Genomic DNA, 72,089 nt, shown 5'->3' on the forward strand with positions numbered 1-72,089 from the left:
TAGCAAAAAATATCCCTTTCAAGTATCTGGGGATTATAGGACATTAGGAGATCATGTGGAACACCATAGACATTGGATTTGTAGAATTAATGGATTGTGTAGTGATTGATGGAAGTTAATGGGCTGTTAGAGTTGATTCATAGGAAGGAAACAAGATCTTGGAGTGGCATACAACGTGTTTCCTTAGGATAGAGATGCACTATCTTGGACCTTGGAAGAATGGGCTGAGCACTTGGATTGTGATGTTTAATTCAAGCTTAGCAGCTTGTATATTCTGCCCATGGAGTTTTTCATAGATATGAGTTTGGGGATGGTTGACATGTATGATTCTGTTAGACCTCCTCGCGGAAGCCATGAGGATATAGGTCAATTGGCATCTCAGAAACTGTGCTCAAGGATGGGATGATAAACATTCACTCGCACACTAGAATCCTTGAAACCCTTACGCCCTACCAAGCCACAACATGGTCGGATCCTGGCCTTGGGCTTTGGCTCTAGATCGATAAGACCTTGGCCAATACTCAACCGTGACCATGACCAATGCCTCAGCCCACTTTACGTACCCCATAGACTTCATGGAGTGCTTGGACAAGTTAGTTGTCATCTTTCTTTGATGACATACTTATCTACACGAAGACGGAAGAAGAATCGTTGAGCTGGTCAAGGAACATCTGAAGATCGTCATCTCTAGGAGGAAGAACTACACCAACCACCATATTCAAGAAGTATACTTCCGCGTCAAAGACCATGTGTATCTGCAAGCCACTCCTCTCTAAGGAACCAAGCATTTCCATGACAAGGAGACCCACACCAAGATTCATCGGCCCCCTTCGAGATCACTCCAAGATTTAACAACCCCCTCTGAGATCACTACGAGACGAAGAGAAGACAATTACCAGCTGGAGTTGCCACCTGAGTTACCTGATGTGCACAACGCTTTCCATGCATCACAACCCCGGAAGTGTTTCCAACTTCCTAACTTGCCCGATCTCTACGAGGGCATTGACCACCGATCCATCGACCCCTAGCCCAATCTAACCTGCCGCGAGCTACCCATTAGCAACCTGGATCAAGAAGAGCGCCATACACGAAGCCACACCATCAAGTACTTCAAGCTCAATGGAGCACTACACGGAAGCAGAAGCAACATGAGGACTTGAAGACTACCCCAGATCCAAGTTTTTGTATCCCTTTTCGCGCCTAGTTTGGGAATCTCGGCGACAAGATTCTTGTAAGGGGGGTAGGTCTGTCACACCCTGATTTTCATGCCACTACACTTAAGCTAACAATCATAATAAAATGTGGTTTGATAAAAACGTTTGAGTGTTTTGGACCTTGCCTTGATTGGTTTTTGTCTGTTGTTTGCAAGTGCTCTAAAAATAAAATAAATCCTCCAACTCTTATACTCCTTCTCCTTGATCCAAAAACCTTTCCCAATGATCATGCCATGTGTATAGGACATAAAAATAATTTCTTGCGAAAATAATTTGGCCAAATAGTATTTTCAAAATTTAGTTTTTCAAAAACCCCTAAATTGAGGTTTGCACTGCAAGTACTTAATTAAGGGCAGTAAAAATCTTTCCAAAAATATATTTGACTCCTATTAGATATAGGATACCTAGAAACCACAAAAATATAATTTTAAAAGTTATTTTCCTATTTTATTTAAAAGCTTTTTCTTAAGGCCAGAAATGGTCTTTAATAGGGAAAAATTATTTTATTGTTTCAAAAATATTTGGAAAAATTCTTGGAAGCTCATTGGACATATATTGTCCATATATGTGAGTTTCAACACATGGTCATGATCAAAATATTGGACAAAAGCCTCCAAACCCATTTATGCCCATTTCAAGAATTTGAAATATTTCTACAAGAAATATTTTCAAATAAATCCAAGAAACTTCTAGCAAGTCACATATGAATAATGTGATGATCTTGCAAAGTCTCATCTCAATCAGAATAGTTTTGGTTCACTAAAGTGCCCAAAACCCTCTCTGTCCAGATCCAAGTTTGAACAACTTTACATTGCTAAGTGTCTCCTTTTGATCTAAATTTTTGTGGGCATGTTCAAATCCTCAAAGTATGACACTACACCAAGTGGTTCATCAAGGGGAAGTGATTTGCTCAACTAGATCTACACAAGTTCATTTCTGCTAATTTCTAGGGTTTACAAAATTTGCATTGGCAACTTTGCCCAAATAAGCTCCAAATTGGTGGAAGGCCTAATTATATGTGTCGTATCACCCTGTGGAGTCTCATGGCAAATGGAGATCATCTACTTGCCCAAACCATTATCAAACACCTTCTGACACTTTACCAAAATGCCATTTTTGACCTCTTTCACTAATCTCCATGGGCTCAACTTTGTACCACAGCTGCTCCTAACCCTCTCCTACCTCTAGTAACTCTCCCCTGGCCATTGCTCAATGATGAAGGCGTGAAACACCCCCATTTACCTCCCTGGACAGCAACTTCTGTCTCTCCCTCAACTTCCCTCCTCACTCCAGTGGCTCCCCAGGGCATCCAAGGCCATATCCCACTTCTTTACTTCCCCCTAGAGCTACCAGACACCTTTGGCCATGACCACATTGCATAGAAAATGGCCATGCCAGACACTTGGGCGCTCTGGAGCACGCTATAGTGTGCTCCCGCACTGTAGCCGCCCCCTTCCAATCACCTCCGGCCACCTCGGGCCTCCCCAGCACGCCCGATGATGCGCCTCGATGTCTGCAACATGCCACGCCTCTGTCCCCCTCCTGCTTCCCCCTCCTCTCGCCCCATATCGCACGCGCGCCGGCCGCCCAAGAGCTCCAATGAGAAAACTCACACGCGCGGTGCCCCTGGCCCCCCTGCTCTCTCTCTTCTCTCTCCTAGGTCTGGACCGAATCCAGGAACGCCCCAGACACACCACGACGAGCTCCCGTGACCCGTGGCGACGGCAACAAGCTCGCCGGCGCACAAGTCCTCGGTGGACCGTCGCCCGCCTATTTAAAGGCCACCCCCGAGCCCTATCTCGTCTCCAACTGCCCTCTCTCCCTCCCCTGGACCCCCCAGACCGCGCCATTCTTCCTCCCGTGCCCCACAGTAACTGTTAGATTTTGTGTGGAGGCTATATATACCCCTCCACCCACTCTTCATTCGTGGAGAGAGCCATCAGAACGTGCCTACACTTCCAGCATTCATTTTCTGAGAGAGAACCACCTACTCATGTGTTGAGACCAAGATATTTCATTCCTACCATATGAATCTTGATCTCTAGCCTTCCCCAAGTTGCTTTCCACTCAAATCTTCTTGCCACCAAATCCAAATCCTGTGAGAGAGAGTTGAGTGTTGGGGAGACTATCATTTGAATCACAAGAGCAAGGAGTTCATCATCAACACACCATTTGTTACTTCTTGGACAGTGGTGTCTCCTAGATTGGCTAGGTGTTACTTGGGAGCCTCCAACAAGATTGTGGAGTTGAACCAAGGAGTTTGTAAGGGCAAGGAGATCGCCTACTTCGTGAAGATCTACCCTAGTCAGGCAAGTCCTTCATGGGCGACGGCCATGGTGGGATAGACAAGGTTGCTTCTTCGTTGACCCTTCGTGGGTGGAGCCCTCTGTGGACTCGCGCAGCCATTACCCTTCGTGGGTTGAAGTCTCCATCAACGTGGATGTACGATAGCACCACCTATCGGAACCACGTCTCAAAAATCTCTGTGTCTCCAAATTGCGTTTGCACACTCCGATCCCATCCCTTTACATTCTTGCAAGTTGCATGCTTTACTTTCCGCTGCTCATATACTCTTCGCATGCTTGCTTGATATGTATTGTGATTGTTAAACTTGTGCCAAAACTCCACTTCAACTTAAAGAAATTAAAAACTGCACCTTTTCCCACCTAGTGTCTAATCACCCCCCCCCCTCTAGACACCTCTTCTCGATCCTTTCAAAAACACAGAAAGAACACTCACTCAGAGGCAACAGGAACATCCATCTTAATACTGGGCAAAGTCTTCTGAGCTTTTGAGGGGACGACCTTGGGCTGCTTGGCGACTTTCTCCGTTGGCTCCGGAGTCAAAGTCCGAGTACGCTTCTGAGTTTGGGTGCTCGGGGCCATGGTCTTGCCGCGCCCGCCCGCTGGATCATGTAGTAGTTTGGATCGATGTTCCGAACGAGGTGGTGAGTCGACCATCTCTTCGTCGTCCGACTCATCGCTCTCCTCTTCGTCCTCGTCGTTTGGAGATTGCCAATCGCCGCTCTCCTTCGCGCTATCCTCTCCCTCCCAGTCTTGCTCCAGAGCTTGTTCGCCATTGGGCATCGATTACATCTCGATATAAACCTACAAGACAAGAAGTCGAGTGAAATTCAGTCGGATTCAAAGACAGTCAGAAGATGTACCCAAATACAGTCAGTGGCAGAGACCAAACCTTGTCTGGTTGGTTGCTGTCGCTGAAGGGGTCGACTCTCCTGGCACCTCTGGGGTTGTCCTTGTTTGCTGTGATACTCCTCAACCACTGGGCCACTGTCTTGGCTGCTACTTCCTCTGGATGAACCCGAGCGGTGTTGTTGGCTCCAGTACATCCACATAGAGTGGTCATGAGCCTGGAGCGGCTGGATGCGTCGACTGAGAAATACCTCCAGCAAATCCATGCCAGTGACGCCTTGGTTGATCAACTGGACCACCCACTCAACCAACATGTTTGTTTCCACCCTCTCCGCAGTGGTCACTTTCAGCGAGGAAGGGGTCTGAACACGATCGAAGGTAAAAGGGGGAAGTCTAGTCGACTAGCCTAGAGTTGCAATGTCCTGGCAGTAGAACCATGTCGACTGCCAGCCCCTGACCGACTCAGGAAGGGTCATGGAAGGGAAAGAGCTCCTCTTCCTCTTCTGGATACCCAAACCCCCACACATCTGGATAACGTGTATTTTCTCATCACTCGTGTTTGCTTTCTTCACCGACTAAGAGCGGATAGTGAAAATGTGTTTGAAAAGACCCCAGTGCGGTCGATAACCCAGAAAATTCTCGCCCATGGACACGAACGCAACAAGGTATGTGATGGTCTTGGGAGAAAAGTGATGGAATTGGGCTTCGAAGAAGTTCAAGAAACCCCGGAAAAGACGGTGCGGAGGAAGCGAGAAACCACGGTCGACATGGGTGGCGAGCAGAACACAGTCACCTGGTCGCGGCTGCGGCTCTGTCTCCCCCTCCGGCAACCACGCATCACCATTGGCGATCAGTCCGGACTCAGCCAGCTCGTCCAAATCTTCCTGCCAGAGCGAGGATCGGATCCAATCGCCCTGGATCCAACTCAGCGGCAACGCCGACCGCGATGACGACCCCCGATTTGTCTTCTTGCCTTTCGCCGTCCCGTCGCCTTCTTCGCGCGTTCCAGCGCTGTCGTCTTGTCCTTTACCATGGTGGCGGAGCGGCGGCGTCTAGAGCGGAGGAGCCGGATGCGATGGAGAAGCAGATGAGAAGGAGGGAGAATGGACGCACACAGTGTAGGCGCCTCGGCCCCGTCACCTTTTAAGGACCCACTTCCGAGTGGCTGACGCGTGCGCCCAGGCGATCCTGTAAAATCCCGCAACAGTCACGCGCTGGGTACATGACGAAAAAGTTGGCGCGGGGATCGAGGCTCTCCTGTCTATCACGCTCCACCACGCGTGGTTCCCCGAAATTTTGAATCTCGTGAAATCCGGGATACGCCATAACCAATCGCGCCAAAGATTCCGTGTCAAAAAAACACTTGACGGATGATGTTATAAATTCACTCGGCAACTTCTGAATCGATCAAGGCGACTGAAATGAAGCCGACGTTCCAACATGAGCCTCCCGTTCAACGTAAGTACTTGTGAAGCACAAGAGTCGAAGCAAGATCAACTTCAACCTTCTTTCCACTCGGACCTCAATCCATTCGGGGGCTAATGATGATGATATAGACCTGAGGTAGGGTCATAGGCCTGACCTATACGCCCTACCCAAGGTCACTACCCTAGAAGCAAAGAAGCTCAACAGACAACAGGGAGTGCCCAATAAAGGCATCGAGTGCAATCCACTCGACCAATCAACCACTCGGGTACCCCTCCTTCCCGAAGTCACACGACCAATCAATCACTCGACCATACAAGAAACCACTCGACCTACTGAAGACCAAGAGTCACTCAGAACAGCAATGGGCAAGCATTCACTTTGTAGTCTTTAAGGTCATTTAAGGCACTTAAGGCTGGCGTTATCAGTAACTTCCCATCTTTATGTACATTGAACTCTTTGTAACGGGGGATGGCGGGAGTCCTGGCACACTCTATATAAGCCACCCCCCTCCTATGGCACAAGGGTTCGCATCCCCTGTACACACACTCATACAATCCAGTCAACTGCCTCCGAGCACAGAGACGTAGGGCTTTTACCTCCTCCGAGAGGGGCCTGAACTCGTAAACACCTGCGTACAATCTTGCCGTAGCTAGGACCTTGCCTCCTCATTCGTACCCCCTATACTATTGTCAGACTTAGTACCACGACACCGCCCTCATCTCATCTTTTTGAGCAGGAAACAAACCCTAACAGAACTCAAAGAAACATCTAAAAATGGGGCCCTCCTGCCGGTAAGGGCCATGATCCACCACGTCCCCATGGCCCTAAGGCCACTGGAGACGAGTCACACTGGCACCGAGGGAAGCCAGAGGAATGCTAAGATTTTTAGGGAGAGAAGGCGATGGCTCCATGTCACACAGAGAGTTTATTTCTATGAAACTTAAGCGTGAACAAAATAGGGCAGCAGACCGCTTGACATCATATAGTCGAACTGAGCATACAACCACAGTATGGCTGCAAGTAGGTTCACCATGTATTGAGAAACTACTGTATCTTCATTGTAACCCTATTACCGTGGAAAACAAATCACCCGACAAAGACAAATAGGACAGGCCACTACCAACCCCATGTAGGTGAGCCGAGCTATTGTCTCGCATAAACCTAGACATAGGCTTGCTCACCCTTATCTAACACTCTCTATGTCGGGAAATGCACATTGTGCTCATCATGGGCCGGCCCAGTCAAGTGCTCCTGTTGAACGCTTGGTTCTCTGTATTGGCAGTGGTGAATCCTACGAACGACTGTCCACCAAACAGGGGCCTCCTACGTGACGCTCTGTGCGTCAAAAGATCCCTAGACGCACAGATCATCGCTACCTAGGCTAGCCCAACTAGAACACAAATCTGGTTTTGGGAAAGTTCCTAACTCAGTTTTATTTCTTCCCTGGTTTTTCTGCTCTGTTTGTGCACTTTTCTCATAATTTTTTATTTTTCTTTTTCTTCTCCTTTTTTTCCGTAATTCACATTTAAACAAACACAATTTCAAAAAGTAATCATAATTTAAAAAAAGTTCTAAAAAAAGGATCCCAAATATATTCAAGTATATCTTTTTTTTGCATTTCTTAAATTCAGAATTTAAAAGTTGGTTCAAGGTTTAATAAATATTCAGAATTTCACAATTCTTTGTGTTTTAAAAATATGTATTTTAAAAATGTTCACAAATTTCAACAATTGTTTGGAATTACATGTTCGAAATTTACAAAAATATTCCCATTTTTCAAGCATGATTCAAAATTCAAAAAATCACATTTTTAAAATATGTTCGAAAAATATTAAAATAATGTTCACATTTTACAAAACAATGTTCAAAAGTCTAAGATGATGTTTTCTTTTAAAAAATCAGAATTTCATAGATGTTATGTAGCGTTTTAGAAAAATGGTTATTTTTTCAAAAAAATTGTTATACGGTGAACCAGACGCTACAATACCGCTTAGAGTCAATCGTACACATGGATGAGAGCGTTATGAAATTTTTGTTAGAGAAGGATTGATGATGACGATGACATCAAATCCCCTCTCTGAAGCCCAAAACAAACTCCACATTGGATCTTCGGATAAAGAATAGGAGGTGGTGATGACTCCGTATCGTAAAACACGTCGTGGATTTTCTATGATTTATTCTGGAATATACGAGATTTATAGGTGAAGGAATCATCAAAAAGTCGTTGCCGAGGGCCCCCACACGGCCACCTGGCGCGACCAAGGGAGCCCGCGCCAGCAGGCCACATGGCGTCCTGCTGCCCCCCACCCCCTGTTGCAACTTAGTCCACCGATCATCTTATTTTCCATAAAAAAATCATCAAAATTCTTGTCTTAATATGGAGCACTTCTATTCCTGCACGAAAATAACACCATCATTGGTACAGTGACGTTCTATACAAACGGTTTTTAACCCCTTTCCGCGACGGAGTTTTAAACCATCGCCTTGCCCGTGTGTGTGATAGCGGGCTTCTTCCCGCACGACCCAGAAACCGTTGGCGATAGGCAGCGATGATGCAGACGCGTTGTCGGATGTAATTGTATGAGTTGCATGAACATATCGCACGCACTACATTCTGGCACATGTGTGGGATTGGTGATCAAACGTTTCTAATTACGCAGTGAAACCAAACGGTGTTTCATATTGAATCGTTTGCGAAATCATACCCAAGGCACATGGGTCATCATAGAAATTGTGTGCGATATGTGCCCCATCGCACACGAGTATTCTATGGCAATCGTCTACCATACATGAAACCACCAGACACGTTTCTTGAATAATTTACGAGTGGGATTGCAGTTTGCATTGGGCACGGTTGCTTCTAAGCTCTCATGTGCGATAACGTGCTATCATAAACGGTTCAGGAGCCCCTACGCACACGTAGAAGTGCTGCAAATAATCTGCAATTTGTTGTGTATCGCTGACGGTTGCGGTATAAGTAACGTGTGCTTTCCGTTCGGGGTTGCACACATTTCCTGAACAATTTACGTGTGGATTGCATTTGCGTTGGCCACGGTTTCCTATAAGCTTTCGCGTGCGATAATGTGCAATCACAAACGATAACGTCCGAGGCCTCATCTGCCCATGACCACGAGCCGAAGCTCATGCCTTGCTTCACTGCCCGGTTACTGTTGCACTTGTTGCACACCCATACTCGCTCACACCATAACGCATGCACGCAGTGCACCTCCCGCAACTCGTGCGCATGCACAGGGCCTCGCCCAGCTCCAACCGCCCGCCTCACTGTGCTCCACTGCCATGTCCGCAAGGCTCCATCAGCTCCTGCCCCACGCACATCCTCGAACCCCGCATGTTCGCGCGCTTTGCCATGAGAACCCTCACCAGTTCCTGCACGCCCGCCACTATTCTATAGCCGCAACTCGCATATTGGGTGTTACACTAGTTGAGGGTAAAGAGGCAAAAAAACAACATCTGCATGTTGTTCGGTAGCCTACATAGCCTACGTGGGGCGAAACGAAAGGTGGGCTGTTTGGTTGCCTGCTTGTTTAGGCGAAAACACAAGCCATGGTGTTTGGTTACATGCGACACATGTTGTCTGGTAACCTCTTCGTCGAGGTGGTGTGGTTATCAGCACACAAAGAGTGTGTAGAATAAACCGAAGACACACAAATATATAGCATATAAACATAGTTTTAAACAAAAGCAAGCAGTTTTATACATAGCAACGCACTTAAACCAAGCAGTTTTCAAGCAAAGCAGCACGACATAGTCGATACCAAACTAGCAAGCGCAACAGAGAGTTGTCCTAGACGTTCACGCTGAGCGTCGTCGTGCCTCTCGCACTTGGTCACCACTTCAATGCTGTCATCGTTGAAGACGATCACCTTGAGCATGTCGAGAGTCAGCAACTTGAAGGTCATCATGTACCCGATCTTGATCTGGTGGACGGTGGCGAAGGGTACCCAACCCTGATCGAGGGTGACCCTGTCATTCATCCACCCGAATAGTGACCCTCCATTCGCAGCCGGTGGGTCTTCAGCTTGAACTCCGTCGGCACGACCGGGAAATGTTTTGTGAAGTCCAGGGGCATTGGTAGGCACTCCAACTTTGGGGCAAGGAAGACCTTGCAGAAGCGAGTTGACCCACCCTCCTCATGATAGTGCCCGTAGTTCCGGCGCTAGCCGCTCCGGGGCTCCTCCAGCACCACGTCGTCATCCGTGGGCGGCACCACCTCCTTGCCCTTCTCCATTGCTGGCACCACCTCCTTGCCCTTGTTCTCCATCTCGACCTGCATTATGAAGAGCACAAAGTTCAAAGGTTGATCGGCATTAAATCCTATCGCCCAACACCCTATATCTACCCACCCAAACGCTCGCACTGAATTAACCCTCTCTGACTCTCATTCCTCTTCTACCTCTCCATTGCCCTGAACTCCAAGCCCAACCCCTTCCCCGGGGGCATAGTATGGAGGGCATTCTTCCTCGGGTGCTCGCACCAAATTCGGGAACACCATGGAAGAGTGTTGTTCTCCGATCATCGACATCAGCAAGATCACCTGCAGCACTTCAGCAACATCATCCGCTGATCGCCGCCGCCGGTGTGAGAGCGGGAGAATGGAGAGAGCGGTGAGGGAAGGTGAGAATTATTGCCGGCGCTTGAGGAAACAACACAACTTTGGCTGTGGAAAAACTGCCGTTTCATCCTCGCAATCTTCTAAGACAAAGTAATTCGGGGCGAATGTAGTACTAGGCAAATGTTTCCTGCGTCATGATTGATTTAATTGGTGCACGTCGTCTCTCATGGAGTACACCCCGGCATGCAATGTCTTGAAGACCCGGAAGCCCACGGCTCCTCTGATCAAGTTTTTGTCCAAAAAGACCATCTGCTCAATGGAATTGACAAAAAACCACCTTTAAATGAAATTGACAGAAGAGACCACTTCAACCGTGGCGGCAGGCGCGCCAGCCAACGCATGGCACCTGCCGCCACGCCGGTGCTGCCGCCACATGCCCAGGCGGCGGCAAGCGCATAACAACCAACTACTGTCCAAGATGGAACGGGGGATTGCATGTGGCCCCTGCCGCCTAGCGGCGTGGCGGCAGTACTGTTTTGCATGCAATGTGTTTGCATGTTACTACGTTTTGTTTCGTCTGTGTTTTGTTTCATCTGTATTTCGTTTCGTCTGCGTTTCGTTTCATCAGACGAATAATGTCACAGATTCGTATACCTATGATGTTGACTCTTACACATGCAATACAATGTTTTTGCAAATAATAATCCTTTATTTACAAATAATAATACTAGCCTCCATCACGGCCTCATGGTCGGCCTTCTCGCGCCGGGCGATTCACCTAGCGGACCTTCACCGCCGCAGGCCTCATCTACGGCCTCCTCGCGCCGGGCGAGTCACCCATCCTTCACCGCCGCTGGTCTCATCGTCGGCCTCTTCGCGTCGTCCTCATCGCCTGGCGGACCTTCGCCGCTGCAGGCGGCCTCTTCGCGTCGGCCTCATCGTCCGGCATACCTTCGCCGCCACATGCCTCATCGTCGGCCTCCTCGCGCCGACATCATTGCCCGGTGGACCTGCTCTGTCGCGGGCCTCATGGTCGGCCTCAACGTCCGTCTGCCTCCTCGCGTACCTTCGCCGCCGCATGCCTCATTGTCGACGTCGACGCGAGGAGGCCGACGACGAGGCCTGCGGCGGCGAAGGTCCGTCGGGCGATGAGGCCGACATGAAGAGGCCGACAATGAGTCCTGCAGCGATGAAGGTACGCCAAGCGATGAGGCCGACGCGAAGAGGCCGAAGATGAGACCCGCGGCGGTGAAGGTCCGCTGGGTGACTCGCCCGGCGCGAGGAGGCTGACGATGAGGCCTGCGGCGGTGAAGGTCTGCCGGGTGAATCGCCCGACGCGAGGAGGCCGACCATGAGGACCGTGACGGAGGCTCGTATTATTATTTGTAAATAAACGATTATTATTTGTAAAAAACATTATACTACATGCGTAGGAATCAACATAATAGGTATACGAATCTGTGGCATTATTTGTCAGACGAAACGAAACGCTGACGAAACAAAACACAGACGAAACGAATGCAAACACATGCAAAACAGTATTGCCGTCACGCCGCTGGGCGGCACGGGCCACATGCAATCCCCCGTTCCGTCTTGGGCAGTGGCTGGCTGTTATGCGCTTTTTGCTGCCTGGGCATGTGGCGGCAGGTGCCACGCGTCGACTGGCGCGCCTGCCACCATGACTGGAATGGTCTTTTCTGTCAATTTCACTCGAAGGTGATTTTTTGTGCCAATTTTGTTGAGCAGATGGTCTTTTGAGAAAAAAAATCCCTCTGATCTGCTGACCATCGCCATTTCCCGGTGCCGACGATCGAGCAGCCGCTACTGTCTCACAGGAAGATTGGCATAAAAAAGTTCAAAAGGGCATTTGCCACACGCGACAAGATGGGACTGAAAGAGCTCGAGGTGTGCAGTGCAGTGCAGGAAATGGGCGAAAGAAAAAAGGCGTCGGTGGAGGGGCATGCAATGCGGCAGGGCCCCCACCCATCGGCGCGGTGGTGCAGAAGATATGGGAGGGAGGAGGCACCGCGAACGGAGGACACGGGACTCTTCTCCTCCACATGGGGGCGTACAGTAGAGGTCTAGAAGAGGAAGGGGCGGGGCCATTGATGTGCTGTGCGGGCAGAAGCGGTGCGGTCCCTCCGGTCCGGCGTAACCACCTCCTTCTTGATTCCAACCCACGCAACGCAACATTACCAAAATCTCTCGTCTCCTCTATCGCATGTGCAAGTGCAACAGTCTCTCCTACCCCGTGCCAAGTTACGCGCCGAAACAGAAGCGGAGGCGATGGATTTGCTCGCGGCTACGGAGTGGGGTGCCTGTGTTTTATCACTGTGGAAGTTTGGAGTAAGACACCTGGCGCGCAACCAAGAGCAGCATGTCGGTTGCATTGATGGGCACGGGCTAGTACTACTAGTGCTAAGCTAGCGTGCACTGCGAGGTCGGCACGTCGTTCCACCGGACCGGCCATCTCTTTCCTCCGGCCTCCCATGTCCATGTGCCTCCACATGCGCGGAAATGTATGTATACGGAATTCAGAATAGGACGTCTGTACTCTGTACCACGGTGTCGATATTTACAGCAGCTTGCTACGTACAGTAAGCCGGAATCAGCGTTTGCAGAGACGAGGCAAATAAAGTGAGATGAGCGAGTCGATGAACAACTTACTGTACGACATCCAAAGGCATCGTCACCTAGCCAATGAACAAACTAACTTTGAGGAAGGCACTCGTGATTGCTCCTCAGATGGCGTTGCAGGATAGGGTGCCTGTCTTTTAGTCTTTATCAGAATCGCACCTTCTTTATTGCCGCTCTGCGGCTCTTCTCTAAACCTTCTCCTTAATTAATGAAAGTGGCAAGTCTTTTGTCTTGTTTAAAAAAAAATGGAGCGATATGTAGTTATGCACATACAGGGTAGCAGGAGTCGATCAGGGCCACACCTATTAGAAGAGATTACACGCTAGTCGCCAGAGACCAATTGCAGCTATTCCTTTTCTTTTTCTATCTTCACGCAGCGAGCGAGCGACGCGCGCGTTACCAGAAGAGTTGACGACCGGTTATCAACAGCCTAAACAAGCCGGGGCAGTTCATCGTCATGGCGACCAACCGTAGTCGGCTAGCGCAAGGACAAGAGTGAAGCGCAGTTAAATCATTACTTCCTCTATTTCATAATGTAGTGAGCCCACGTTTTTTCGAGATTCAACTTTGATCATAAATTATAATACATTTTTTTTGAAACAAGGCAAAATATTTGCCATTTTCATTAATTAAGAAGAGGGTTTTGATACACACACGCCGCCAAGCGGCAAACACTAGACGTATTACTCTCGCGGCATTACATTACTCAAGTGCTTGGCACCCGCAATGGCCCAAAGCGACATTTCTTCTTTGAAGTTTCGCAAGACGACCTCCACCGGTGTCGCCTTGTTTATGAAAACGCGCGCATTTCTTTCCTTCCAGATTTCCCATCCCACAAGAAGTAATGCTGAAGACAACGCTTTAACTGGATGAGCATTGGAAGTGAGGAGCTCATCCCACCAAGCTTTCACTGTGCCAAACCGGTGCCAGAGAGCCGTGGGGATATGCATACCGAGCCAGGCGAACACCTCATTCCAAATACGGATAGAGAACCTGCATTGAAAAAGGAGGTGAGCCGCCGATTCTTGTACTTGCTTGCACAAAGGGCAACGGTCGCAGTTTGGCCATCCTCTGCGTTGAAGCCTGTCCGCGGTCCAAATCATGTTTTGATTGACAAGCCATGCAAAGAATTTACATTTGGGAGGGGACCAAGCCTTCCAAACCGAAACCTGCAAGCTTGAGCTAGATAGCCCAGAGAACTGCGCCATATAAGCGGTCTTAGTAGAGTATATTCCATCGTTGGCAAGCTTCCACATAATGGTATCCTTGACGCCCGGCTGGATGACAACACTTGCAAGCTTCTCCCATAGGGCCGAGAATTGCTGGAGGTGCACAAGCATGAGGCCGCTTTGGGTGTCAACTTGAGTTATCCAGCTCCCATCCCTTAAGGCCGTAGCAACAGTGCAACCTTTTTTTGCATGATATCTCAAAAATCTTTGGGGCGATATCTTTTGGTCCGAGCCCCTCCAGCCAAGAAGAGGCCCAAAATTTTGCTTTATTTCCATCACCAACCGTCACCTTGGTCACAGCCGCGAAGATATCATGATCTTGTTTTCATGCAAGGCGTGCCCAGCGCGCACCACGCCCTTGGCGGGTCGTCCCAGTCTAGCCACAACCACCTCAGCCGGAGAGCAGTTGCGTATTTTCCAAGGTGCAAAATGCCAAGACCTCCATACTCTTTCGGTTTGCACACCAACTCTCAGTTGACTTTGCATTTTCCACCTGTCACTTTGTCCGTTCCAGCCCAAAGATAGGCCCGCCTTAGTTTATCAATTGTCTTGAGAACCTCCACCGGAAGGTCCAGTGGTGTGATATCATAAATGGCCACTGCAGTAAGGACCGCCTTGACCAAGGTCATGCGACCCGAGATAGCCACATGCTTGCCTTTCCAAGGCACCAATTTGTCGGCTGCCTTGTCTTCCAAAAGTTGGAGATGAATCCTCTTTAGCCTTTTGATTGCGAGAGGAAGACCAAGGTAACGAATAGGGAAGTTGGAGCGACCTGCCGGGAAGGAATGAAGAATATCATCGAGGTCCACACTACCGCATCTGATGGGGTTATAACATTTTCATTGTACCAGAAAACTATACCTTTGAAAACTTCTTTCGAGTACGAATTCAAATGTATCTATCGTGCTCCGCCGCAGTTGCTCATGTTGTTAAATTTATGGCTAAAATTAAATCTCAAAAAGTGTAGACGCACTACATTATGGAATGGAGAAAGTACTAGCCAACTTTGCAGCCGACAAAATTTGTCTTAATGGAGCTTAACACGTGGGATTAGTTTAATGGTGGACTTTATAATGTTGATGGAAGACGTATTTTCTTCTTTTTGCAAGAGTTTCTCAAGAACATTCTCGTTGAAATGCTCACATTATGGGGCTCGAGATAGATTTGGTAAACCCTACCGATGCGATGCAAAACCGTACCATCATGTCCTTCCCCACCCATGTGAGGTGCAATAAATTACTCCAGTACTACTTCCATGCACCGGTACTGACAAAGTTAATGTCCCTCTCGCCATCCCCACCCGCGTAACGAACCCAAACTGTAGCTCAAAAAACTAAAAGTATCTCTAACAGCCGCGCTAAGCGCCGCGTGCAAAAAATTTGTTTGCCGCGCGCGCTTCGGCATGTTTAGTGCGGCCGCCAGCGCTGGTTCCAGCAGCCGCGCTATAATGCAGCGCGCGCGTGTCGCTCCGGCAACTCGCAAAAAATAGAGCGCGCACGACTCGCCGGGCATATAAAATATATGATATTTTGGACACGAAATGAGTTTGAAACATTCATCAAAATGCAATGAACACGTAAAATTTGACACAAACAAGTTGATGAATAAAAGTTCATGCTCACAAGTTCAAAATCATGCCCACAAGTTCATCCAACCAAGTTCAAATGCAAACTTAAGTTCAAGACATATGAAAGACACATCAATCATCTTCCTCGTCTTCGTCCTCATCTTCCGAACACAATTCTTCTGCCTCCGAAGATGAATCTTTCTCCCTCTCCTCATCACGCACCGCATCACGTGAAGCTCCGACGGTGTTGGCAAGATCTTCAACGACATTTTCATGGGAATGTGTGTGAGAAGGCACATCGAAAGACATTCCACCCATGGCGGCCGGTGGTGCACCCATGCCTTCCATAAGAGAAGCAAAACTCATCCCTCCCATGGCGGCCATAGCGTCGGAGGGTGCTCCAAAGCCACCCATGCCTCCCATGGCGGCCGGAGGTGCACCCATGCCTCCCATGGGGGCCGCAGGTGCACCCATGCCTCCCATGGCTCCGAAGCCACCCATGCCTCCCATGCCGCCGAAGGCACCGCCACCCATGCCGCCGAAGCCACCGCCACCCATGCCACCGAGGCCACCGCCACTCATGCGGATCATGGCTCTTTTTTGGATCAACACTTCTTCACGGGCAAGATTGACATATTCCATTTGCGCTTCATTGAGGTTGGATGTGTTCAAGAAGAACAAGTGCTTCTCCCATTCCAACAATCTAGTTCGCTCCTCATTGATCACCTTCCTCTCCTCCAAAGCCACCTTCCTCTCCTCGGTCGCCACCTTTCTCTCCTCGGCCGCCAACCTCCTCTCCTCGGCCACAGCATCTTGGTTCCTTGCCATTTTCCTCACCTCGTTGGCTTCTCTTCTTGCGTTGACAATTGCTTCCATAGCATTTTTGAGCTCATCATCTCCTTTCCTCTTCTTCTTTTCGATTTTGTCTTTCTTGCACCCATCCGGTCGTTTTGGCTTCGAGTATGAAATCGAGTTGGTGTGGGGCTTCTCTTGCCGTCATCACTTGATGCATCATCCTCCTCCTCATCATCATTCATCTCAATTGCTCGCTTCCGTTTGTTGCTCAAATGCAAATCCTTCAAACCATCACGCTTCTTCCATTTCTCATCATCCTTTAACACTTCATAGCAATGAGGCAAGGTAAAGACCCTGCCTTTCTTGATCTTCTCCTTATTGGTTGTCCTTGTCTCTTCTTTGAACAAGTTTTGTGCAATGTTATACTACAAGAAAACAAAACAAGTTAGCACTTCGGTCACCAAAAACAAGTATGATGAACATATATGAGATGCCACTTACTCGATCATCCTCATTTGTGCCACTTGGGTTAATCTTGTCCACTGACTTTTGTGCGGCCGCCCACTTTTGACAATCCGAGTTGATTGTCGACCATCGGGACCGAAGTGATCTCTCGGAGCGGTCAATTCCACTAACGTTGTGAGCATCAAAGTGTTCTTTCATTCGCCCCCAATACGCGTCTCTACTTTGATCACCTCCAATGGATGGATCCCTCGACACTTGCAAATAAGTATAGCATAGTAACTTGTCATCGTTGGTGGAGTAATTGCCCGCTCTTCCTTTCGGCGCCTCGACAATTCCCTCACCCTTCTCGTCCACCTCAAACTCATGGTCTTCGAAATGGATGTCATTGTTTGAGACCAATGCGAATTGTTGGACCCAACACCCATAGTGGACATGTATGCATCATCGTTGAGACTACAAAGTTTTTTGAACAATGCAAATAAGCTATCTATATGTGATGATGCATTGAAAAAATAAGAAGAAAAGAAAAGTTGGAATTTTTTTCACCTTGGGGGCATTTCGTCGAACACGTGGTGCGCGTCGGCGGCCGGCTCAACGAGTGAGCTCGCCGTTGCTTCGGTAGCCGCCGCGGCCGCCGAACGCCCTGCAAGCTTCTTTCCCCTCGCCTTCGTGCTGCCGGAGCCGTCCGTCGCCTTGTTTTTCTTCGCGGATGTTTTGCCCTTCTTCGGCCGCGCCGCATTGGGGACCTTCGACGGTGCGGCGGCGGCAAGAAGAGGTTGCGCGCGAGGCCGACGCTCGGCGGAGCTCCGGCGGTGGCGACGCCAACGCTTCCCGCGCTAGGGTTTCCGGCGGCGGCGGCGGCTGCGGCGGGGGGGGGGGGGGGTCGCGGCTGTACAACGTGGTGAGCGGGGTGTCGGTGTGCGCGTCCATGGGTGGGTGGCAGGGCGCCGGCGCCGGCGCGCGCGAGGCGTAGGAGGAGGAGAGGAGAGAGTGCGGCGCGAGCGCTCGAGTGTGCCGCGCGCTGTAGCGGGCGCCCGAAATACACCGCGCGGGACAATGTTTTCGACCGCGCGCCCAACTCGTTATAGAGCGCGCGCCATTTTTACGCACCCGCTGGAGCGACCCGCCGCGTTGCGCGCACGTTAAAACAGACTAATTTGCGGCGCGGCGTTAGTTTAGCGCGGCTGTTGGAGATGCTCTAAACCCAACAATCCATCCCGTGCATCTATGTGCACAACAAAATGGAAAACCAAAGCCCCCCTGACAAGTGGGTCTGCGTCTACAGTCTGAGTTTTACTCAATGGCGCGACAATGAAAGCTTTTGGTCTAGTTAAGCACCCACTGAGCTTCAGCTCGCCGCCATAGCCAACCAGTTTCAGAGAGCGCAACCTCCTAGCAGACTCCCAGAAGAAATGGGGCTTCATCATGGAGCACCAGTTGCTCTGTCCCTGCTCGTGCTCCTGTGCGTCCATGGAGGCCGAGAAGCGGAGGCGGCGGGCGGCGGGTTCGTGAGGGCGCAGGGCACCCGCTTCGTCATCAACGGCAGCCCCTACTACGCCAACGGATTCAACGCCTACTGGCTCATGACCATGGCCGCCGACCCCGCGCAGAGGGGCAAGGTCACCTCCGCGCTCAGCCAGGCCGCCGCCCGCGGCCTCTCCGTCGCCAGAACCTGGGCCTTCAGCGACGGCGGCAGCAATGCGCTGCAGTACGCCCCCGGCAGCTACAACGAGAACACCTTCAAGGTCCTTACCCACATTTTGCTCAACTTTTCTCTTTGTACAGTTTTTATTTTTTGCGCTAACTTTTCTCTTAGTAGTTTTTTCTGAACATCCGGTTTCTTGGATCATTTGGTTCTTCAGCCACCATATAATTTGACCATGGTTCTGTTTCCCTGAGAGTAATTTTGTTGTGGTTGTTGTTGTTTGTGCGTGCAGGGGTTGGATTTTGTGATGTCTGAGGCTAGGAAGAATGGGATTAAGGTGATACTGAGCCTTGTGAACAACTATGACACTTTTGGAGGGAAGAAGCAGTACGTAGAGTGGGCAAGAGGGCGGGGGCAGGCCATCGGATCTGAAGATGGCTTCTTCACCAACTCCGTCGTCAAGGGCTTCTACAAGAACCATGTCAAGGTATGAATAACAAATCTTGAGTAACTTGCAACGTTTTCTTGCAAGCCTTTACCATCTTTAGTATAGTTATTATAGGACCATTATTTGGTCTGTAATCTCCGCTCCCTACCTCGTTGAAGCAAAGATGCTTAGTTTTCTTCTTGTTATTACGTGGGAGAAATTATAAGATTTTGTGAAGTCTTATTATTGTTACGTGGGAGAAACTACAAGATTTTGTGGAGTATAGTTGGCAATCCTTGTTCTTGCTTTTGCTTTTGCTTTGTGGTATAGTATTACTTTTTAGAAAACATAACGGTGAAACCCTTCCGGGGATAAATATTCACTAAAGTATAGCAAGGTGGCATGCTCGAGGTCACAATAACGGAACTACAGTACGTAGTAACATTTTTGCTCTGCTTACTTAGTACTATGTCTCCACCGAGGCACCGACAGTGTCTCAGTATTCAGAAGTGGCATTGGAGTGTGCATAAGAAGCACTTTTTTTTTGTAATTTTAATTCGTGGGAATACTGTTGGATGGGTGCTTCTGGACACCAGACGACTAGTCCAACATCACTCGGTTGGGTCGTGCTCCTACTGTAACTCATTGCGACATGATGATAGCTCTCTGAATCCCTTTATTGACACTCCCGGCACGCTCGTGACAACTTTGCCTCACTTTGCATCATGGAAGACCGTGCTGACGAGGGTGAACACCGTGACCGGGGTGGCGTACAAGAACGACCCGACGATCCTGGCGTGGGAGCTGATGAACGAGCCCCGGTGCCAGTCCGACCTCTCCGGGCGGACCATCCAGTCGTGGATCACGGAGATGGCGGCGCACGTCAAGTCCATCGACGGCAACCACATGCTGGAGGCCGGCCTGGAGGGCTTCTACGGCCCATCCTCGTCCCGGGCCGCCTCCGTGAACCCGGCCGGCCACCAGGTGGGCACCGACTTCATCGCCAACAACCAGGTCCCCGGCATCGACTTCGCCACCGTGCACTCGTACCCGGACCAGTGGCTGTCCAGCTCCGACGACCAGGCGCAGCGGAGCTTCCTGGGCAGGTGGCTGGACGCGCACATCGCGGACGCGCAGGGGACGCTGCGCAAGCCGCTGCTGATCGCCGAGTTCGGCAAGTCGCAGAGGGACCCCGGGTTCAGCAGCGCCCAGCGGGACGCGCAGTTCGGCATGGTCTACGCCAAGATTTACGACTCGGCGCGGAGGGGCGGCCCCACGGTGGGCGGGCTCTTCTGGCAGCTCATGGCCGACGGCATGGACTCCTACGGGGACGGCTACCAGGTCATCTTCGCGGAGGCGCCGGCGTCCACCACCGGCGTCATCACGTCCGAGAGCCGCAAGCTCAAGATGCTCGGCAAGGCGTTCGCGCGGGCCGAGCGCGCCAAGCGGGACGGGAGCGGGAAGATCGCCGGTGGCAATTAGAGAAGACCACAGACCACGACAACAACAGATGATCTCTACTTTATATAATGCGTGCTTTCTTTGAGTGTGTGAGTGAGTCAAGTTCTCCTCGAGATGATTCAAGATTATTATTCATCCGGGAGAGAAGGAGTAATATTTGTCATCCTTCTTGCTACCTTCCTTGGGAAGAGGACATGTTTTCTTCAGTGTTCTTGTGGATTACGAGATAGCCAAATGTGGTGGACTGATCATGGTGTAAGGCTGGCAAACAGCCGGTGATTAGAACCTTGGTCATACTGGCTTTTACAGATTTTTTGTCGAAAGAGACCCTCTGTCCACTGGAATTGACAAAAGAGACCCCTTGCGGACGAAATTGACAAAAGAGACCCCCTCACTAGTGGCGGCAGGCGCGGCAAGCGACACGTGTCACCTGCCGCCACGCCGTGAGGCGGCGGGCCCGGCCGCCACAACAGGAGGCGGCAGCCCGGTGTATAACGGTGCGTGCACAGGCCAACGTGCCGCGACGGAACGGGCCGCGCCAGGCGGGCCCGGCCGCCACCGGGTGAGGCGGCCGCCGCCGCTGCTGTCGCTACTCGGCCGACAAGGCCTGCTGCGCGCGGGCCCAGCGGGTGGGCCATGCCGCCACTAGCTGAGGCGGCACGTCCTGTGCTGCTGCACGCGCGACAGTGCGCAGACGGCGCTGATTTCGAGGCGCGAGCTTGATGGCTGTGACTCCGACGCGCGGGAATATGGCCGCTTTTGGTTCTTTCGCCCGGGAATCCTGCCTTTGCTTCTTTTGCCTCAGCGGATGCGATGGCACTGGGAATCCGAGGCTACGCGAAACTGTTGTGCCGACACTACAGGGATCGTAAATATCCTCGCTTAATTTTCTTGCCATCATTTATCGTCTGAGCTTATAAAAGGAGGCACCGAGGCTCTCGTCCAGCCCTCCTAGAAATCGCCGGTGCGCAAAGTGTGTAACACATTTTTTCAGTCGGTATGAGTTTGCCTTGCTCGGATCAAAGCATTAGGCCGAGGAAAATGAAGAATGCAAGTTTGCCTCCTGGGGTGGCAGTCCTGCGGTGTTGGTGTGGCGATCTTTGCAAGGTGAAGGAGGTGACGGATTTTTCAGATTGGTTGGGCATGAAGTTTTTCATGTGCGCCAATTATGAGGAAGATCCTGCTGTAGCTATTTCAGAGTACGACAAGCCTCCGGTATGCTTTAACCATCACGAATAGATATTGTTGGTATTTTCATTGATTCTTTAGTAACATTCTTGTTTCTTGTTGTAGTCTCCTCCGCCTCTGTGCATGTACTATCATTGGATTGACACGGAGAAGCCGGCTTGAGCAGTGACTGAGATTCGTGAAAGAAGTCGCCGTGCGTGGAATAGTTTATTTGCGGAAGAGCGACGCGAGAAGGCGGAAGCTGAGGAGAAAGCAGAGCAAGAGAGAGAGTTAAAAGAATACTATGCGGAGCAACACCGTTTTTTTGAGAAAATGGGAAAGAAAAACAGGGAAGAGGCTCGTCGCATGGAGGAGCAGGAACGACAGCGAAAGGAGGCTCGTGAGGCAGAGAGGCAGAGAAAGAAAGAAAGGGCTCGTCAGGCCAAGGTAGCAGAAGAAGCTGGCGATGGAAAAGGAAAATATCCACGCTGGACTCAGTAGATTCCTGTGGTAGTATTTAAAATTCCGCAATCATTTGTATCTTTATTTCTGCACTTTAATGTAGCTTTATTTCAGGAGTTAAATGTAGGTATATTCCTACAATGTATCTTATTTTCAGTTGTGCTGTGTCGTAATGGAAAAAAATATAGTTTAAGAATAAAGTAGTGGCATTTTCTTTCCCTCCACTAATATCGAACATCGTGCAACAACTACAAAATAAAATTAAGATAGAACATAATGCCCTACAATAACAGAGTACAAAATTGTTCTTGACTGGTGCATTTTTATTTCAGCAAACATAGATGTTCAAATCGAAAAGTCTGATACACACATATATAGATACAATGGGTCGCGCACGTGCATAGATGAATCACCCTACTTTACGACGACCACCTGGCCTTTCCTTACGACCGGAAGGCGACAAGCGATTAGGTGGCCGGGTCACACGAAGACCGCGGCCGTACTCCAATTCGGCTTCATGTGTCTGCGAGTCCTGCGTAGGTGGTGGAGTCGCGAATCCTTGTTGCGAACCTGAAGCGTAATTGTAGGCGTATGGTTGTGACTCCGGGGGGATAAAAGATGGGCCAATAACATCCCCTCCAAAGAACTCTGTAACTAATGATGTAACCGTGTCGCCAAGATCATGTGATGCTCCCCGGAGGCCTGTGTTGACGCCATGATCATGTGATGCTCCCCGGAGGCCTGTGTTGACGCCGCGTTGGGTGTTCTCATCGCCCCAATTAACATCAGGTGTGTCCTGCACATAGAAACATTTTAAACAAACTGTTAGAGGATAATATATGATATCATTGTAAATGCATTGAAATGTAAACATGACTACCTGAGCATATCCCTCTCCTATACTGTCTGGCCATTGTACTTGGTGCTGGTTTAAATCTGAAGTTAACATCAGGAGTACAATAATATAAATTACGAGGAAGACAGAAATACAAATGCAAATCAAAATTAACTTAAAAAATACAAAGAGATACGATTTACATTAATTATCTGAAGTTAACGTCAGGAGTACAATAATACAAAGAGAATCAATTTAAATTCAATATAAGTACACATAACGAGTAGAAATATAAATAGACATGGCGAGTACATATATATCAACATCATGCGTTGTTGTTGGCTCGATACGGGCAGTCTTTGCGTGAATGTTCAGGACACCTGCAAACGCGGCATCGCCTTGGTTCTCCCATCTGGCTATGGTCCATGTCATTGCGATGACGCCTAGACTGACGTCGTCCCTTTGCGGTTCTCATCAAATCGGTGTTCGGAACCCATTTCGGTCCATCTGGCCACAACATTTTGTAGTTCATATCAATGCCCCAAGCCCAGAACCCACCGTTTCAAGTGTTGTACAGATTGTACATGTTGAAGTACGGCGATATGTATGGCTCGACGCTGATTTTTTGAACAGCAGCCGCCCGGAGCACATGACTGCAAGGGTAGCCCTCAAGCTTGGGCTTGTTACAAGTGCACTCACAGGAGGTTGAGCCAAGGGTGACAGCTTGCTTTTTTGATCCTCCGTGGTGACCCTTAACGTACTTGGCTCGCACATTGACCTCCCACTTATTCCTAAATGCGTCCACTTTCCTGCAGCCATGACTTTGAGACTTCTTTGCTTTCTCGTCCATATGTCTTTGCATCTTCTCGGACCATGGCTTGTTCAATTCAACTTGTGCTTTGGCGACGGTGACCCTGTCTGCAAAGTATGACAGGGTCCGGTTCCAAGTTTCTTCAATTAGGGCTGTGATAGGCAGTGCTCGCACCCCTTTAAGAACACCATTGTACACCTCTGACATGTTGCTGGTCATTATTCCATACCGAGCCCCGGTGTCGTGAGCCTGCGCCCACTTCTCCAAATGAGGGCAATTCTCGGTGATCCACTGGCTCAAATTTATGGCCGTCCTACGACCCCTCCGGTCTTCTCTCTGCGGCAAGGCCGCGCGATTGATCTCACCATTGATACCTGCCCATATCGCATTCATTTTGGCTTCAGTTTTTTGCATGCACATCCTCTTGAATAACTTGAACCAATCCTTGTTTTTGAATTTGGAGTAAAAGTTTGCTGCCAAATGCCTCATGCACCACCTTCCCTCTAGATCGGGCCAGCCCCACTCTTCTTCCGACGCCTTAATTATTTCAAGAGCGCTTAATAATCCAGTGTTGCGATCAGAAATGATGCAAACACCTTTACACTCTTTCACGACACCAATCTTCACGCAGCTCAGGAACCACAACCAGCTATTTTTGTTCTCGCTCTCGACCAATGCATATGCAATAGGAAGAAGCTGATTATTTGCATCCGCTGCAATTGCCACCAATAGTGTGCCCTTGTACTTTCCAGTGAGAAAGGTACCATCAACAGATAATACCGGGCGACAGTGCCTGAAGGCTTGTATAGTCTGGGCGAATGCCCAGAATAAGCGGTCCAGGATTAGCTCACCCGGGTTCATTGGGTTTGGACGTTCTCTCCGCCAAACTTGAGTCCCCCTATTAGCACTTGCTATTTGATGAAGCATTCTAGGGGCATAAGAATATGCCTCCTCATAGGTACCATACAAGTTCTTGAATATATTTTCCTTCGCACGCCTAGCCTTGCTCTAGCTAACAGGGAATCCAATTAGATCCTCTGCATCTTTTTGCAGAGCCCTAACACTAATGTTGAGACTTCCCTGCACAATTGTTTCCATCGTCTGTGCCACAAATTTTGCTGTCACATTGCAGTGATCTGAAAGAGTCCCAGTTTGCTCACAGGTATGCTCCACTATTTTTGTGATATGCCATGACTGACATACCCCAGGCTTCAGTCTAGCGAGAACTCTTCCGCGGCAACCTTTCGCGGTGTGGATGCATATGACCTTCAACTCTTTTTTATCAGACTGCTTCACTCTATGCTGGCGGTGGATGCCGATTGCATAGCTACCCATTGCCTGGTAAGCAGACTTCTTATCTGGGAAAACTTGCCCAACCTCCAGGCTTCCCGCTCCTAGGCCAGAAGCAGAGTGAAATTCGTTGGTGATGCTCATATCCTGTAAAAACCCAGGTTGCAGTGCCGCCGCGACCGCCCTCTGAGGAGGAACATCTTCTTCTCCGCTTGACTCCGAAGACGCAGAAGAATGATCATCATCATCTAGCGCCTCCGGCAATCCCTCCACGTGTTCGCTCATGTCAACGGCCGCCGACCAATATCCTGTGTCATACACAGGCTGGCCGCCCAACGGGCAACTGTCCCATCATTTCCTCCATCAACGACGAAGGCCTCCATTGTCATTTTTTTTCCTGCATCACTGGGCCAAACACCGCTCGGATGCACCTTCTAATAGCTGCGTAACCCACGCTGACCATGTCTCTCACCACTACTGTAGTCGACTCGCAGAAGGACACATCCACCCCGCATGGACCGTCGCGTAAGACGTTCCCATAGTACACTACTAAATTTTCCATAGTACCTAACCAACATACATATTTACATTTCAAATAATTAGTAACTGAACATTTAGTAACGATGACAACATTTACATATCTTACGACTAAAATAATAACCGTATTTTTATTATAAATATTCGGTTTGTTTTTAGAATCATTTGCTTAGACTTTAAGGGGTTGTTTGGTTAACGGGTATTTAAAGATCTATTTTTCTCAAACTTGTCTACGAGCGTAACAAACTAAAACTCTGTTTGCTTTTCTCTAACTACCCCAAAAATATCCTAAAATAGTTCTCGTAACATGCAAAAACTTAGCTTCTAGAAAAATGACTATTAGTAAAATATGGTTTTCTACATAATTTCCTTACAACAGGTTATGACAAAACTGAGGGTAAGTACTCGCTATCCAAACAACCACTAAACATAATATTACGATAATAACATTTAAATATCATATGAGTAAAATATCTAATTTCTTCCGGCATGATATAATGTTTTTCATATCATACGATAAAATTCATTTATTTACAAATAATAATATTTGCAGCGGCATGACAGTACATCAATATAAAAAATATTAACAAAATTACGGCGTCATTTTATACCCTTGTTATGACAAAACCCATGGTAATTACTCGCTATCCAAACAACCAGTAAACATAATAGTACGATAATAACATTTTAATATCATATGAGTAAAACATTTAATTTCTTTCAGTTTTATATAAATTTTTTTCACATCATACGATAACAATCATTTATCTACAAATAATAATATTTGCAGCAGCATGCACATTATTCACAATAGTACATCAATACAAAAAATATTAACAAAATTACAGTGTCATTTTTCACCTTAGCTCCAATATGGATGTGCTTGCGAATGCAATTAAGCGTCAAAATAGTTCCAATAAATATCCGTCGCCAGTACTATATGAACCTCGTCAACCTATTATCACATTAACAACAATATTACACACGGATTTTTCTTCCTGCTAACAAAAGTATGAAAATAGCACTTCCATGTATGTGTTCATCACCTCAAAATGGGACAGCGAAAATGGAAACACAATTTCTTCAATCACGTCTTCTCCTCCTTGTTTGCTACTAAGATGAATTATTTTACCTAATTACATACATCATTAAGTACATTAGCACCTAATCTTAACATATTAATTTTAGATTATTGCGACATAACAAAGTAGACCTACGGTTTCCTAACTATAGACTTATTAATAAACATACCACATAAAATAACATACCACATGAAATAACATACCGCATGCAATAAACAATTACAGCAGAATTTTTTCTTAATTACCGTATTAAGATTTCCCGCATGTCAACACTAATGGACGCACCTAACATTGATGCAACATCTTCAACCTACTATTTCAAAAAATAGTTTAAATGCTACATCTCTCGTCTGAAATTATTTCTAACCTCTAAGCACTACCATCACATAGCTAATAACGAGCTAAAGGACGAACTAATTACCACCCTACATGCATAAATAAATAAATGTATTGCAAAGCTCATACCTTGATCTTCAACTTCGTAGTTCACTTTGCACGGCTATTCCTACTACAGAAACTCCAAATGACTCCTCCAAGTGCTGAAATAATGCCTAAAGCTACATAGAATACACACTTAGGAACTAATCAAATAAAATAAAAACATCGTGCATGCGAATGAAACCAACAAAAATGGATAGATCTTAACTTAATCTATCTTTTCTTCAACTTCATCATTCTCAAAATCCAACTCTAAATCGCCCTAAATCACGAGTGAAAGTACTTACTGAGCTTTCTTTTCTCTTTGTACTTAGAGATTTAGAGAGCAAAGGAGAGGAACGAGATTACAGAGTGCTTGCGCACGGAGCTGAAGCATGGCATATAAAAGGGAGGGAATCCCTGTAGTGTAGGCAGCCTTGAATTCCCGCGCGTGAAAATCAACATCATCAGCAACAGCATGCAAGGAGCAAAAGCAAAGCAACAAGCCAGAGTGATTTTCGCCCGTGAAATTCGTCGTTTGCCGCGCGTCGGAATCAGCAAAAGCAACAACAATCAACGAGCCAGAGTGATTCCCGCCCCGCCAGTTTTCGCGCGTGGGAATCAGTGCCAGGACCTCGCCTTCCGTGCACAGTCAGCGTGCACCAGCTGTTGTCGGCAGGGGTGGCCGCCTCAGCCAGTGGCGGCGAGGCCCACCGGCGGGGCCCGCTCGCATCAGGGCCTGTCGCCCAGGCAGCGACCGCGCCAGGGCTGGCCGCCTCGCCCGGTGGCGGCCGGGCCCACCTGGCCCTCCCTGTTCCGTCGCGGCGCGACGCACAGTGGAGATTCCGTTCGGCTGGCGTGGCCGCCTCCTGCGGTGGCGGCGGGGCCCGCCGCCTCCTGGCGTGGCGGCAGGTGCCACGTGTCGCCTGCCGCGCCTGCCGCCACCGCTGAGGGGGTCCTTTTTGTCAAAATGATCCAGAGGTAGTCTTTTTTGTCAATTCATCTCGGCAGGGGGTCCTTTTGAACAAAAAATCGCTTTTACAGTAGTTTTTATCTATGGTGGGGTGCTTAATTGACTGGCCTTGATTTGTTTTCGTCCATCTTCATCTTAGTGAAAATCGCTTGTGAAATACTGGAAGCCGGCACAACCTTACCATGGCAACTAATGAGTATGAAAGCCTGCCTTGCATTGCCTCGTTATATTATTGGACAAACCATAACAGACAGGGTTATTAGTATCTCGGATCACACGAGCATTATTTATTAAGCATGTAACATATGCACATACATACTTCGCCCAAGACCAAACCAACCTGAAGATTCCGTCCCCCCACTATGGGGAAGGGAACCCTATGCCGCCTTGGCGAACCCAACCTTCATGTTGCCATAATCGAAGACGGTATGGTAGGCTCCCATGAATATATCGCCCAGGATCCTATAACAGCAAATTCTCATTGTCAGAGTTGTGGACAGCAGTTTCGCGGAGCATTTGCTTTCAGTATTTCAGGGGTATTTAGCACGCCAACGACTGCTGCAGATAAATCTCACAGATGAAGAAACCTTAATTGTAACCCGTATGATCACCAGTTCAATATTAGTACTAATCTATAAAAAGGGGTCAACGTCAATAAGAGGGAAAAGCTCTCACAACATAAGGCATGCATAATTTTACCAGAGAGGGCCACCGGGAGGAGGAATGTCCATGGCTGTGAGTCCACTGATGCACTGGGTAGCATCTCCCTCACCCATCTTCAGGATGTACTAACAACGGATATCAAAAGTGAAACAAAGTCAGTCTACTGCGAATAAAACGGGAGCAACAGAATATACAAATCTGAACGTATGCGTGAAGCACTCAGAATTTTGCCTAAAAAGGTAATAGCAGTTGCCTATATGTAACCATCGTCACCATTTTGTGCACTATGATCTCCGCAGGTTGTTGTTTTCTTTCCAGACGTACTAATTTAGTTGCAGTTACCAAATATCAACTGAATGACCATAGTCTTAACTATGAGTATAGTAAACCTTTTGTGTGTCTCTTCAACTTTTATGTGCAAGCAAGAAATGTCAAGATCATGCTTACATTCATAAGTACATCAGTATTAGTATGCCTGTGTGAAACAACTTAAGAGAACTCATCTACATTTTCTTTTGTCGAAAAGGAGGAAAAAGCCCCTCGGCAAGAGAAGTGATCCACTGAAACTTCCATGCCTGAGTGTCTACTATGATCTCCCCAAGAGTACTAATTTCGAAAAGTATAGGAACAAGTCGACAACATGGATGAAAGAACTGGATAATCTTAATCTGGAATGTTCTTAAAAAATTATAGTGCACAAATTCTAAACATGATAGCTAATGTGGATGCAGTTTTACACAAAAAATGCGCAAGTTAATAACCATAGAGAAGCAGTACTTGCTCCGGTGTCAGCACAAACTGTTTGCCCCCGATGGAGAAGGCGACGTCAGGCATGGATGCAAGTCTGCTGCAGTCCACAGATGATTCTCCCATAGGGCTAGGAATACGGTCACATAGCTGCAAAGTTGAATCAGTTTGCCAAAGTTTGTAAAACTGTGTTATGATGTGATTCTCTCACTGGTGTTACAAGATACTAGGAAACATGCCTGATTAATGTACTTAAAATAAGATCTTGAGTTTGATTCTTTGCAAGTTGGTTCGTCATCCATACAACAGCCATCTCACAAGCATGACACATGACATCATTTGATCTCCCAACTTCATGATCTAGCACACTCTGAATACCAGCCCTGCCATTACATTACATACGAAGACAATGTATATAATGTGAAAGGTACATAAGTACAACAATGTGATAGGTAAAAAGGACGTGAAACCAACTTCATGCACTTAAGCTATGTTTCTTCTGTGCCAGTTAGGGCACAAATTGGTAAAACTTGGTAATGACAATTGCAGCAAAAGAATTGGGTCCAATTTGAGAACCCACGGTAAAAATAATTTTCTAATACAAAAGGGTCATGGAGGCATAAACTCGACTCTGCATTATTGGTTCTAATCCTGGCGCCGAATCTCATATCCCCAATGGAGACTTTTTTTGAAGTGCTAGATTTTGAATTTGGCCAAAAAATCATAAATTTAATACTCTGGTACTTGCATTGGCATCATCCATAATCAAGTTGTTAGAACAGGGTTGTGATGTGTGTGTAGTTATCATATTGTATAGGGCTTCTTTGCTTATTTCCCTTCATGTATATGTGCTGGCCTGTTGGCTCGATGGAATATAGGCTCACTTCATAACATGGTATCAGAGCGAGAAGGGTGTTGAGCACGTCGGGAGTAGGTAAAAGGAAAAGGAGAGAGAGTGGATGGCTCAACCCGAGTAGGAGAGTCAGGAATAGAAACCTCATCCTGTGTAAGCTGAAGCTCATGAGCAGACACAGGTGAAAGGCTAGGAGCGGACCTACCAGGTGACGATAAAGGTGAAGAATCAGGTAGAGTCAAAAAGAGAGAGGCTCGACTAACGACTCGGTTGTGGCAGTAGAAGAATGACGAGGGTAGAAGGAGCGAGACTCATCAAAAGTGACACCTTTGGAGATTCTCAGTCTTCGAGCAATAGGGTCCCAGCAACAGTAACCTTTGTGCTCCAAACTGTAGCCAAGGAAAACACATTCAACCGATTGAGCAGTCAATTTGGTGCGTTCATGAGGGTGGAGAAGAACAAAACAGGCACAACCAAACAGACATAGACCACTATAATCAGCTGGACCATCACCTAGATGATCAACTGGTATCCCTCCTTGAAGAGCAACAGAAGGTTGAATATTAATGAGATAAACAACGGTAGAGACAGCCTCAGCCCAAAAGTGCATGGGAACAACAGAAGATAAAAGAAGAGCCCGAGCAGTCTCAAGGACGTGATGATGTTTGCGTTCAGCCACCCCATTTTGAGCATGTGCACCAGGACAGGAATACTGAGGAAGGGTACCCTGTTCAGCAAGGAAACCACGAAGCGCACGAGATAGGTACTCGCCAGCCGAATCAGCACGAAAAACTCGAATAGAGGAATCATACTGAGTGCGAACCATGGTAGCAAACGACTTGTAAATTTGAAGCACTTGACTACGAGATGACATAAAGTAGATCCAAGTGTGGCGAGAAAAATCATCAATGAAAATTATATAATATTTGTGAACCCCTTTCGAAACAAAGGGCGCAGGACCCCATACATCAGAGTGAACAAGTTCGAAAGGTCGTTGAGAAACAGAATTACTAGAGGGATATGGAAGTTGTATCTGCTTGCCAAGCTTACAACCCATACAAGTTAGTGAACTATCACCAGATACAGACCCTAGAATACCACTCCTAACCAAAGAAGACAAGCGGGAGCCATAAATGTGACCCAATCGATGATGCCACTGAGCAAAGGATGTGGTGGAGGTGGCAGCTGAAGCAAAAGGGGTGGTGATGTCCGACTGGCTAGAGGACTCAACGAAAGGAAGGCGCAGCCAATCGAGCTCCCAAAGGCGCTGAGAGTCATGGCGCCGAGGACCGATCCCAACCAGAGTTCCCGTACGACAATCCTGAACACAACAAGAGTCAGAATCCAGAATAACACGACAACCCAAGTCAGTAAGTTGACCAGCAGATAGAAGTTGCATAGTCAGTTTAGGAACATGAGAAACGGCAGGGACATGAAAAGAAGACGTGGAAAGAGTCCCTCTTGCGGCAACAGAAAGAGAAGTGCCATCTGCAGTCTGAACTGTAAGAGGAGAAGGCACGAAATTGACAGCACAAAGATGATCTCTGTGTGGTGTCATGTGGAAGGAGGCCCCAGAATCAAGAATCCAGGGCAAAGATGTACCTGACGAAGAGTGCGGTGGTGGACCAAACCTCTAACCAGCAGAACCAGCAGAACCTAAGGATGGTGCAGAAGCAGTAAGGCGGCGCAGCAAGGTGAGCATCTCCTGGTAAACCTTCTCAAGGGAGCCCTCACGAGAATTAGAGGAGCCTCCTGAGTCCTTTTGAGGACGGCCACCACGGCGACCCTGTTTCCTCCTCTTGATGCACTCCATGATCATGTGACCATCCTGCTTGTAGTAGTTGCAGAAAGCACTAGTGGAGGTTGCTGCCACCTGTGTGGAAGAGGGCACACCAGGCAGCGGTGGTGGAACGCGGGCAGCCAGGACTGCTGAAGAGGATGGCAATAAGCCCGTCTCCGTAGGCGCACCTCCTCAGATCGCACCTCAGCAAGGGCCTCCAGAGTAGAGAGCCGAGGATGGCGTGCCAATAGCTGAGCACGACTCTGCTCGAACTCCGGCCGGAGGCGAGTGAGGAAGTCGTAGAGGCGACGAACCTCCAGCTTAGCTTGTTGCCGCACACAACACCGACATCTGCGACAAACATCAGCTCCCAGAGAGTCCAATTGGCGCCCTCCGGTCCATACTCCTTCTCTGTTTATTCACACTTCTCCTCGTGGTCGCACCCTTTTACTACTCTATGTTGATGACATGATTATCACATGGGCTGACCACCAATTCATTGATTTTGTGAAGAAACGTCTACATGAGCAATTCTTGATGACTGATTTGGGTTCTCTTTGCTACTTTCTTGGAATTGAGATCATTTCTTCCCCTGAGGGTATTTATCTCTCTCAAGAGAAGTACATCCAAGATCTTCTCACTCGTGCCCGCCTCACTGATCAGCGCACGGTTGACACTCCTATGGAGTTTGGTCTCCATCTTCGTCCTGGTGAGGGTGAACCCCTTGCAGATCCCACACGCTACCGCCATCTTGTTGGGAGCCTTGTCTATCTAGGCATCACTCGTCCTGGCATTTCTTATGTTGTGCACATTCTAAGTCAGTTTGTCTCTGCTCCCACTCAACTTCACTACAGTCACCTTCTTCATGTTCTTCGTTACCTTCGTGGTACCGTGACTCGTCGCTTATTCTTCCCTCGCTCCAGCTCTCTTCAGCTTCAAGCCTACTGTGATGCTACCTGGCCCAGCGATCCCACTGATCGCCGCTCTCTCTCTGCCTATTGTGTTTTTCTTGGCTCCTCCCTGATTGCCTGGAAGACCAAGAAGCAGACTGCTGTATCTCGCTCCAGTGCTGAGGCTGAGCTGCGAGCTATGGCGCCCGTGACTGCAGAAGTTACTTGGCTACGATGGCTTCTTCAAGATTTTGGTGTTTCCACTGCTACACCGACCCCTCTGCTCTCCGACAGCACTGGGGCACTCAGCATTGCCCGTGATCCTGTTAAGCATGAGCTCACCAAGCACATCGGTGTTGATGCCTCCTACACGCGTTCTCAGGTGCAAGACAGAATTGTGGCCCCTCAGTATGTGCCCTCGGAGCTTCAGCTTGCTCATTTTCTGACGAAAGCTCAGACACGGTCCCAACACAGCTTTTTCCTGTCCAAACTCAGTGTCCAAGATCCCCCTTGAGTTTGAGGGGGGGGGGGGGGTGTTAGAACAGGGTTGTGCTGTGTGTGTAGTTATCACATTGTATAGGGGCTTCTTTGCTTATTTCCCTTCATGTATATGTGCTGGCCTGTTGGCCCGATAGAATATAGGCTCACTTCATAACGTGACCACTAATTTGCAGCTAATTGCAAGTGTAAATACTAAATCTATATGCCGACATGAAAGGTGCAACATTTTTTGACCGAATCAGTCCAAACCATCTAGAAAATTGATCAAATGGGATGAGAAAATAAGTGGGAACCTTGTACTTTGTAATTACTCACACACTAATTACTCTCTTATTTGCACAAGTATTCTTTTACTTTTATCAAATAATTTTCCTTTACTACTCAATGTCTCAATCCCATCTTTTTCTGGTTCAGTTTACAACTTGTGTTATTGTGCACGGTGCTCTCTAGATCCCTTCTCTCGGCTATGTATGACAATATATATAATTCATGTGATATACACACCTCCTCTCAGTTACACATGTCAGTATATATTTAGCTGCATATATATTGTGTAAGGTGTGCATGAGTGTGAAAAGTACAGGAGTTCCCAACTCTTACCTTACACCTTGTGTTCCATCAGGAGTACATAAACCGACTAAAGAGCATATTTTTGATGGATCGATCTGCATCATAGACCCGAAAAGAATATATTTATAATCCTAACATAGGACTTATCAAACAAAAACGTTACCTCTGAAAATGTTCGAACCTCCTTTAACAACAGATCTAGGATCCTCTGCCCATACTGAGAAACAACGGCCTTGCACTCTTGGCTGACTACCCCAGGTGCACCGATCTTTTCATTTATTTGAGTAATTATGGCCTGCATATTTCAATGTTGAATCACTAGGTCTAAGACACACAATGATTAATCTAAAAATGGAATATGCCCCCATCAGAGTAGAAACTATAAAGCATAGATAAGGATATTGCACATATTATGCTTTAAATGGTCTACCGAGTTCTATTTCACTGATCTTCACATTCTGTAATGTACCTATTGATCCAGACATGCTTTTAGAAGTTTTTAGTTACTAAATTTATTTGTAATAGTTCAAGAGCATCATGCAATTTGTTATATGTCGTAGTGCTTGCCCTTCAGGTGTAACTACCATAATTTAATCAAAATAAAGTCTATAAATATAATTTATCAAAGCATACACCTTGTTACAATGCATATTTCCTCTGCTAAAAGGTAAAACTCGAACCGAAAGCTTATGTTAAGGAATGACTCCTTTAGGTTGCTACAAATGTTTATTGTGCTGACTTGATATTGTAAAGCCATTTTCCTTGTTTATGGAGATTAAGATAAACAGAGGTCACAGCCATACTGTGGGACCAGAAAGCAATGAAGTTCCAGAATCTGCTATAGCTGCACAGCGAGACGCACATAATCCTAGTACATAGAGAGCATAAAAAAATATTATAAGCACTTTGTTATATACATATACATTGGCCATGGGTACTTTTTTGATAGGTCAGAGGTTACTACCCGTGGAATTTCCTCCAATCAAGACATCACCCATATCAAACTGCAAAAAGCAAGTCAAAATTTATCAGCACAAATCAGTTACCACCTTTTGAATTTTAAAATTACTCAACTAAGTGAAAGAGATCCACCTGCCAGTATCCCTTCCTAGTAATAGGGACGTATGTATGATCTCCGTTATGATGATTAAGATCAATTCCTCCAAACACAATTTCTCCCCCCTGCTATTTACCGGCATGTCTGTTCAACCACAATGAGAAAATAGGGCTACTAACTAGGCCTTGGCTAACCATGTTATACCTACAGGTTTTGTTGTGATGTTAGGGATAACGAATATGGTCTACATTTTAAGTAAGATATGCCAATAAATCAGAATAACCCTGAGTGCGGTATGTGGATCTTAATAATACACCATAAATTTTGCATAAAGTAAAATATTCACATCTATTGTTGACATCACCACCAAATATGCACAAGATATTTAGATGGAGAGACATGCTCACCAGACAGGTACACCATCACATTTCGAGATTTCTTTAAACCCAAGACCAAAAATGCCATCAAATTTTGCAACCATAAAAGTAATACTTGGTTCCCTCGTAGCTTCAATAAAATCCTAACATGGTACCATAATGAAATTAGTATACTCTAAAATGGGATGCGCATGATCAGATAGCATAAAATAAGTGTGCAATTCGGATGCAGGCATAAACCTGATTTTTCACAACTACACCACCAACTTGCACATTGTCCTGGCTAACATAGCCAGAAATTGCACCAGTTCCATACTGAATTACAACCATTTTTCCTGCCAAGAGGGGAAATAGAAATTACATTCTCGAATTAAACATAATTTGCCTGCTTGCTACAAGTTAATGTAAAAAAGGCCCAATGCCCAATTGGCTAAAAAGATCCTAATATAAGAAACATGCACGGAAAGTGTGTTAGAGCATCTCCAAAGGTTTACAAAAAACTCTCCCAATAAATGGATATTGGGCTCTCCCAATAAATTTCCGGAGGGTTTCCAGGTGGAGTATTTTCTTCAGAGCCCCAATAAAAGTTTTATGCCTAACTGTGACCATTAATTCTATATGCCTAAGTTTGACCATTAATTTTATCAATAAAAAGTAAGTTATATGCCACAAAAATGATGCCATTGGATGCACATTTGAAAGAACTTTCCCATGATATACTTTTGATAACATATAACCCATATTTTGTTGACCAAAATTATAATTCAAAGTTTGACACGAAAGTGGCCTTGTATGCAGAAATGGAGGGGGTATTATTATCTTATTATTAATATTGTTGTTGTTGCTGCTATGATGGTAGTTGGTAGTACTTATTTATTTCTCTATTAGTAGACTGTACAAAAGATGAAAGCTATAACTTTTGATGCAAAAGTAGCTAAATCTATGGCTACCACAAAACTCTTCCATGTTATTAGTTTTTAATTTCTCAATTCTATCACATGTGTGAATAATGAATAATGTATTGACTAAGCTGGCTAAACGTTGAAAGAGTACAATATAAAGCAGTCTCAATATCACCCTAGCAATGAAACCCAGCCAAACAAGAAATATGTACCAGTGATAATTATTTTGACTCAACACCCTATCAATACTTGAATACATAATTTGTATTTTTGACTAGCTTGTGCAAAAACGATGGCCTCTAAAAACATAAAGATTGATAAGAACTTGAAAGTAAATTTGTTCTCATGTTTTGAAAAAAAGAAGAAAATTTGGTCTCGCTGATGTGTAGCTAAAATTCGAATAACTTAGAATAAAAAATACAGATATTAGACAAAGTTTTATTTTATTTCAAAAATTAAGACTATATTCACTCCGAGCCTCTTCTTCCCGGTGTACATCCCATATTCCCTTTAAAGCCAGCTTCAAAATTTTCAACAAAGTAGCTACTAATGGGCTCACCACGGTTGCTAACCATGTCGTCCGGCCATCTCAAACGAATTTCATGCAAGGTAGAAATATACTCGATGGAATTATAATCCTACATGAAACCATTCACGAGATGCACCGAAAAAACATTAGTTGAGTAGTTTTCAAGATTGACTTCAGAAAGGCCTATGACTAGGTCAATTAATCATTCCTTTAACATGCCCTAATAATGAAAGGACTCTTCGATAATTGGCGTCAGTGGATCCAAAATTTTGTTACTGGAGGCAGTGTGGCTGTCAAAGTCAATAATGACATAGGTCATTACTTTCAGACGAAAAGACTACAACAGGGTGATTCTATGTCTCCAATTTTATTTAACATCGTTGCTGATATGTTGGCTATTCTTATTGATTGCGTCAAGCAGGATGGTTAAACTGCAGGTTTAGTGGCACACCTTGTGGATGGTGGTCTCTCTATTTTATAATATGTCGATGATACAATTCCTTTTATGGTACATGACCTGGCTAAGGCTCGAAATCTGAAACTATTACTTTTAGCATTTGAGCAAATGTTGGCCTTAAAATTAACTTCCATAGAAATGAATTATTTTACTTTGGAGAAGCCGGCGAGTATGATGACATGTTTGGTTGTGCGCAAGGTCAATTTCTGATTAAACATTTGGGAATACAGATTCATTATCGATGTCTCACTAATGCGGAGTGGAAACATGTAGAGAAGCGCTTAGAGAAATGGTGGAGAGGTTAGAAACACAAGTTGCTCTTTGTTGAAGGACGAGTGGTCTTGATCAACTCTATCATCATAAATATGGTTCCCTATATGCTTTTTTTTTCAACTCCCAAAATGATCTTGTTGATTATTTCAAATCCAGATTCTTTTGGCAAGGCACAGTGAAAAGAAAAGGTACAAACATGCCAAATAAAAGTGTGGTTTATAGACCGAAAGACCAAGGTGGACTTGACATTCATTCCCTACGGGTCAAGAATAATGACTTACTAAGTAAATGGTTGTTCAAACTACTTATTGAGGATGAAGTTTGACAACCCTGCTATGCAGTAAGTATGTAGGAAAAAATGACGTGTCCCGGGCCTATTGGAAACCTGGTGACTCACACTTTTGGGTTGGTTTAATGACGACGAAGAAACATATTTTTTGCTTTGGATTCTTCGTAATAAAAGACGAGCCAGAGATTCGTTTCTGCGAGGACAACTAGTTAAGCAATGCCAGCCTCCGAGATAAATATCCATCTTTGTACCACATTGTGCGTGATAAGAATGATACTCTTGCGCATGTGCTCAATTCATTTCCGCTGAATATTTCTTTCAGGCAGGATTTGATTAGCCCCCCGTCTTATGTCATAGCAAAATATGTTAGGAATCGATTAACCTAACACAAGGATGTGACATTTTTCATTGGAACCTCACTACATCTGTGCCCTTCATAGTCAACTCTATGCACTACGTGCTCACGCATTCAGAGGTCCCAGTGGATAATAACAAGAAAATTTGGATGTCAAAGATTCCACTAAAAGTTAAATCTGTATGTGGTATCTTTGGAGTGAAGCTGTGCTAACTAAAGACAATCTCGCTTGACGCAACTGGCAAGGAAGCAAGAAATGTAACTTTTGCACTCACAACAAGACAATTAGACACCACTTTTTCCAATGCAAGTTTGTCCGTTCTACATGGCCAGTCATCCAAATAGTGTCCAATTTGGATCCGCCTATAAGTGTTGTCAATATTTTGATCATTGGTTGGACGAAATTTCAAATAGATTCAGAACCCTAATAAGAGTGTGAGAATATGCCTTATTATGGGCACTTTGGCTATATAGAAATGATTTGATTTTCGTAGGCAACAACACATGTCCTTTGCGGTTTATTTTCTATTTTACACACTCGCTTCATACGTGGTCTACGCTACACTGGACGGAGCACCAACCGTTGTTCAAGGCGGTGTATGCGGTTGGAACGGGTGGCCAAGGAGGTATTTACCCAACATGAGTGGTAGCATAATCTCCAAATTGGTCCACCACCTCCTTCAACATAGGCATAGTATCCGTTCTATATGACTATACTACCGACCAGTGGCGGAGCTTGCACAAAATGGTTGGGCGGGCCAGGCTGTTAAGATTGCTACTAGTTGGTATTTTGTGATCCATGGACTGGCTATAATAAGAGGACAAGCTCCAGAGCTGGGTGGGCCATGACCCATTTGGCCTTGCCTAAGCTCCGCGAGTGCTGCTGATATGTCGCATTTTTATCTTCTTCTGTCAGTTTGTTAGTGTTTGCATCTTATTTATGCGGAGATGAAGTGTTGTTCATCATGTTTTGTATCCGCTTGATACTACATTTTGGGTTAACAAAAATGCTCTTTATCGAAAAATCAACAGAAACAAAATACTGTGGAGCTTGAGAAGAGATTACGATAGGAAGGGCCGAGGCACAAACCATTTCTTCTTGTACGTGCTCGACCGCTTGGCCTTGTAGCTCGCGTGGAAGTAGCATGCAATCTGCAGCATAAATTACAAAACGCGCACTCCAGATTAGTTAGTATGATAAACCAAACCGTGCAGAACCCTGAATCACGGCAGCCAACACGGGCGGGGCGCACCGAGAGGAAGCACTTGGAGGAGGGCACCCAGAGGTTGGAGCTGCCTGTGTCGAAGATGACGGTGAAGTTCTGCGGCGGCGTTCCGATACCGATCTCGCCGTGGTACTGAGCGTTGTGGTAGTTCTTCAGTGCCACGACGTGGCCCTTTGCCTCGGCGTCGCCGACGAGGGCGAGGAGTAGCTGGGCGTCGTCAACCGGACGCTTCTTGAGCGCGACGCGGACAAGGCCCTCCGCGGGCGTGGCGAGGAGGGCATGGAGGAGGAGCACGCTGGAGAGGAGGAGCAGGAGGTGGAGCGCGAGGCGGGGGGTTCCCATGGTTGCGCCGCGAGCTGCAAATTACAGAGAGAGAATACCGATGAAGTGAGACCGGGAAAGGAGCAGACCACTCCGAACACGCGAAGAAGGGATCGCCTGGGGGTCAATTTATGAACTTGATCGGTGTGGCTACATGATCACCCGCACCGTTGGATCCTCCAGTGATGTCTCATTAGCCGTTGGATTCCGACAGGGTGATCACATCCCTGTGGTTTTGGGGTACCGGAATAGTATGTCGCAAATTCTGCGTGATCGATTGAAAAAGTTTTTTTTTGAGAACATCGATTGAAAAAGTTAATCCAGGAAGATACTGGACCACGGTTGTGTTCACGCAACAAAAAGATTTTGCAGTTTATACCATTCCCAAAAAACAAAAGTTTGCTTGTGCGTGCAGTGTTACTGGTGTCCGCCGCACAATCTCACAAAGCACGAGCAGAAACTCTCATGTCATGGTTGCAAAAGCAGAAAGGTCCAACAACAAAAAATGTCCCTCTTGATGACATTCATCGGACTCTTGCGGATTCCCCTGCCACACCACGTCCAGATGGACATCGGAGAAATGATTCAATTCTTCTTTTGAGATCAGACAAGTGTGTACTTCACTTGATCATGCTTTCGCTTGTGATCACCCTTTTCCACGTCGATCTGAGTTGGGGATGACATAACCGTGTGAGCTCACCAATTTCGTGTTGCTGCATGCATACTTTGAGGATGCATACAAAACTACGTTTTGCTAATAGTTTGTCGAAAGCACTAAACACTCCATTGACCGTGTTTTGATGCAAAATCTGACAGCAGGGCCGTTGTCAGTGCTGACGTGGCAAAGAAATATCACACTGTTTGACTGGAGGAGACTGACGTTAAGCATCATAGTCAACCCCTCCTCTTCCTCCGATCTACACCGGCCAGGGCTGGTCCCCTCTCCCTCGGACTGCTGCTCCGGCGGCAGGATGGAGGGGGACCCCGTTCCTCCGCTCTGTAGTTAGGGTTTGATTTTGTAGGTCGTAGTGCGCTGTTGGGGTGGTGGGAGCGGCGCCCAGACGAATAAGTTTGCCTCAGCTCCACTCCTACATCGGCGGTGTCCTTCATGGTGGCGTCTCGTAGTCGATGTCATCGTGTGTTTGCCGATCCTTCAGATCGGCAGCGTTAGTGTCCATGGATGTGTCAGCGAGGCGGCGGCGATGACCCCTTTAGGTGTGTCTCTCCTTCTGCTATGTCCCTGTTGTTGCGCATTTTCTCCGTTGTCACGGTGGAGCAGGGAGGTTTTGTCGTCCAGGAGTACGTCCAGACGGTTGTCTACGCAAGTGATAGCTGGAAGAAGGTGCATCATGTGGTGGGCTGGTGGTTGGAGGCCGACGGTTCTGGTTTCCTTCTCCGACGCCGTAGTCGTGTAGGGGTCACTACTAGGGAAAGCCCTAACAGTAGCGCTGATTTTGTGCTCACTGGTAGCGCGGGGAGGCGCGCTACTAATAAGACGCTACAGCTATTGCTTAGCAGTAACGCGTGCCCGCACGCGCTGCTGCTAGGACAAATAGCTGCAGCGTTTGTTCACTCCCACGCTACTGCTAATGTAACTGGTGGCAGCGTGTTTTCTCTCCATCGCTACTAGTATTCTTTTTTTATTTTTTCATTTTTAGTGTATTTATGCGCCATCGTACAAATATTGGTACAATACCAGTTATGAGGTTTACATCATTATGTCCATAACAATGTGTCAAATGAAGGTGTATTAGGTTCAAGTGGAGGCAATATGTGGTGCATGTCAAAAGTATACTACTAAACCAAACTTGATCTAGTTTGGACTAGCAGTACTTTCGATGTGCACCACATATTGCCTCCACTTGAATATAATCCGCCAACACAAGCTATTTAATCATCATCATAGTCATAACATCAAAAGTAGTTATTTAATCATCATAGTCATAGTGTAGCACATCATCATCTTCAAACTCATTCTAGCTAGCTACTCACCACCAACACTAACTGCGGTAGCTATCTAATCACCAGCAACACTAGCTAATAAAAATCATCAGTCATTGTCACCAACACTAGCTAATCACTCCTGCTGCTCTCTCTCAGGTAAAATAACATAAAACATGTGTAGCACTCATTCTTCATCAAGTTGGAGCATACAGATGAACCTGTCTCCTAATTGTGGGCTGCGCTTCTGATTGCTATCCCCTAGTACTTCTCTGCCATCGTTCACAATTTTGCTCCAATCTTTCACTATTAAGCATTCCTTGCTATTAGAAATCCTAAAGTGCATTATAGGATATCTTGGCCATAAGCTAATAATTCTCATCTGACCTTTAGTCTTGATCCAATGAGGCACAACATTCAGCGGGAGTCCCTGTTGAAGAACATCGTATAGTAACATACTTAGCAATGAAGTTTAGCTTAAAAAACAATGTATGCGAAAGATGCACTGAGTACAAATAGTAAAAATCTTACCATCTTTCCTAAATAGATGTGACCGTATTTCGATATGAACACTATTGGTCACACATTTTGAGTACTAAGATTTGCAAGTCCAAAAAATAATTTGTCTTGACAGTATGAAGATCCTCAAGCAATGAAACATAATGACTTATCTCCTCACAGTTTAGTTCAGCCCCGGGACAGTAGTAGGTCCTGTCTACCAAGCGCTGGACATGTTTGCTTGATTGGAAATAAGCTGTCAATAGAAATTAGTTGTCAATTATTTTTGAATAAACAATATCAAAGACATAAATATGATTGAGAAACTCACATTTTGATAGAACTGGAGGCGTCTGCACATCGACCCAGATGTCGGTATTACCTTCAATACCATCTTCCGGACGAATATCAAAAGTGATAACCATATCAGGCTCAAATGCATAAGTCTTGCATAGTGCTCGCCATGTTTTGCATCCAAAATAGGTGTAGTCGTCTTCGTTGTATAATTTTGCATGGAAAATATAACCATGTTCGGTCTTCAAATAAACTCTCTTTACCTCCATAGTAGTTGTCATAGAACTGAAACCTATCTTATCCAATACAAAAATTCTTGCATGGCAGGGGATACGCTAGTAGAATAGTAAAAAAATATATAAGTTGAAGCAAATGAAGCAGATGTCATGCTTAATTATGAAAAAAGACTTGTCGTTGTGACTTACTGTATCCACTTCGAAGTTCTCGTCCAGCTTGATGCTGAAGCGCCTATCATCATCTAGGAAGATTCCGTCGCACAGGCCGCGCTCGTCTTCGCAGTATTTGCAAATACCGGAATCTTTTTCATCGTCAGACATTTCCTATGTTCATAGTTAAAACATTAATTGAAAATCGATCGAAGACAACTACCAGGATACTCAACACACAAATCCGGGGCACTCGATATTTCCTACATATTCTGGCACAAGTCATGCCAAAATTCACGGAAAAATCCGGCATGACCTTTGCTAAAATAGGACATATCGAGCGCCTGAAATTTGCCGGAACGGAAATGAATCAACACTCCGGCAAAACATAGGCCACTCGGAGGTGTAACCTGCAAACATGACCGGCCACTTGGGCAAGCACATATCCTATTTGAGCAACACAAGATATACATTTCAAAATATCTTATAGGACTCAAATTAGCATGCATTCAATAAGCATAAGTAAATCATCTCACGCGTCCGTACATCGTCGAATATTATCACTAATACATCCCGAATAGTGTCATACATATAACATCACTAATACAACTAAAACCCTAGCACACGATGGGTATCGGCGTGGGCGGTGGACACCCACAGAGAAGGAACCATCACGGGATCATAGCTCCAGTGAGATCCCTGGAGAACCTGCCAGATATTGGAGAACTTGTGCTCCAACGCAAACAAGTAGCGACGGACGTGCGCGTCCTCCTCACTGACACGGTGACGCACCACCTCCGCGGGGTCCTCGAGCCTTTGGACCGTCACTGGCCCACGCGACCGCCACCAAAGAAGGTTAGGGTCAACGATAGGCTGGCTCCTTACCAACCTGCACCCCCCGGTAGGTAGCGCCTCCCAGTACCACCCCGGCGGAGCCCAGTCCCGGACATGGCCCATCTGGTCAAGCAGGTGTCGTCCTCTGCCGACTCGACGACGAGGATGCGGGATATGCATCGTCCACGTCGATGCGGGAAAAATTGCTTTAACTAAAAAATATCAACAAGTTCTTACTAACTAGTTCTATTAATTCAATTAGTTCTTACTAAAATAAACTTACTATAAATAAAAATAAACTAGTACCTAATTAGTACCTAGTTCTTACTAACTAATTAGTACCTAGGAACTACTGCCCTAATTACCATATAAGTATCCATTTTTAACTAGGGTTCGTCCTACCTAATTAAATAGGGTTAATACTAATTGTAATTAACTAACTAGCACTAAAAATAGCCTAGGGTCCATACTAACTAGCACTAAATAGCTAGGGTTCATACTAAGAAGAGAAGAGGGAAGGGGAGAGTGCTTACAGAGGGCGGGGAGAGAGATGTGGTCGGGGGAGACGGCGGCACCGAGGCGCGGCGAGGCGGGGTCAGGGGAGACGGCGGCGAGGCGGGTCGAGGGAGACGGCGGCGAAGAGCGAGGGCAGGGGCTCCGGCAAGGTCGAGGTCGAGGAGGAAGAGGCACAGGCGCGCGACGACGTCGAGGGGCAGACTTTGGCGGAGAACGAGGGCAGGGCCTCCGGCGAGGGCGAGGGGAGGGGCTCCGGCGGAGGCGACGAGGGGGAGAAGAGAGAGTGGGAAATTTGGGGAGGAAGCAGAGGAGAGGGAATCAGGCCACGCGGGGGGTTAGGTGAAAATAGCTTTAACAGTAGCGTGGGGAGCGAAAACGCGCTGCTGCTAAAATCCGTAGTAGTAGCGCTGTTTCTAGAAGGGCGCTACTACTATACCTAGCACGTCGGGAACGGTGTGGCAATTATAGTAGTAGTGCGTTCTTTTCCTGCCGCGCTACTGCTAAGTGGGTAACAGTAGCGCCCTTTCAGCCGACGCGCTACTGATAAGTAGCAGTAGCGCCTCATTTTAACATGCGCTACTGGTAAGATTCTGTGTATAAGGTTTTCCCTAGTAGTTGGTGTCAACTCTGGAGTTCGATGACGTGTCCGGGGAGCTTCAGGCAAACTACTTTGAAGGTTCGTGATGCGTCCCAAACGTATCTACTTTTCCAAACACTTTTGCTCTCGTTTTGGACTCTAATTTGCATGATTTTAATGGAACTAACCCGGACTGATGTTGTTTTCAGCAGAACTACCATAGTGTTATTTTTTGTGCAGAAATAAAAGCTCTCGAATTGGGTTAAAGATTTACGGAGAATATTTCCAGAATATACTGGAGGGGGGGCACCAGGGAGCCACGAGCTTAGGGGGCACCTCGGGTGAGCTCGTGGCTCCCACAGACCTCTGTTTGCTGTAACTCCAACTCCATATGCAGCGTCTCGCGGAGAGAAAAATCAGGAAGAAGAAACCATCATGTTTTACGATACGGAGCCGCCGCCAACTCCCGTTCTTCATCGGGAGGGCTGATCTGGAGTTTGTTTGGGGCTCCGAAGAGGGGGATCCATCATCGTCATCATCATTGATACGTCTCCAATGCATCTATACTTTTTTATTGTTCCATGCTATTATATTATCTGTTTTGGATGTTTTGTATGCATTAATATGTTATTTTATATTATCTTTTGGACTAACCTATTAACCTAGAGCCCAGTGCCAGTTCCTGTTTTTTCCTTATTTTTGAGCTTCGCAGGAAAGGAATACCAAACGTAGTCCAAACGGAATAAAACCTTCGCCATGATTTTTCTTGGACCAGAAGACACCTGTTGGACTTGGTGTAGGATCAAAAGTATGTCTAGAGGGGTGGTGATTAGACTACTTGACCAAATAAAAATCTAGCCTTTTCCCAATTTTAAGTCTTGGCAGATTTTAGCAACTTATCACAAGTCAAGCAATCAACCTACACATGCAATTCTAAGAGTATAGTAGCGGAATGTAAATCATTGCATATGAAGGTAAACAGGAGGAGTTTGGAGGAGCAAATGCAATGTAGACACAGAGATTTTTGGCGTGGTTCCGATAGGTGGTGCTATCGTACATCCACGTTGATGGAGACTTCAACCCACGAAGGGTAACGGCTGCGCGAGTCCACGGAGGGCTCCACCCACGAAGGGTCCACGAAGAAGCAACCTTGTCTATCCCACCATGACCATCGCCCATGAAGGACTTGCCTCACTACGGTAGATCTTCACGAAATAGGCAATCTCCCTGCCTGTACAAACTCCTTGGTTCAACTCCACAATCTTGACGGAGGCTCCCACCTAACCAATCTAGGAGACACCACTCTCCAAAAGGTAATATATGGTGTGTTGATGATGATCCTTGCTCTTTTGCTTCAAATGATAGTATCCCCAACACTCAACTCTCTCTCGCAGATTTGGATTTGGTGAAAAGATGATTTGAGTGGAAAGCAACTTGGGGAAGGCTAGAGATCAAGATTCTTGTGGTTGGATTGGAATATCTTGGTCTCAACACATGAGTAGGTGGTTCTCTCTCAGAAAATGAATGCTGGAAGTGTAGGCACGTTCTGATGTCTCTCTCCATGAATGGAGGAAGGGTGGAGGGGTATATATAGCCTCCAGGCAAAATCTAACCGTTACACACAATTTACCAAACTCGGTGAGACCGAATACTCAAACTCGGTCAGACCAATTTAGTTCAATATGTGAATGTTAGGATTTTCGGTGGGACTGACATGTCAACTCAGTGGGACCGATTTCATTAGGGTTAGGGCATAACATAATCTCGGTGAGATCGATCACATGAACTCTGTGAGACTGATTTCTGTAATAGGAAAACAGAGAGTTGGCCAGGCAAACTCGGTGGGACCGTCGCTCATTTCGGTAAGACCGAAACATTACAAAGAGGAAACAGAGAGTTTGCATTGCGAACTCGGTGGGACCGATCGCTCATCTCGGTTAGACCGAAATGTTACGAAGGGAAACAGAGAGTTTGCAATCCCATCTCGGTGAGACCGAGATCCCTATCGTTGAGACCGAACTGATTAGGGTTTCTGGCTATGGCTATGTTAAATGAACTCGGTGGCGCCGGATATATCAAATCGGTGGGGCCGAGTTTGACTTTTGGTTTGGGACATAAGTGGATATGAGAAAGTGATTGAGGGCTTTTGGAGCATATCACTAAGCATTTTGACATAAATGGATATGAGAAAGTGATTGAGGGCTTTTGGAGCATATCACTAAGCATTTTGAGCAATCAAGCCATTAAGCAACACCTCATCCCCTTTTAATAGTATTGGCTTTTCCTATGGACTCAATGTGATCTTGGATCACTAAAATGAAAAATGTAGAGTCTTGAGCTTGAGCCAATATGTGTCCTTAGCATTTTGAGGGGTCCACATTCCTAGTCCATGCAATGCTAATCATTGAACTTTCTGAAATGATCATCTTGAAAGAGTATTAGTTCAATGAGCTATATGTTGTTGGGAATTACCAAAACCACCCAGGGATAGTTGCACTTTCAATCTCCCCGTTTTTGGTAATTGATGACAACATATAGATCAACTCTTCGACAAATGATAATAAGATTGAAATACATCGTCGCTTTGGGAAGTATGTGATAAGCAAGAGCTCCCCCTAAATTTGTGCATTATTTAAAATTTGCTTTTGAATGCAAATGCACAATCGATTAGGAACATGGGTTACTCTTCCATGTCACATACATCTGGGTGGAGCGCTGAAAATGATAGAAAATAAAATATGCACTCATCACCAAGGCAAAGTGAATGATCATACATGAGAGATAAATAATAGCATCATTCAAGCACAATCATAAAAGTATGATACGATCAAACACATGACCAAACAAGTATCTCTCTCACACAAAAAGTCTCATCCAAGCAAGCGCACAAATAAGTATGAACCAAGTAGCAAAAGAGATAGCAAAAAGAAGCAAACTCTCTCTCTCTCTCTCTTTCTCGAAGCCTATGATCTATACACTTTCTCCCCCTTTGGCAACAAGTTACAAAAAAGCTCGAAAATGCATAGTGCTATGCGTCTCTCTAGGCTTGATATTCGGGAGGTGGCGTTGAGAGGACTCCAAGGACGAATGCATCTGTTGATGTTGTTGGAGTTGGTGGAGTGGCAACTAGAGGAGCTAATGATATTGTTGCTGCAGGTACTAATGTAGTAGCTCTTGTGTCTGTCCCAGGCACTGCTGCAGATCTCTGTGCCCTAGGCACTCTCTGAAAGGCATCTCTAGTATCTTTCCCTTTCTTCTCCTCAGCTAGGTCTTTCATCATAGAGGATCTTCCAGTTACTCTGGCTATGGTATTCTTGACCTTTTCCTTTCTCTTCTTGCCCTCACCAACCTCTTTTGGTTCAAGAGTGAACTCAATTGTTTCCTGTGTTGAGGCTCTGGCCTTTGACATGGGCACCCTCTTTGCAGGAGCCTTCTTGTTCAATCCAGGCTTTGTAGATGCAGCTGTGCCAAATTCCTTCTTGACATCCTTCTTCTTGGAGTTGACCTCCTTCTTAGCAGCCACATAATCTTAATCTTCAGAATCAGAATTTCTTTTCCTCCTATGCCTAGTAGCAGCCTTAGGCAGGTTGCTAGGAGTACTTCTGCTGCCTTCATCATAACTGCCAGAGGGACTAGTGCCCTCACTTTGATTTACCTTCTCCTCAGACCTGTTTTGGCTATCACTCTAATTAGACATTCTATCACTACAAACTGAGAATTGACCCTGCGAATAGTTATAGATGAGATAGAGTGGATGAGCATCACAAAGTACAGAGATTTTGCTAAACAAATGAGTCAAAAACTTAGTTTTAGTGTTCCACAGGAAGCATTTTGGAGCTACCGATTTGTTAGAGTTGGTGACACCGAAGCAACTTTGGAGTCTAAACTAGTGGAATCGGTCAGACTGAGACATAGTTCAGTGACTCCGAGATTGCTAGGTTTCACTGAGCGTTGAACTCGGTCACACTGATTTGCAACTTTCGGTCAGACTGAAAGTTACAAATGCAATGGCCTAAGCCAAATCGGTGAGACCGATTTCCACAACTCGGTCGGTCCAAGATGAGTTCGGCGGAAACCTAACCCTAAATTTTTGAATCAAAACTAATCTAAAGGAAGTTTTTGCTGGATAGGATGATCTCATACGTGGTAAGAATCATGGCATTTGCTTTGTGCTAAGAATCGGAGTAAAAGGATTGCACAAAGGGTCGAACCCATACCCTAACTTAGCGATGAGCTCGCTACGGCGGCAACAACGGTGAAGATTTCCGTTGACGGCAATGGAGACCAGCGGCGGGAGGTTGCTGGCGGCGAGAGGACGATCCGAAGACCCAAGTCGGCAGAGCAGGACACGCACGGGCGAAAGGGTTTCAGAGAAATTTCCAAAATTTGACCCGTTGGTATATATATTCTGTCCCCGTCGGTGTGACCGAGTGGAACAATTCGGTGGCACCGAGATGCAGAATCGCAAGTTGTTACTGCAACTCGGTGTGACCGAACGGTTCTAATCGGTTGCACCGAGATTGAAAACCTAGATCAACTCAGTGAACTCGGTTTGACCAAAAAGGATGGATCAGTCAGACTGAAAGACACAAAGAGGTTTTGGAAGTTTAAGTCTATGACGAATCGGTGACTCCGAGTGCTCCTCACCCAGAGGGTTTGAATCTGACTTGATCAAACTTTGTGATGTAGCATGAATAGAGTTTGAGACGAGAAAAGCATAGATAGCTAGAGGAAGTTCTTAGGCATTCTTGTCCATCCATTTGGCAAAAGAAAACGATCCAAACAATCAAAGCAACAAATGGATGTCTTCGAATGAGTGAAATATGCAATGAACATGCTCACACAATACAATGGCAAATGAAATATGTGACAAAGCATGCACAAACACTCTAGCATCTATCAAGCAATTGGCAATGACTAGGTCATCTATATATGAGTATATTGACTTAGGAGTCAAATGAGAACATTTGATCATAGGTCATACTCATCGTTTAAGCACCAGTGGGGTTACCTCTTTTACATAAAGCATTGTTGTGTTCACACCATTAGAGTTGCTTTAGCTTAATTCTTAGAGTAAAGTTCCCCCTAGATGTGATATCCCCCTTAAGAGGGATGAACTAACCATGGGTTTTGTCAATGATGACTTCATGCAGATGTTGAAGATGTGGATGCTCAATGTTGATGTAGATCATTCAGAGCAATCCATTGGAGTGAGTTGCACTTTCAATACCTACACGGGTTAGTCCCACAAGGAACAAACAAGGATATCCATAGACATAGAGTAAAGTTCACACAAGATGATGTCCATGAAAGCATTAGGTTACCTTGTCCCTTGTCTTACCAACAAGAGGGTTTGTGACTCCTTGAACTAGCGCAAGATGTGGAAGTTGTTTGCACTTGTTCTTGCCAAAATGAGATGAATGAAGTATGTTGGCGAAGTCACCCTCAAGAATTCTCTAGTTCTTCTTCTTCGAGATCCACATCAACTTGATGGGAATCCTTGGAGTTGTAGCCGTACTTGATGAAGTCTTGGGAACCCACTTGAGCAAGGCCCTAGGAGCTTCTTCAAATGCATCAATCTCCTCTTGAAGCTTGTCCTTGCCCTTTTTCTTGTGGTCTTGTGGTGGAAGATCATCTTGAGCTTGTGTTCCCTTGAAGGAAGTAGGATCATACTTCTCTTGTTGAGGAACAAACTTCGTATTGGGGTATTGATCTTCTTCCCACTCAACTCCATTGGCATTGAACTTTCATTCAAAACCAACACCTTTATTCTTTTAGTGCCTTCCTTGTTTGCGTACAATTTCATCAAATTGCTTACTTCTGGCAAGGCTCTTGTAAACACCTTTCTCTATAATTCCCTTCAATAAGCTATTTTCTTGCTCAAGTGTAACTTGGCTAAGAGAATCATTAGTGGAATCAAGAGAACTACTAGAAGCAACAATATTGGATCTAGCATGATTATTGTTACTACTAGAAGAAGAATTTTTCTTGCTCTTGTTGCTAGATTTTACTTGTGGCATGTAAGTAGACAAGAGTAAATGTTTGGCAATGTAAGAAGAACTTTTCTTACAAAGATCATCATTTATTGCTTTTAAGAACCCATGCTCTTGCTCAAGGTTGAGCTTTTTAAAGGTAGTTTCTCATGAGTCTTTAAAAGCTCTCGGTGATCTTCTAAGGTAGTTTCATGAGCTAACTTAAGAGTGTTTAGTTATTTAGTTATACGCTCAATCTCCTTCTTATCGTCATCATTCGTTTTATCTTGATTAGCATGACTAATAGCACATAGTTTTCATCACTAGAGTTGTCAACAAGTAAATCATCATCACCTAGCAAATGATCTTCATCACTATTGAAATCAACATACTCGAGATGTGATACCTTTGGGCCTTTAGCCATGAAGCATCTTCCAGTTCCTTCATTTGGTGATTCAAATATGTCATAGGAGTTGGTTGACACAAGTGCTAGACCGACAACACATTCATCTTGAGTATATTCGGAGTTGGAGTGATAACTTCTCTCGGAGTGGTGGTCGGAGTCAGAACCGGATACCCATTCACCAACATGAGCTTGATGTCTTCGTTTTGTGTAGCTCCTTGATGACTTGTCCTTCCTTTTCGAATCCTTGCTTCTTCGAGATGTTCTTCGTTCATAACGATCTTATACCCCTTCTCTCTCTTGGAGGTGATTCTTCTCTTCTACTTCTCCTTTTAGGTGAGTCTTCTATTCTTTTGTAGGGATCCGTACACTCCTTTGAGTAGTGTCTGGGTCTTCCACAATTGTAGCAATTATGCTCACGACTAGGAGATCTTTTTTCATTGTAGAACCTTGACTTGGAACTTCTTTCCTTGCTTCTACTCTTGTAGAACTTGTTGAAGTTCTTCACCATTAGGCTCAATTCCTTGTTGAAGGCTTGTTTCTCACTTGATGATGTATGAGCATCAAATGAGGCTTTGTAAGCACCACTAGACTTGTTGTAAAGCTCTTCTTTATTCTTGAGTGACATCTCATGAGCAACAATTCTTCCAATGACTTCTGTTGGCTTGAGATCTTTGTTGTTGGGCATCATTTGGATCAATGTACACACGGTATCATATTTTCCATCCAAGGATCTTAGCATCTTCTTGATGATGAAGTTATCGGTCATCTCTTCACTTCCTAAGCTGACAATCTCATTTGTAATGAGAGCAATCCTAGAGTACATTTCACCGACACCTTCACCATCCTTCATTTTGAACTTGTCAAGCTGACTTTGAAGCACATCCAACTTGGATTCCTTGATGGAGTCGGTACCTTCGTGCATGTCAATCAAAGTATCCCAAATTTCCTTTGCATTCTCAAGACGGCTGATTTTGTTGAATTCTTCGGGGCATAATTCATTGAAGAGGATATCGCAAGCTTGAGAACTCCATTGCAGAATCTTCAATTCTTCCGCGGTTCCTTCACGGTTCGGTTCTCTCCCTATGAAGAATTCAACTTGCAAGCCAATACACACAATAGCCCAAACAGCGGGGTTATGTCCAAGAATATGCATTTTCATCTTATGCTTCCAACTAGCAAAATTTGTACCATCAAAGTAAGGACCTCTACGGTGGTAATTTCCCTCGCTAGACGCCATACTCTCCTAGGTTGTGAAACCAAGGCTATGCTCACCAAAGCTATGGAAATCAAGGAAAATGGAGGACCAAAACTCTGATACCACTTGTAGGATCGAAAGTATGTCTAGAGGGGGGGGGGATTAGACTACTTGACCAAATAAAAATCTAGCCTTTTCCCAATTTTAAGTCTTGGCAGATTTTAGCAACTTATCACAAGTCAAGCAATCAACCTACACATGCAATTCTAAGAGTATAGTAGCGAAATGTAAATCATTGCATATGAAGGTAAATGGGAGGAGTTTGGAGGGAACAAACGCAATGTAGACACGGAGATGTTTGGCGTGGTTAAGATAGGTGGTGCTATCGTACATTCACATTGATGGAGACTTCAACCCATGAAGGGTAACGGCTACGCGAGTCCACGGAGGACTCCACACACGAAGGGGCCACGAAGAAGCAACCTTGTTTATCTGTAACATCCCAATTTTCAATTTGGATGTTATATATAGATCACCATATGCATATCATATTTATTCTTGCATTTTGGTTGAGGTCCTAGTAATCTTAAGCAAATCTAGGACCCAAGGAGAGAGTTGGAGGTTTCACAAACTTCATATTTGAATTTTATTCAAAATTGAAGAAAAGGATCAATTTGGTTTTATTATTTTTCTCTCCAGTTATATCCATTATTAAAAATAAACGAGAGAAGATAACATGACTTCTTCAAATTAAGAGAAATATTGGAGAAAGAATTTTAAAATCAAATTATGATTTTCTGGTATTTTATTTGCAATTTTATTCGAATTAGAAAAATACGCATTTTTGAAAATTGCATTTTTAGGCCAGAAAAATGTTCACTTTGTTCTAAATATTTTATATAGACGGCGAAAATTACTTTTGGCATTTTTAGATTTTTTTATATTTTATTAGGATTTTTCTTCAGGAGAAAATTATTTTTTTGTAAAAAAACTCCGTCGCCCGACTGGGCTAATGGCCCAGCCGAGCGGGCCAAAGTCTAGAACCGCGCCGCCTCCCTCGTTGACTCGGGACGAGAGTCCCATGGTTTGCCGCTGCCGTTGCCATGTCCGGCTCGGACACGCGCCGCCGTCGCCCCTCCTGTAAGACAAGGCCCCCCGGCTCCTTTAAAAGCCGCCCGAGGCCACCGCCACCACCTCGTCCGCCGCCGCCGCCGCTTCTGCCGCTGCCGCCGCCACCCTCGCCTGCTGCCACGCCGTCGCCGCTGCTGCCCGCTGTCGCGCGCCGCCGCCGCACCACCTGCGCCGCCGCCCCGCGCCATCGACCGCCACCGCCCGCGCCGGATCTCGTCGGAACCGCCGCCGTTGACCCCGCCCGTTGACCGGTCGTTTTTTTCCGGTTAACCCCGGTTTTTTAGTTTACGGCTTAATTGTTTTAGACCGGTTTTCATCGGTTTATTTATTTAGCGGACGCTCGTCCATCGTTTTAACGAACAATATTCGCCAGAATAGTTCAGACAGCGAACGTTCGTTTGTTAGTCTTTTTCTTTTTATTTTATTTTCGGCCAGGGACTTATCCACAATATTTTTATCACGATTCAGCCCCTGATTTTCAAACTAGTATAACTTTTTACTCGTTTATCCAAATTAGATAAAACCAGCGCAAAATCTTCATCTCGAACCCCTCTTTTTAGTTAACCAACTTGAACATGATTTTGGTACTGTAAAAAATTGACTTTACTCCAGATTAGTAAACGATCTTATTTCGTTCGTATTTTGAGTTTCGTTGTTCTGTTTGAGTTGAATCTTTTTGCGAATCGTAGCTAATCACATGTACCTTCTGTTAAGATCTAAATCACATGTTAATATTGCTGTTAGGTTTTGACTCTTGTTAGTTTAAGCTGTTTGCTTGTTTTGTGATTCGATTTGGATCTTTTCTCGGTTTTTCTCGTGTTTCGATTGAGTGATTGCTTATGTATGCTATTGTTTGTCTACGCTAGATTACCCGAAATGTGAAGCTTGTTACTACGAATCCGTAGAGTTTGCAGATCGTCAGCAAGGCAAGTTACACTCTGATCATACTCTTTTATACCCAGTTTTTACCATGCATTAGTATTGCCCACAAATATTTGCATGAGTAGGATTGGGAACATGTGGTTTTGGTTGTAGTTCTTGAGGTAGGACACTAATACCTTTTGATCACCCCGGGAATATACGTTATGCTTATTATTGCTTAGCCATGCTCATAGACGGGGATTGGATCATGATTCACACATGGAAGTTTGAGAGTTATTTTAATCATGGCATTAAGGTGGCAACTTTAATATACCTCTAGGTGGATTGGTTCAGGCACCTGGGGAACCCAGTGTTGTCTGTTTTTGGAAATCCCGGAGTACTCGTGTGATTATCCTATGGAATGACACCCAGGCTCAAAGGGATCATTAGATTATTCATGCTAGAAACTTCCGTGTGCAGCCACAAGCCATTATGGGCTCTGGCATAGTTGAGTAAGTTGCGTGAGCTCTTGGAGACGTAGACTAGCATATGTAGAGGGATGTAGGTGGTAATGTCTACCCGGAGTAGAGAGTTAATGCTTCAGAAAGGCTATGTCTCGATCATCCGATCATGGATGCGGTCGAGTCTTGTGGGGAAAAGTGCGCAAACCTCTGCAGAGTGTATAAACTAATCATGGTTAGCCGTGTCCCCGGTTATGGACATCTTGAGTATCTAGTACTTGAATCTATTGATGTGATCTCATCACGTTACTTAATTTAATTATGATGTTGGGTTAATGATGATACTTTTAATTGGGATTTGAGTTGGGGTTACCTTCTCAAATAATGGGCAACATGGGAGTAGTTAAATAAATTTATTCCTTTGTTGTAGGGAAAAACTAGCTTTATGCAAAATTATGAAACTTACAACCTCCACCAGCCAAATTTTGCATGTAGATATAGTTCTTGAATTATCATTGCTTTACAGTGTAACTATGCCAGCATATTCCATGTGCTGACCCATTTCAGGCTGCAACGTCTTATGTTGCAGACTACTCAAATGACGAATAAGGTGCGATAGGTCGTTGTTTTGCACTCAGCTATGCCATTGGAGTTGATGGACTCATTTACCTTCGAAGCTTCCGCAGTTATTTAGTTTAGATGGCCTTCAGCCATGATTTATTTATGTAATCATACTCTTTATGAGGACTCGATGTAATAAGTGTGTGATTGAAACTCTGTTATAATTCCTCAAGTATTGTGCGTGTCAGCATTACCGATCCAGGGATGACACTAATGCACAGAGACTTGGCCGCTTGAGGTCTGGTCGCTACAAGATGGTATCAGAGCACACGCTAATTGTAGGATGCGACCACTAGAATGAGCCACATGATTTCTCTTCTCTACTCATTTCTAATTCTCCTCTCTTTCTACTCTATAGATGGTGGATCCCAGGAACAAGTTCACTCAGCCGGATGATGACACCCCTTTCAGAAAGCACTTGAAGGAAGTCACTAAGTATTTGAACATCGGATTACCAAGCTTCACAGGTACTTTCTCTACATCTGTACCGAAAATGGAATGCTGGAAGATCAAAGTCTGGATACCTGGGAGGACCTTTGCGCCAACAATAGAGCCTATTGATTTCTACCTGGATGCACCAAGCACCAAGCTGGAGTATTGGAAAGAGCATGGCCGAACATATCACCTTCGGACGCATATGTGAGGTGTATCACAAGGAGCTGGAGAACACAGTTTACCAGATATGTGGCCGCCGAGATGACAAATGGGAGATGATTCACACCAGGAGGGATGGATCAATTGCAGCTTACATTCAAGAGATGGGAGATCATATTCATCTACAGGATAATCAACAAATTATCCACATGAAGAAGATCAAGAAACTGGTGAGGAGAAACAACGAGCTGGAAGAGGAGATCAAGTCTACATGCGATGGATACAAGGAAGAGATTGCCGTACTACTGGAGAATAATGAAGACCTGAAGAAGAAGCTAGGAGTGTTCATGGGAGACCCTGCGCAGAAGAAGGAGAACAACCACCCAGGCGACTACATCATCATCGACGACACCGACTCCGACCCTGATAGTGATGATGACTACGTTGACGAAGCTTGAGCAGATATCATGGAGTCTTCCTCTGATGAAAATTTCTAGATGACCACCATTGTAATTAGTAGTATTTCCCTCCAAGTAGTAGCAACGATCGAGTTTGTAGTTATAGGTTAGACCGCTTTTGTGTGACTTGTGTGCTATTGATTGAAGTGAAATTGATTATGTTTGTCTCATGAGCATTATGGGTAGTGAATCTCTCTTAGACCCCAATTCTATTCTGTCTTCTCACCCCTTCTAAACCCATCAGATGCCTCCGAGATGTGACAATGGATTTTCCTTCCCACCGGAGCTCACTTAGTTGATCCAGCAGTAGAATACCTTGATGCAGCTTTTAGTCTAGAATCAGAACCGCTCGTTTCCTAAGGTTGAATCCGCCAGTGTTCTCTAGTAGCACCGAGCCGATTGTTGCAGATGATTGGCTCCGCCAGATTGGAAGAGAGCTGACCACTGCAGGATGCACAGATGCGGAGAGAGTGCGTTTTGCCACACATCAGCTTGATGGACCCGCAACATCTTGGTGGGAGAATTTCACAGCCACTTACCCCATTGACACTGTTACATGGGATCAGTTTCAGCAGGCTTTCCGCACTGCCCATGTTTCAGCAGGAGCTATGAGCATGAAGAAGTGCGAGTTTTGCAACTTGCACCAAGGAGGATGCACAGTGGGCCAGTATGTGGATGATTTTAGAAAATTAGCACGCTATGCCCCTGATGATGTAGTAACAGATGCCGATAAATAGGAGAAGTTTCTGGAAGGACTGAATGATGAGCTGAGCATGCAGTTGATGATGGCAACATTCAACAACTACCAGGAGTTGGTAGACAGGGCTCTTATGATTGAAGGCAAGCAGCAACAGATTGATAATAGCAAGAGGAAGTATGGACATGGGAGGTACACTTCAGGAGCTCAGCAGAAGCCCCGCTATTCCCCATACTCAGGAGGACATACCCACAACCATGGAGTCCATAACCGTGGAGGACACACGCACAACGGAGCAAGTTCGCACAACCACAGTGGCCCAAGGAATGTCAATGGGAATGGAGGAAGCAGCAGCCAGAACCGTTCCAACCCTTCAACACCAGCCAAGAGGGATCTGAGCACATTACCTGTTTCAAGTGCCAGAAGACCGGACATTATGCCACTGAATGCCCTGAAGCAAAGAATGGAAATGGCAATGGAGGTTCTGACAAGAAGCCCAACCCCTTCACCAAAGGTCAGGTGAACCACATCAGCGTGGAGGAGATTGAGGGTCAACCCGATGCAGTTGTCGGTAAGTTTTTGATTAATGCATTTACCGCACTTCTTCTTTTTGATATTGGTGCATCACATTCATACATATCAAGGGGATTTGTGGACTAGTATAACCTGCCAACCCAAGCCCTTAGGTCACCCATGTAAGTAAGCTCGCCAGGAGCAGAGTATATGGCCAACCGATGGTGTGATCGGTTACCCTTAAGCATTGGTAGCCATGTGTTTCCCTCTGACCTAATAATTTTGGAGTCACAAGGATTGGATATAATATTAGGCATGGATTGATCGAAGTATGGAGGAAACATTGATTGTGCTAGTAAGTAGATATTTCTCACCACCCCAGAAGGAAGGAGGATCAAGTATGTATCCCGGCATGTGCCGAAGAGGACTCAAGTAAATTCCTTATCAGGAGTTGTACAGGAGGAAGTACCAGTGGTGAAGGATTACCCCGACGTATTTCCAGAGGAGTTACCAGGCATGCCACTAGATCGAGACATTGAGTTTTTGATTGAGCTATTGCCATGCATCGGGCCAATATCAAAGAGACCGTATCGGATGCCCACCTAAGATTTGGAGGAAGTTAAGAAGTAGATTAAGGAGTTACTGGATAAAGGTTACATTCGACCAAGTTCATCACCTTGGGGAGCCCCAGTGCTTCTAGTGGAAAAGAAGGATGGATCTTTAAGGATGGTTGTTGATTATCGTGCATTGAATGAGGTGACAATCAAGAACAAATACCCTCTGCCGATGATCAGTGATTTGTTTGACCAGTTGCAAGGAGCTAAAGGTTTCTCTAAGATTGATCTTCGATCAGGTTATCACTAGCTGAAGATTCGAGAGCAGTATATACCTAAGACAGCTTTTACCACAAGGTATGGGCTATATGAGTATACCGTTATGTCATTTGGTCTGACTAACGCGCCTACCTATTTCATGAACATGATGACCAAAGTGTTTATGGAGTTTTTGGATAAGTTCGTCGTGGTGTTCATTGATGATATATTGGTCTACTCGAAGAATGAAGAGGAGCATAAGGAGCATTTGCATTTGGTTCTTGAGAAGCTCAGAGAACATCAGTTGTATGCTAAGTTCAGCAAATGTGAGTTTTGGTTAAAGGAAGTTGGATTTCTCGGACATGTTATATCCGTAGAAGGAATAACAGTAGACCCTTCCAAGGTAGCTTCTGTGACTAAATGGGTGGCACCCACATCAGTTGGAGAGATCAGGAGTTTTCTTGGACTCGCTGGATATTATCAGAGGTTCATTGAGAATTTCTCCAGGATTGCAAAGCCCATCACGGAGTTATTGAAGAAGGACACCAAGTTTAAATGGACCGAGGAGTGTGAAGCCAGTTTTCAGGAGTTGAAGAAACGTTTGGTTACAACCCCAGTGTTGATTCTGCTAGACCAATAGAAGGATTATCAAGTATATTGCGACGCTTCATGTCGAGGACTTGGAGCAGTGCTTATGCAGGAAGGAAGAGTTGTTTCATATGCCTCACGGCAGCTTAAACCTCATGAGTTGAATTATGCTACGCATGATTTGGAGTTAGCAGCCGTAGTGTATGCGCTGAAGACATGGGGGCATTTTCTCATTGGAAACCATTGTGAGGTATACATGGATTATAAGAGTTTGAAATATATCTTCACGCAGATGGAGTTGAACCTCAGGCAAAGGAGATGGTTGGAGCTCATCAAGGATTATGATATGAAATTGCACTATTGATGCGGAGCATCCCATGATCATCCCCATGGACGTACCTACATCCCCCTTGACACCACTTGGACCTATGACAAGAGCTCGAGCAAAGGCTATCGAAGATAAGGTGAACTCGCTCCTCTCCGAACTGCAACTCCCTACTTATGAGACATGGCTACTACCTCATGCGGAGACTCTATGTGTGATCATGTGTTTGGAGGAGAGCCACAGAATAGCTACATTCAATGGCCAAGACGGTGAGGACACCGAGCGTGAAGGACAAGAAGAAGAGCTGCCACGGAAGCTATAGGCTCCGGACGACCGGCCCAGCTCGGACGTCCGACCCCTGGAGGTCGCAACAACCAAAGGAAAACAGGCCAGCAAAAGCTACAGCGGCCGGACGTCCGACCAGGACCGGACGTCTGACAACTCCCAGGCTCCGGACGACCGAGCCCCTCCGGACGTCCGACACTTCCCCAACAGAACCGAATCTACGGAAATCTGAGGAAGACCGGACGACCGTGCAACCGGCAACAGAACCAAAACTACGGATGTCCGAAGACCTACGAACGTCCGGGCCGTCCCGAGTCTCCGGACGACCGACACCCACCGGACGTCCGAACCCTGGCTGCGTCCAGTTGCGGGCTGAGGCCCATGTACCCCTTCACTTCGCCCCTCTTTTGCACTTAGACTATAAATAGACCCCTCCTCCTCCTAGAGAGGGTTAGCTTTGATTTAGCTCATTTGAAGGATAGAGCCTTGCTCATCCATTCGGATCTACTCCTTCATGAGGGACCAACACCTCTTCGGAGAAGATCCACTTGGATTCAAGACCTCCCCCCGAGAAGACCATGATCAAGACCTCCTCACGGAGAAGAACTGGTTACCCTATGTATTGTCCCTTGTTGGATTTGGATCTTGTATCCCCTTGTGCCTCGATGATCTAGCGCATGTGTGACTTTATTCTTGTTGGTTAAGTGTTCTCTCGTGTTTTCCCCTCGTTCCCCTCCTCGTGTTCTTCGTGTTCTTCGTAGGGATCTGCTCCAAATGTGAAAGATCAGCCCCTAGGATTCTACCTACATCATCTTGGTATCATGAGCCATGTTGATCACGTTTTTGGTCCCCTACCCCGTGTTTTCTAGCTTGATTTTGTTGTTTTTGTCCTAAATCCGAAAATCCCCACCAAAAATAGCCCCAATTTTTTTTGTGATTTGTTGGTGTGATGCAGTTTTGTTGGATTTGGTCCATGGATTTGTGTTGCCATGTGTGGATCTAGCTTTCCCCACCCTCTCCACCCTTTTCCATTCACAAAATCACGCGGATTTGACCTCTCCACCATCCTCCACCACGAAACCGAGTTGTTCATCCCGTGCCCGAACTCGCCCAGGCACCGGGCATCCGACCGACTCCGGACATCCGACGACTTCCGGTCGTCCGACCACCTCCGGACGTCCGTGAAACTCTAACGAAACTGAAAATTTTCAGTTTGGCTACCACCATTTCTCCACTTTCAACCACCTTTTTCCACCACCTATACCACCACAGCTTTCCACAAACACCACCATTGCGTACCCGTTCCGCACTCCGACAAGTTTCGACACACTTTGGTCTTTGAGATTTTGAGTTGTGGCTCCTGTGTCCTATTGTGTTTCGGCTATATAGGTATGGTTCGACATCATCATCACCACCGCTCATCTTCGCAAAGGACTCATCATCACCAAGGACGGTAACCTCGACGGCATCTTTGTTATCCCATGCCATTGCATTGATAACCACATAGCCTTACTTTTGCGTTGCTTACCCATCGAGACTAGCCATTGAGTATTGTCGACAACGTGACTTGTGCACATTAGTGGTCATTCTCCATAGCATACTGATAACCCACAAGTATAGGGGATCACAACAGTTTTCGAGGGTAGAATATTCAACCCAAATTTGTTGATTCGACACAAGGGGAGCCAAAGAATATTCTCAAGTATTAGCAGCTGAGTTGTCAATTCAACCACACCTGGAAACTTAGTATCTACAGCAAAGTGTTTAGTAGCAAAGTAATATGATAGTGGTGGTAACGGTAACAAAAGTAAAGACAGCAAAAGTAATGTTTTTGGTATTTTGTAGTGATTGTAACAGTAGCAACGGAAAAGTAAATAAGCGAGAACCAGTATATGGAAAACTCGTAGGCACCAGATTAGCGATGGATAATTATGCCGGATGCGGTTCATCATGTAACAATCATAACATAGGGTGACAGAGAACTAGCTCCAGTTCATCAATGTAATGTAGGCATGTATTCCGTATATAGTCATACGTGCTTATGGAAAAGAACTTGCATGACATCTTTTGTCCTACCCTCCCGTGGCAGCGGGGTCCTACTGGAAACTAAGGGATATTAAGGCCTCCTTTTAATAGAGAACCGGAACAAAGCATTAGCACATAGTGAATACATGAACTCCTCAAACTATGGTCATCACCGAGAGTGGTCCCGATTATTGTCACTTCGGGATTGCCGGATCATAACACATAGTAGGTGACTATAGACTTGCAAGATAGGATCAAGAACACACATATATTCATGAAAACATAATAGGTTTAGATCTGAAATCATGGCACTCGGGCCCTAGTGACAAGCATTAAGCATAGCAAAGTCATGGCAACATCAATCTCAGAACATAGTGGATACTAGGGATCAAACCCTAACAAAACTAATTTGATTACATGATAAATCTCATCCAACCCATCACCGTGTAGCAAGCCTACGATGGAATTACTCACGCACGGCAGTGAGCATCATGAAATTGGTGATGGAGGATGGTTGATGATGACGACCGCGACGAATCCCCCTCTCCTGAGCCCCGAACGGACTCCAGATCAGCCCTCCTGAGAGTGATTAGGGCTTGGCGGCGGCTCCGTATCGTAAAACGTGATTATTTCTTCTCTCTTATTTTTTTCTCCCTGAAAGCCAATATATGGAGTTGGAGTTGGAGTCGGAGGGCCACCAGGGGGCCCACGAGGTAGGGGGGCGTGCCCAGGGGGGGCGCCCCCCACCCTCGTGGACAGGGTGTGGGCCCCCTAGTCTTCATCTTTTGTGAGGATTTTTTATTATTTATTCTAAGGTATTCCGTGGAGTTTCAGGTCATTCCAAGAACTTTTATTTTCTGCACATAAAACAACACCATGGCAGTTCTGCTGAAAACAACGTCAGTCTGGGTTAGTTCCATTCAAATCATACAAGTTAGAGTCCAAAACAAGGGCAAAAGTTTTTGGAAAAGTAGATACGACAGAGACGTATCACATACATACCATATCATAGCGGTGCATATATTGGTATCATCTTTTGTGTCACAAAGTTGTCATCGCATACACAATTGCTATCTTGGTTCGTGAAGTTTTGCATGAGAAAAGAGCTCAAAAGTGAAAGATCCAAACACGCTTTTAAGAAAAAAGGGAAAGATAAGCAAAGTGCTTATACGCAAGAACCATAGCATCATACTACATTAAGATTGTCATATCCAATCATCTTGGATCATATCACCGAAATACCAGACATATAGCATACTTGGGATAGAGGTCGTTGCATTTTTGCCTAGTAGGTTGTGCACAAGTTATGTATCCGCCTATTGTGCAATCGTGCTAGCGTCTCTCTAGTATTGTGCAACAAGAGCATTTTCATGGACTCCACATTTTGGCTCATTTTTGGTTTGCACAATCCCACTTATCTATTTGCGTGTGTGTTTCTGTGTGCCACTACTTTCTTGGTCTACTTCTTGCATTTGCAAATTTGTGAATCTTTTCCAACATTATTGAAGCTCACTTACAATTGCACCAAATTTTGTACCACCATCCTAACCAAGCTCCACCATAAGCTTTTACTTGTGTAGGTGTGAGAACCGACAAGAATTGGTACCAATTGTGCTATTTCATTGTCCACATTTGAGTGATCTTTGATCCATCTTCAACATCGGTCAAGGTACATTTGGTATAAGTTCTTCTATTTCTCACACTCACATTTTGCTTGGAATGATGGATAGGCCAAGTTCTTCTACCAACCCACTCTTCATCAAGCAAGACGACGACATGTCATCATTTGTCACCAAGAGCCACCTCTTTGGTGCACAACGAGCATTGCATCAAGAGAAACAAACAATGACCGACCTCATCGACAATCTCGCTACCGACTTGCGACTCTCCTAGCAATGAACAAGAGACTACTTCGACAATAAGCTTGACGCTCACAAGAAAGAGAACGATTCAAGAATGGACGAGATCCGTGCCTTGTTGGTGAACCGCCCTCCTTACACTTCTTCATACTCAATATGGAGCCGCTCAAGTCAACACTCCGACGACACCTTCTCCGTCTCAAGTACACCGACATTGAACACTCTTCGACGAGCCACGCGTCAAGACCGTCATGCATCTCGCAACCCTCTACACGGCAGTCCTTCAAAAGAGCACGTCGACGAGCAAGTACATCATCCTCAACCAAACCAAGATCCTTTTGCACAAGCTCAAGAACGACAATGTCAACATCTCCAAGAGGAAGAACGAGCGCGTCAACATCAAGAGGAACAAGACGCCGAGGCTCAACGTCTTCAACAACAACAACGTGAAGCACAAGCTCTTGAGGCGCAACGTGCCCTTCAAGATTCAAGTCGAGCCATTGCCAAACCTAACCACAATAGGCGCAATCAAGAGGAAGCACTTCGAGAAGAAATCCAAGAGCGGAACTATCAACCAAGATTGCAGCGTCAAGTTCTTCAGCCTCCTCCTCAAGCTCGATAAGCTCCTCCACAACCTCAATTTCAACAAGAGCAAGTTGACTATGGACATCCTCCACGGCAAGAGCAACATGAGGTTGATTATCCTCCACGTCAAGGGCGTCATAATCACCCTCGACCACAACACAATGAAGAGAAACGCTACAGCAAGCTAAAGTTCACCATGCCCAAGTTCAATGGAAGCAATAATCTCGAAGAGTACCTATCATGGGCATTGAAGGTCGACAGAAGATCGCTATGGCATCACTTGAGTTCCAAGACTATGTTCTCATATGGTGGGAACAAATCCTTGAGCGCCGAGAAGCAAGAGGTGAACCACCAATCACCACTTGGGCTCAAATGAAAGATGTCATGCTAGCATGTTTTGTGCCCACATACTACAACCGCGATCTCTTCAAGAAGCTCCAACTACTCAAGCAAGGAACAAAGAGCATTGGAGAATACTACAAGGAAATGGAGATAGCCATGATAAGAGCCAATGTCACGGAAGATGATGAGCAAACTATGGCATGCTTCTTGAATGGCCTCAATCATCCCATCAAGAAGATTGCCGACTTCCAACCCTACTCCAACCTCATTGAGCTCGTGCATCAAGCTACCAAAGCGGAACGTCAAGTGCAAGATGACTTCAAGTACGCCAAGTACTCATCCAAGACCTACGGCTTCTCCAACACTCAAGCTTCAACGACTCCTCAGACTTCCACCTCAACCAAGCCATCTACAAGCAACGACGACAAGTCAAGTTACAAGAAAACTTCGACAACCTCAAGTCGTCGTCCTCCTACTACAAGCAACTTCAAGCCGCGCGCTTAATTATCTACTCCACCCGATGAGACCGTCAAGACAAGCTCCTTCAAGTGTTTCACTTGTGGCGGCCGAGGCCACAAGTCCTTTCAATGCACCAACAAGCTCACCATGATCCTCAACGACGATGGAACCTATGACTCTATGAGTGAAGAGGAAATGGAAGCCCTTGAGCAAGTGGCCATGCACCGGCGCGTGAACAACTATGAAGACGATCAAGTCTTTTGTGATGAGGATTTGAGCCCCACTCTCGTTGTCTCCAAAGTCTTGACTCTTCAACATCAACAAGACGAAGACCAAAGATGCCACATCTTCCACACTAAAGCCTGCATCAATGGAAGGTCCGTCAAGGTCATCGTCGATGGAGGTAGTTGTCACAACTTGGCAAGTGAAGAACTATGCTCCAAGCTACAATTGGTCAAGATGAAGCACCCGCACCCCTACAAAGTCCAATGGCTAAGCGATTCCGGCACTATAAAATTTGAGCATATGGTCAAGGTTTCCTTCAAAATTGGAGCATATGAAGACACTGTGGAGTGGGATGTCGTCCTGATGTCCGTTTGCCACCTCCTTCTTGGTCGACCATGGCAATTTGACCGCGGCGTCATGCACAACGGGCGTACCAATCACTATAGCTTCAATATGAAAGGGAAGGAATATGTGCTACGACCTATGTCTCCTAGTCAAATGATTGCCGACAAGAAATCCACCCATCGTGGAGAAAAGAGTGAGAGCCACAAGCCAAAACCGAGTGCCTCCACGATGAGTGACAAGAAAAACTTCGTCCTATTTACCACCAAAGGTGAGATGAGAGAAGTGTGTGAGAACCCATCAAGTGTTATGCACTATTTTGTTGTGTGCAAGGACGAGGCACCAAAAACTAACACCTCCCACGATCTACCTTTAGTGTTATCTTCTCTTTTGCAGGAATTCCAAGATGTTTTTCCCGATGAGCTACCTCCAGGTCTACCTCCTGTACGAGGCATTGAGCACCGAATCGACCTCATCCCCGGAGCACCTCTACCTAACAAAGCTCCATACCGTGTCAACCCCGAAGAAACTAAGGAGATCTAACAGCAAGTACAACAACTCATCGACAACAGACATGTACGTGAAAGCTTAAGCCCTTGTGCCCTTCCAGTTGTACTTGTGCCCAAGCAAGATGGAAGTTTTTGCAAGTGCTCGGATTGTAGACCCATCAATGCTATCACCATTCGTTATAGGCATCCTAGTCCTCGCCTAGATGATATGCTAGATGAAGTTAGCGGTGCCACCATTTTCTCAAAAATTTATCTTAAAAGTGGATATTATCAAATCCGCATACAAGAAGGTGATGAATGGAAACCCGCTTTCAAAACCAAATTTGGCTTGTACGAGTGGTTGGTTATGCCTATGGGTTTATCGGAAGCTCCCAGTACTTTCATGCGTCTTATGAATTTTGTGCTTTGTCCTTACATTGGAGTGTTTGTTATGGTTTACTTCGATGACATACTTGTTTTTAGAAAATCCATGAAAGAGCATCTAAATCATGTTAGGCCTGTTTTGCAAACTCTTCGCAAGGAACGTCTTTATGCCAACATGAAAAAGTGCACATTTGGTGTTGACAAGCTTGTTTTCTTGGGTTTTGTTGTTTATTCCAAGGGTGTCCACGTTGATGAATCTAAAATTGAAGCAATTAAAACTTTGGCCCCAACCGACCAATTTGCAACAAGTGCGTAGCTTTCTTGGCCTTGCGGGTTTCTATCGTTGCTTTGTGAAAGACTTTGGCACCATCGCCGCACCTTTGCATGCCTTGAGTAAGAAAAATGCTCCTTTTGTTTGGGAACCCTTGCAATCTACCGCTTTTCATGAGCTCAAATCTTTGCTTACTCATGCTCCGATTCTTGCTTTACCCAACTTTGACAAAACTTTTGAGGTTCATTGTGATGCAAGTGGTAACGGAATTGGCGAAGTTTTGATGCAAGAAAAACGAGCCATTGCATATTTTAGTGAAAAATTCTCCGGTGCTCAACTTAATTATCCAATCTATGACAAAGAATTGTATGCTTTAGTATGTGTGCTACATGTTTGGGAACATTATCTTCGACCACATGAGTTTGTCATACATACCGATCATGAAACACTTAAATACTTAAAAGGCCAAACTAAGTTGAACAAGCGTCATGCCAAATGGAGTGAATTCATTGAATCTTTCACCATGTGATCAAGTACATTAAGGGTAAGGAAAATGTAGTGGTGGATGCCCCTTCCCACATATGCATGTTTGTCACTAAACTTGAGTTGAATGTTATTGGCTTTGAGCACATAAAAGACTTTTATGTGAATGATCCTTCCTTTGCTACTCCTTATGCTAAGTGTTTGACACATACATCTTGGGAACGATATTACCTCAAGGATGATTATCTTATGAGAGCTAACAAACTTTGCATTCCCGAGTCTTGTCTTCGTTTGCTCCTTTTGCAAGAGGCTCATGAAGGCGGACTCATGGGACACTTTGGTCATACTCTTTTATACCCAGTTTTTACTATGCATTAGTATTGCCCACAAATATTTGCATGAGTAGGATTGGGAACATGTGGTTTTGGTTGTAGTGCTTAAGGTAGGACGGTAATACCTTTTGATCACCCCGGGAATATATGTTATGCTTATTATTGCTTATCCATGCTCGTAGACAGGGATTGGATCGTGATTCACACATGGAAGTTTGAGAGTTATTTTAATCATGGATAACATTAAGGTGGCAACTTTAATATACCTCTGGGTGGATTGGTTGAGGCACCCGGGGAACCCAGTGTTGTCTGTTTTTGGAAAGCCCGGAGTACCCGTGTGATTATCCTATGGAATGCCACCCATGCTCAAAGGGATCATATAAGATTATTCATGCTAGAAACTTCCGTGTCCAGCCACAAGCCATTATGGGCTCTGGCATAGTTGAGTAAGTCGCGTGAGCTCTTGAAGAGGTAGACTAGCAGATTTAGAGGGATGTAGGTGGTACTGTCTACCTGGAGTAGAGAGTTAATGCTTCAGAAAGGCTATGTCTCGATCATCCGATCATGGATGCGGTCGAGTCTTGTGGGGAAAAGTGCGCAAACCTCTGCAAAGTGTATAAACTAATCATGTTTAGCTATGTCCCCGGTTATGGACATCTTGAGTATCTAGTACTTGAATCTATTGATGTGATCTCATCACGTTACTTAATTTAATTATGGTGTTGGGTTAATGATGATACTTTTAATTGGGATTTGAGTTGGGGTTACCTTCTCAAATAATGGGCAACATGGGAGTAGTTAAATAAATTTATTCCTTTGTTGTAGGGAAAAACTAGCTTTATGCAAAATTATGAAACGTACAACCTCCACCAGCCAAATTTTGCATGTAGATATAGTTTTTGCATTATCATTGCTTTACAGTGTAACTACGCCAACATATTCCATGTGCTGAACCGTTTCGGGCTGCAACGTCTTATGTTGCAGACTACTCAGACGATGAATAAGGTGTGATAGGTCATTGTTTTGCACTCAGCTATGCCGTTAAAGTTGATGGACTCATTTACCTTCGAAGCTTCCGCAGTTATCTAGTTTAGATGGCCTTCAGCCATGATTTATTTATGTAATCATACTCTTTATGAGGACTCGATGTAATAAGTGTGTGATTGAAACTCTGTTATAATTCCTCGAGTACTGTGCGTCTCACCATTACCGATCCACGGATGACACTGATGCACAGAGACTTGACCGTTTGAGGTCTAGTCGCTACGTTATCCCACCATGGCCATCGCCCACGAAGGACTTGCCTTACTAGGGTAGATCTTCACAAAGTAGGCGATCTCCTTGCCCATACAAACTCCTTGGTTCAACTGCACAGTCTTGACGGAGGCTCCCAAGTGACACCTAACTAATCTAGGAGAGACCACTCTCCAAAAGGTAATAGATGGTGTGTTGATGATGAACTCCCTGCTCTTGTGCTTCAAATGATAGTCTCCCCAACACTCAACTCTCTCACACAGATTTGGATTTGGTGGAAATATGATTTGAGTGGAAAGCAACTTGGGGAAGGCTAGATATCAAGATTATTGTGGTTGGATTGGAATATCTTGATCTCAACACATGACTAGGTGGTTCTCTATCAGAAAACAAATGCTGGAAGTGTAGGCACATTCTGATGGCTCTCTCCACGAATGGAGGACGGGTGGAGGGGTATATATAGCCTCCACACAAAATCTAATTGTTACACACAATTTACCAAACTCGGTGAGACCGAATACTCAAACTCGGTCAGACCGATTTAGTTCAATATGTGAACGTTAGGATTTTCGGTGGGACTGACATGTCAACTCGGTGGGACCAATTTCATTACGGTTAGGGCATAACGTAATCTCGGTGAGACTGATCACATGAACTCGGTGAAACCGATTTCTGTAATAGGCAAACAAAGAGTTGGTCAGGCAAACTCGCTCATTTCGGTAAGACCGAAACGTTACGAAGAGGAAATAGAGAGTTTGCATTGCAAACTCAGTGGGACCGATCGCTCATCTTGGTTAGACCAAAACGCTACAAAGGGAAACAGTGAGTTTGCAATCCCATCTCAGTCAGACTAAGATCCCTATCGGTGAGACCAAACTGATTAGGGTTTCTGGCTATTGCTATGTTAAATGAACTCGGTGGCACCGGATATATCAAATCGGTGGGGCCGAGTTTGACTTTTGGTTTGGGACATAAGTGGATATGAGAAAGTGATTGAGGGCTTTTGGAGCATATCACTAAGCATTTTGAGCAAGCAAGCCATTAAGCAACACCTCATCCCCTTTTAATAGTATTGGATTTTCCTATGGACTCAATGTGATCTTGGATCACTAAATGAAAATGTAGAGTCTCGAGCTTGAGCCAATATGTGTCCTTAGCATTTTGAAGGGTCCACATTCCTAGTCCATGCCATGCCAATCATTGAACTTTCTGAAATGATCATCTTGAAAGAGTATTAGTTCAATGAGTTATATGTTGTTAGGAATTACCAAAACTACCCAGGGATAGTTGTACTTTTACTTGGACTCCAAGTCAGAAGACCTTGGAGTAGACGACAAGCCACAGGGGGGCGCCTAGGGGGGTAGGGCGCCCCCCCTGCCCTGTGGCCTACTCCAACACCCCCTGACCTAATTCTTCGTCCTATATATTCACATATATTCCCAAACCTCCAGAAGCATCCATGAAAACACTGTTCCACCGCCGCAACCTTATGTTCCCGTGATATCCCATCTTGGGGCCTTTTCCGGCATCCTGACGGAGGGGGGATTGGATCATGGAGGCCTTCTACATCAACTCTATTGCCCTTCCGATGAAGCCTGAGTAGTTTACCACAGACGTACAGAACCCATGGCCTCGCACTCCCATTCGGGTGGACCAACGGCGTTCCGACAAAACCGATCTACTGCCATGACACTCTCCCGGCCACTCCGACTAACTCCCAACTGGGCTAAGTCATGGGTGGCCCCGTGTCTACCCCAGACACCAACAGCCACCGTCGTGGCAAAATGGTCCCAAACGGGGACAAGCGCTCTCAATACAAACGACGGGCACACAAGGCTTATGCCGTCCTACCTGATCAGGGTAGCGCCCGCGCATAACCTTCCCTCATTGGAGGCACCGGCGAGAGGCATGACAATAGCATCGCATTAGGGCCTTCCCATAAAAGGCAAATGTGGTTGCACTGGAAAAGCCCGGTTCGGTGGCACCTGACCAACTTAATGACGGAATTTAACCCCAAAAATATAACTGTGATAATGAATACTCCGATGTCAACTATCAAACTATAATCCAAGTCATAGTAGTATCCAACAAATAATCCAAGCATAATATCATCATCTTAAAATACTCCAAGGGTAGCACAACACTACTATCATGATGAATTTGAAAACAATAATACTACTACTCCATTAACAAGAATAAAGCTATACAGCTAAGATCCACATGTAAACACCATCTCTGAAAATAACACTCCAAGCAATAGAACATCAACTAGCATCATGAAAATAATCAAACTAACCACTAATAATCCAAAGGTAGCATGACATTCAAAGTAATACTCCAAAATATACTAACAGATATCATCATGAAACAATCATAATATCAACCACTAATACTCCAATGACAACATGGTACTCATCAACTGCAAACATAACTCCTAGTAATCCAAACAATAGCATGGCAACAGTAAGATCAAAATAATACTCCGAGAAAATGCCATGCACAAAGTCATGTAGCTAAAGCAATATTTTAAACAAGTTCAAATAGATTAAACCATGTCACTGCATTACAGTGATGCAAATGGAGGGTGTGGCTTGCCTGGGGTGTAAGAAATCACCGAGAGAAAGTGCGAGAAACTCGCGGAACGAATCGCTGGAAATCGTACTCTCTCGGAGGGGGCTGAATAAGGGCACGAGCATAATGTTTATTTTCAGAATATTAAAACATGGTGAAAATGGTTCCATCAAAATGGGCTCGACGAAACAAAGAAGTGGGCTTTGGAATCACCTGATTTGGAGCTACGGGTAAAAAGATATAGCTATTTTTCTGCCAGGGACCTATCTGTAATAGAAATTTTTACAGACTGGGCCAAAACAGAAAAACTGAAAGCGCATTCCAGGAACAACTTATCCACGTCATCAGAGGCGGGACCGAGCGCATGCGGCTGCCAGGTGGGGTCAGCGGGGTGTGAGGCTGACAGGCGGGCCCCACACGGGTGGGGCCCGTCACTTATCCACGCGGGCAGCCTAGATCAACGTCCGAAGGCTGACCGGTGGGCCCGAGGAAGAGGCGGGCCCTGCCTGCCCGAGGTCAACTCCTTCCTCCCACTTGCGCCCATGAT

General features: G+C 45.7%; 1 protein-coding gene and 1 pseudogene across 1 annotated transcript; one reads left to right on the forward strand and one right to left on the reverse strand.

The window, feature by feature from the left end:
* The first annotated feature begins 18,355 nt into the window (after positions 1–18,355).
* LOC123070282 (mannan endo-1,4-beta-mannosidase 1) lies at positions 18,356–20,841 on the forward strand. The gene is made up of 3 exons (XM_044493407.1): positions 18,356–18,805; positions 18,998–19,192; positions 19,865–20,841. The coding sequence occupies exons 1-3, from the start codon at positions 18,473–18,475 to the stop codon at positions 20,612–20,614; spliced, it is 1,278 nt and encodes a 425-aa protein (XP_044349342.1). The 5' UTR covers positions 18,356–18,472; the 3' UTR covers positions 20,615–20,841.
* Positions 20,842–22,524: 1,683 nt separating this feature from the next.
* LOC123070283 (aspartic proteinase oryzasin-1-like) lies at positions 22,525–40,041 on the reverse strand (annotated as a pseudogene).
* Between the last annotated feature and the right edge of the window lie 32,048 nt (positions 40,042–72,089).

This window comes from Triticum aestivum, chromosome 3B, assembly GCF_018294505.1.
Source record: "Triticum aestivum cultivar Chinese Spring chromosome 3B, IWGSC CS RefSeq v2.1, whole genome shotgun sequence".
NCBI classification, from domain to species: Eukaryota; Viridiplantae; Streptophyta; class Magnoliopsida; order Poales; family Poaceae; genus Triticum; species Triticum aestivum.

What these genes read in the sequence shown, in the direction of transcription:
- LOC123070282 (XM_044493407.1), top strand. Translation starts at nt 18,473, where the DNA reads ATGGGGCTTCATCATGGAGCACCAGTTGCTCTGTCCCTGCTCGTGCTC. An exon ending in ACAACGAGAACACCTTCAAG is followed by an intron (nt 18,806 to 18,997) that starts GTCCTTACCCAC and finishes TTGTGCGTGCAG; the next exon opens with GGGTTGGATTTTGTGATGTC. An exon ending in TCTACAAGAACCATGTCAAG is followed by an intron (nt 19,193 to 19,864) that starts GTATGAATAACA and finishes GCATCATGGAAG; the next exon opens with ACCGTGCTGACGAGGGTGAA.